Source organism: Aegilops tauschii, chromosome 4, assembly GCF_002575655.3.
Source record: "Aegilops tauschii subsp. strangulata cultivar AL8/78 chromosome 4, Aet v6.0, whole genome shotgun sequence".
Classification (NCBI taxonomy): Eukaryota; Viridiplantae; Streptophyta; class Magnoliopsida; order Poales; family Poaceae; genus Aegilops; species Aegilops tauschii.
In genome coordinates this window covers 246,190,121-246,262,209 of record NC_053038.3, presented here as the reverse complement: position 1 = coordinate 246,262,209, position 72,089 = coordinate 246,190,121, and positions in this window count along the sequence as shown.

Here is a 72,089-nt window from a genome sequence, read left to right as displayed (position 1 = left end):
CTTTTCCTATAGACTCAATGTGATCTTGGATCACTAAAATAGAAAATGTAGAGTCTTGTGCTTTGAGCTTCAGCCAATCTTTTGTCCTTCGCATTTTGAAGGGTCCACTTTCTAGTCAATGCCATGCCAATCATTGAGCTTGCCTGAAATATCTATCTTGAAATAGCATTAGCTCAATGAGCTATATGTTGTTAGGAATTACCAAAACCACCCAGGGATAGTTGCACTTTAACTTAGCACAAGTCAAGCAATCAACCTACACATGCAATTCTAAGAGTATAGCAGCGCAATGTAAAACAATTGCATATGAAGGTAAAGGGAGGAGTTTGAGGGAGCAAACGCAATGTTGACACGGAAATTTTTTTATCCGTGGTTCCGATAGATGGTGCTATCGTACATCCACGTTGATGGAGACTTCAACCCATGAAGGGTAACGGTTGCGCGAGTCCACAGAGGGCTCCACCCATGAAGGGTCCACGAAGAAGCAACCTTGTCTATCCCACCATGGTCGTCGCCCACGAAGGACTTGCCTCACTCGGGTAGATCTTCACGAAGTAGGCGATCTCCTTGCCCTTACAAACTCCTTGGTTCAACTCCACAATCTTGACGGAGGCTCCCAAGTGACACCTAACCAATCTAGGAGACACCACTCTCCAAGAGGTAATAGATGGTGTGTTGGTGATGAACTCCTTGCTCTTGTGCTTCAAATGATAGTCTCCCCAACACTCAACTCTCCCTCACAGGATTGGATTTGGTGGAAAGAAGATTTGAGTGGAAAGCAACTTGGGGAAGGCTAGAGATCAAGATTTATGTGGTTGGAATGGAATATATTAACCTCAACACAAGTGTAGGTGGTTCTCTCTCAGAAAATGTATGTTGGAAGTGGAGGCATGTTCTGATGGCTCTCTCCACGAATGAAGAGTGGGTGGAGGGGTATATATAGCCTCCACACAAAATCTAACTATTCCACACAATTTACCAAACTCGGTGGGACCAAATCATAAGACTCGGTCGGACCGGTAATAGACTAACCAGAGAGTTGGTCAGGCAAACTTGGTGGGACCGATTCGCTCATGTCGGTTGGACCGAAACGTTACGAAAGGGAAACAGAGAGTTTGCATTGCAATCTCGGTGGGACCGATCGCTCATCTCGGTTTGACCGAAACGTTACGAAGGGAAACAGAGAGATTACAATTCCATCTCGGTGAGACCGAGATCCCTATCGGTGAGACCGAAAAGAATAGGGTTTGTGGCAGTGGCTATGTCAAGTGAACTCGGTGGCGCCGGATAGGAAGTTTCGGTAGGGCCAAGTTTGACTTTTGGTTTGAGACATATGTGGATATGAGAAAGTAGTTGGGGGTTTTTGGAGCATATCACTAAGCATTTTGAGCAAGAAACTCATTAAGCAACACATCACCCCCTCTTGATAGTATTGGCTTTTCCTATGGACTCAATGTGATCTTGGATCAGTAAAATGAAAAATGTAGAGTCTTGTGGTTTGAGCTTGAGCCAATCCTTTTGTCCTTAGCATTTTGAGGGGTCCACTTTCTAATCCATGCCATGCCAATCTTTGAGCTTTCCTGAAATATTTATCTTGAAATAGCATTAGCTCAATGAGCTATATGTTGTTGGGAATTACAAAAACCACCCAGGGATAGTTGCACTTTCACCGCTGCTGAATCTCTTTCTCCCCTGCTGTTCGCTATTAAATTATGATCCAAATTCTACCTTATTGGACTAGACGTAGTACATATGGTGTGGGTTTTGGGTTGTTACCGACGCGTACGAGTACAACTCGTTTACTTGTCCTTTAAGGACTATCATGTATTGCCCTCATATATACCACATGTAGTCGCACCTAAACACGGCATGTCGTCTTGTGCTTGCAATACTCCTTCTCATAGTGATTGCGCCTTCGTGCGTCCATGATTTTTCTCCCGCAAGGGTTCCCACGTAAAAATCCATGTCTCTCGTGTCTCGTTTTATCTCGTTTATCAAACAAGTGGCATACAGAGCCAAGTTGTAGTATACGGGATCAGAGGCGAGACTTAGGGTTGGCGTTCTGTGCGCGCTGTCACATCCTGCAATCCGCCAAGTCCGAGGCAAGGTCGATTTCCTCAGTAGCTTTAATCCACCGAGACCGACAGACAACGGGTGCGTCATCTACAGTGTTGTCTGCAACTGTACTCCATGAGGGATCAAGTACCGTGGCGGAGCAATATACACAGGTCGCTGCGCACCAGTACTACTGCGTCAGGTACGATCGATTTGAAGCCTACCCGATCTGTTGTTTGTTCACACGTCATCTACTCAAGTACTAGTTGACTACCACTACACGTGAAGCTACAGTTTGGATTTTCAATTGCTACATCCACATCTGTGAGCCACGAGGTGCTATCTGTTTTATTCCGGTTCTTTGCTCCCATTTGAAATTCTGTCAAGAATTTTTCTATCGCGTGTACTACTTTGTGTACACAGATTTATCGACTCATGGCATCCATCAAGTATGATGTTCCGCTGCTGGATCGTGACACAAGGATTACCCTATGGCAAGTCAAGATGCGTGCGTTGTTGGCACAACCCAACTATGATGAAGCACTGGATATTTTTGGGAAGAATAGAATTCAAGACTGGACCGGTGAGGAGAAAAGAATTTATCGTAAGGCTTTGTCAAAAATTCAACTCCATTTGCATAATAATCTTTTGCAGGAAGTTTTCAGCGAGAAAACTGCCGCCGCTCTATGGTTAAAGCTGGAAGGGATTTGCATGAGTAAAGATCTCACCAGTAAGATGCATCTGAAGCAAAAGTTATTCCTGCAGAGGTTACCCGAGGAAGGTAATGTTTTGAATCATATTTGAGAATTTAAAGAGATCATCTCCGATCTAGCTGCAATGGAGGTTAAGTATGAAGACGAAGATATTGCTTTAATGTTACTTTGTTCACTGCCATGTTCTTACACCAATTTTAGAGACACCATATTATACAGTCGTGATACTCTCACACTTAATGAAGTTTATGAAGCTTTGAACTCTAAGGAGAAGATGAAATTAATGGTGCCTCATGATGGTTTGAGTTCATCCCAAGCCGAGGGATTGTCTGTTCGTCGCAGGACAAAGGAGAAGAACTCACGTAATGGAAACAAAGGCAAAAGTAAAAACGGCTAGAGGGGCCGGTCTCAATCCAGAGACAAGAAGTATTGCAGGTATTGCAAGAGAGACGGGCATGGCATCTCTGAGTGTTTCAAGTTGCATAATAAAGAAAAGAGGAAAGGTAAAAACAAGTTGAAAATTATGCTAACGTTGCTCGTGATGATAGTTCTGATGATGCTCTGGTCGTTATTGTTGGATGTGCTAAGACCAATGATGAGTGGGTACTTGACACTGCATGCACTTTTCATATGTGTCCACGTAGAGATTGGTTTAATACTTTTGATTCCACTACTTCTGCTGGTTCCGTTTTGGGTTTTGATAATTCACCATGCAAGATTGAAGGCATAGGTTCCGTTCGATCAAGATGTTTGACGGCACAATCAGAACTTTGACAGATGTTCGGTATATTCCGAACATGAAGAGAAATCTTATCTCTATGAGTGCTCTTGATGCAAAGGGGTACAAGTATTCAGGTGGAGATAGTGTTTTGAAGGTCACCAAAGGCTCCCTTGTTGTGATGAAAGGTGACTTAAGTTCGACCAATGGTCTTTATTACCTTCAAGGTTCTACCGTTTCAGGTGACGCTACTCCAGTTATTTCAAAGAATTCTGATTGTGATGCTGCTAACCTTTGGCATATGGGTCTTGGACATATGAGTGAACTTGGTTTAGCAGAGTTTAATAAGAGAGGTCTTCTTGGTGGATATGAACCTGATAAACTGAAATTTTGTGAGCATTGTATCTTTGGCAAACACAAGAGGGTGAAGTTCAACACTTCGACTCATACAACTGAAGGTATTCTTGATTATGTGCATTCAGATTTATGGGGACCATCTCGCAAGAAGTCACTAGGTGGTGCTAGTTACATGCTGACTATTATTGATGATTATTCGAGAAAAGTTTGGCCTTATTTCTTGAAGCATAAATATGAAGCATTATCAGCTTTTAAGGAGTGGAAGATTATGATTGAGAGACAAACTGAACATAAGGTAAAAATACTTCGCACTGATAATTGTATGGAATTTTGTTCTGAGCAATTTAAGAGTTATTGCAAGTCTGAAAGCATTGTCAGACATTACACCGTTCCTTATAATCCTCAACAAAACGGTGTTGCTGAGCATATGAATAGGACCATTATTTCCAGAGCCCGTTGCATGTTGTCCAATGCAAGTTTGCATAGGCGTTTTTGGGCTGAGGCTGCTTCCATTGCTTGTTATCTCATTAATTGTTCACCATCTATTGCTCTTAATAAGAAAACTCCAATTGAGGTATGGTCTAGTTCACCTGCTGATTATTCACAGTTGAGAGTTTCTGGTTGCACTGCTTATGCTCATGTTGCTAATGAAAAGTTGGAGCCCGGCTGTTAAGTGCATCTTTCTTGGTTACAAGTCTGGTGTTAAAGGTTTTAAATTGTGGAATCCCGAAACCCAGAAGGTTGTTATTAGCAGAAACATTATCTTTAATGAATCTGCTATGTTACATGATGTTCCATCTACTAATGTTCCTGTTGAGAGTGAACAGCAGACTACTATTCAGCAGCCTACTGTTCAGGTGGAGCATGTTATCGATTCAGGTGATACATCTGGTAATGAAATTGTTGATGCACATGATGAATCCATCGTTAATGATGATCATGTCACTCCCACTCCAAATCAGCCTATTGTTCCGCCCAGTTGGAATCTTGCACGTGACAGAGTTAGGCGAGGGATTAATAAACCTGACAGGTTAATTGAAGAGTGCAATATTGTTTCTTTTGCTTTATCTGTTGTAGAAGAAATTGAAGGTAATGTTGAGCCTTCTTCATATTCCGAGGCTATTATTTCTGGTGATAGTTATAAGTGGATGACTGCTAAGCATGATGAGATGGAATCACTTGAAAAGAATGGCACTTGGGATTTAGTAAAATTACCTAGAGAGAAGAAACCTATTCGTTGCAAGTGGCTTTTCAAGAGGAAAGAAGGTGTTTATCGTAATGATGAGACAAGATATAAAGCAAGGTTGGTTGCTAAAGGTTATAGCCAGATTCGAGGTATTGACTATAACGAAGTTTTTTCTCCTGTTGTGAAGCATAGCTCTATTCGCACTTTACTTAGTATTGTTGCCATGCATGACTTTGAGCTTGAACAATTGCATGTTAAAACTGCATTTTTACATGGAGAATTAGAAGAGGATATTTATATGGAACAACCTGAAGGTTTTGTTATTCCTGGAAAAGAAAAGCTTGTTTGTAAGTTAAAGAAATCTCTTTATGGATTGAAGCAATCCCCTAGACAGTGGTACAAGAGATTTGACACCTTTATGCTCTCTCAAGGTTTCAAAAGGTCTAATATGATAGTTGTGTTTATTTGAAAACTGTCAATGGTTCAACTATTTATTTGCTCCGTTCTGTTGATGATATGCTAATTGCTGCAAAGAGTATTGATACGTCCATTTTGCATCATGTTTACTTGCTGTTATATTTAATGTTCTTATCCATAATAATGCTTTTTGGAGTAATTCTAATGCCTTTTCTCTCATAATTTACAAGGAACACACCAAGATGGAGAATTCCGGCAGCTGGAAATCTGGACCTGGAAAAGCTACGTCAGGCCACCTATTCTGCACAACTCCAAATGAGCTGAAACTACACGGAGAATTTTTATGAATTATTTGAGGAACATTGGAGCCAATAAACACCAGAGGGGGGCAACCTGGTGGGCACAACCCTCCTGGGCGCGCGAGGCCCCCTGGCGCGCCCTGGTAGGTTCTGGCCTACTCGGTCCACCTTCGGTGCCCATATTTTGGTATATATGTCATTTTGACCTAGAAAAAATGAGGAGAAGGCTTTCGGGAAGGAGCACCGCCGTCTCGAAGCGGAACTTGGGCAGGAGCACTTTTGCCCTGCGGCGGAGCGATTCTGCCGGGGGAACTTCCCTCCCGGAGGGGGAAATCATCGTCATCATCATCACCAACAACTCTCCCATCTTGGGGAGGGAAATCTCCATCAGCATCTTCACCAGCACCATCTCCTCTCAAACCCTAGTTCAACTCTTGTATTAAATCTTGTTACCGGAACTATAGATTGGTGCTAGGGGGTGACTAGTAGTGTTGATTACATCTTGTAGTTGATTACTATATGGTTTATTTGGTGGAAGATTATATGTTCAGATCCATTATGCATATGAATACCCCTCTGATCATGAGCATGTTCAATTTTTGTGAGTAGTTACTTTTGTTCTTGAGGTCACGGGATAAATCATGTTGCAAGTAATCATGTGAATTTGATATGTGTTCGATATTTGATGGTATGTATGTTGTGATTCCCTTAGTGGTGTCATGTGAACGTCGACTACATGACACTTCACCATATTTGGGCCTAAGGGAATGCATTGTGGAGTAGTAAATAGATGGTGGGTTGCGAGAGTGACAGAAACTTAAACCCCAGTTTATGCACTACTCCGTAAGGGACCGATTGGATCCTAGAGTTTAATACTATGGTTAGAATTTATTCTTAATACTTTTATTGTAGTTGCGGATGCTTGCGGGAGGGTTAATCATAAGTAGGAGGTTTGTTCAAGTAAGAACATCACCTAAGCACCGGTCCACCCACATATCAAATTATCAATGTAGCGAACGCAAATCAAACCAACATGATGAAAGTGACTAGATGAAATTCCTGTGTACCCTCAAGAACGCTTTGCTCATTATAAGAGACCGTTTTGGCCTTTCCTTTCCCTCAAAAGGATTGGGCTACCTTGCTGCATACTTTTTACAATTATCGTTACTTGCTCGTTACAAATTACCTTGCTATCAAACTACTCGCTACTTACAATTTCAGCACTTGCAGACATTACCTTACTGAAAACTACTTGTCATTTCCTTCTGCTCCTCATTGTGTTCGACACTCTTACTTATCGAAAAGAGCTACAATTGATCCCCTATACTTGTTGGTCATCAAGGCTATTTTCTGGCGCCGTTGTCGGGGAGTGAAGTGTCCTTGGTAAGTGCAATTCGGTAAGAAACATTTATATAGTGTGCTGAAATTTATTGTCACTTGCTACTATGAAAACAATCCTTTGAGGGGTTTGTTCGGGGTATCTTCACCTCGTCTGGAACAACAATTAATTGCCCCTCAACCTACTGCACCCACTGAAAATATTGAATATGAAATTCCTTCGGGTATGATAGAACAACTGCTAGCTAATCCTTATGCAGGAGATGGAACCGAACATCCTGATATGTATTTGATATATGTGGAACAAATTTGTGGATTGTTTAAGCTTGCGGGTTTACCCGGAGATGAGAAAGGTTTTCCCTTTATCTTTGAAGGGAAAAGCATTGGCATGGTATAGGCTATGCGATGATATTGGATCATGGAATTGGAATCGTTTGAAATTGGAGTTCCACCAAAAAATTGATCCTATGCATCTAGTTCATCGTGATCGGAATTATATATATAATTTTTGGCCTCGTGAAGGAGAAAGTATCGCTCTAGCTTGGGGGAGGCTTAAGTCAATGTTATATTCGTGCCCCAATCATGCGCTCTCGAGAGAAATTATTGTTCAGAACTTTTATGCTCGTCTTTCTCGTAATGATCAAACCATGCTGGATACTTCTTGTGCTGGTTCCTTTATAAAGAAAACTATTGAATTCTGGTGGGATCTTTTGGAAAGAATTAAACGCAACTCTGAAGATTGGGAACTCGATGAAGGTAAAGATTCAGGTATAAATCTACAGTATGATTGTGTTAAATCTTTTATGGATACCGATGCTTTTAAAGAGTTTAGCACTAAGTATGGACTTGACTCTGAGATAGTAGCCTCCTTTTGTGAATCATTTGCTACTCATGTTGAACTCCCTAAAGAGAAGTGGCTTAAATACCACCCAACTATTAAAGAAGAAACTAGAGAGCTGGTACCAGTCGAAGAAGAAACTATACTTTATAATGTTGATCCAATTGTTCCTACTGCTTATATTGAGAAACCACCTTTCCCTGTTAGGATAAAGGAACATGCTAAAGTTTCAACTGTGGTTAACAAGAGCTCTGTTAGAACACCTAAACCAGATGAACAAATTAGAGTTGAACCTAATATTGCTATGGTTAAAGACCTCTTAGAAGAAGATGTGGATGGGCATGTTATCTACATCTGTGCAAAAGCTGCTAGAATTGCCAAACCCGAAAAAAGGAAAAAAATAGACCAGTTGTTGGCCTGCCTATCATTTCAATTAAAATAGGAGATCACTGTTATCATGGTTTATGTGACTTGGGTGCTAGTCTGAGTGCTATTCATTACAAGTTATATCAAGAAATTAGGGAAGACATAGCACCTACAGAGTTAGAAGACATAGATGTTACTATTAAACTTGCTAATAGAGACACCATATCACCTTGTGGGATTATTAGAGATGTTGAAGTCTTGTGTGGGAAAGTAAAATACCCTACTGATTTTCTTGTTCTTGGTACCCCGCAAGATGACTTCTGTCCCATCATCTTTGGTAGACCTTTCTTGAACACAGTTAATGCTAGGATAGATTGCCAGAAACAAACTGTGGGTGTTAGCTTTGGTGATGAGTCTCATGAGTTTAATTTTTCCAAGTTTAGTAGAAACCATCATGAAAAAGAATTGCCTAGTAAGGATGAATTAATTGGTCTTGCTTCTATTGTTGTGCCGCCTGCTGATCCTTTAGAACAATACTTGCTTAACCATGAAAATGATTTACATATGCATGAAAGAAATGAAATAGATAATATTTTCTTTGAACAACGTCCTATACTTAAACACAATTTGCCTATTGAAACTCTAGGAGGTCCTCCTCCACCTAAAGGTGATCCTGTGTTTGAATTAAAACAATTACCAGACACATTGAAATATGCTTATCTTGATGAAAAGAAAATATATCCTGTTATTATCAGTGCTAACCTTTCAGAACATGAAGAAGAAAGATTATTGAAAGTTCTAAGGAAGCACCGAGCTGCTATTGGATATACTGTTGATGATTTAAAGGGCATTAGTCCCACTCTCTATCAGCACAAAAGTAATATGGAACCTGATGCTAAACTAGTTGTTGACTATCAACGCCGACTAAATCCGAAGATGAAAGAGGTGGTAAGAACGGAAATATTAAAACTTCTGGAAGTAGGTATAATCTATCCCATAGCTGATAGTAGATGGGTAAGTCCTATTCATTGTGTCCCTAAGAAGGGAAGTATAACTGTTGTTCCTAATGATAAGAATGAACTTATTCCACAAAGAATTGTTACAGGCTATAGAATGGTAATTGATTTTAGAAAATTAAATAAAGCAACTAGAAAAGATCATCACCCTTTGCCTTTTATTGATCAAATGCCTAAAATATTATCTAAGCACACACACTTCTGCTTCCTTGATGGATATTTTGGTTTTTCACAAATACCTGTATCTCAACCTGATCAAGAAAAGACTACTTTTACTTGTCCTTTTGGAACCTATGCTTATAGACGTATGCCTTTTGGTTTATGTAATGCACCTGCTACCTTTCAAAGATGCATGATGGCTATATTCTCTGACTTTTGTGAAAAGATTGTTGTGGTTTTCATGGATGATTTCTCTGTTTATGGGAAGTCTTTTGATGATTTTTTAAGCAATCTTGATCGAGTTTTGCAGAGATGTGAACAAACAAATCTTATTTTCAATTGGGAGAAGTGCCACTTTATGGTTAATGAAGGCATCGTCTTGGGTCATAAAATTTCTGAAAGAGGTATTGAAGTGGACCAAGCTAAAGTTGATGCAATTGAGAAAATTCCATGTCCCAAGGACATCAAAGGTATCCGTAGTTTCCTAGGTCATGCTGGTTTCTATAGGAGGTTTATTAAAGACTTTTCTAAAATTTCTAGGCCTCTTACTAATCTTTTGCAAAAGGATATTCCTTTTGTTTTTTATGATGATTGTCTGGAAGCCTTTGAAACACTCAAGAAAGGCCTAATATCTGCACCTATTGTTCAACCACCTGATTGGAACTTGCCTTTTGAAATTATGTGTGATGCTAGTGATTATGCTATTGGTGTTGCTCTAGGACAAAGAGTTGATAAGAAATTGAATGTTATCCATTATGCTAGCAAAACTCTAGACAGTGCTCAAAGAAATTATATATGCTACTACTGAAAAAGAATTCTTAGCAGTGGTGTTTGCTTGTGATAAGTTTAGACCTTATATTGTTGATTCCAAACTAACTGTTCACACAGACCATGCTGCTATTAAATATCTTATGGAAAAGAAAGATGCTAAACCTAGACTTATTCGTTGGGTTCTCTTGTTACAAGAATTTTATACACATATCATTGATAGAAAAGGAGCTGAGAACCCCGTAGCTGATAACTTGTATAGGCTTGAAAATGTGCTTGATGACCCACTACCTATTGATGATAGTTTTCCGGATGAGCAATTAGCTGTAATAAATGTTTCTAATAGTACTCCTTGGTATGCTGACTATGCTAATTACATTGTTGCTAAATATTTACCACCTAGCTTTACTTACCAGCAAAGGAAAAAATCTTCTATGATTTAAGACATTACTTTTGGGATGACCCACATCTTTATAAAGATTGAGTAGATGGTATTATTACACGTTGTGTACCTGAGCATGAACAGTTACAAATCCTACGGAAATGTCACTCCGAACCTTATGGAGGGCATCATGCTGGAGATAGAACTGCTCACAAGGTATTGCAATCTGGGTTTTATTGGCCTACTCTCTTCAAGGATGCCCGTAAGTTTGTCTCATCTTGTGATGAATGTCAACGAATAGGTAATATTAGTAAGCGTCAATAAATGGCTATGAATTATTCACTTGCTATTGAACCATTTGATATTTGGGGATTTGATTACATGGGACCTTTTCCTTCCTCTAATGGGTATACACATATTTTGGTTGCTATTGATTATGTTACTAAATGGGTAGAAGCTATTCCAACCAGTAGTGCTGATCGCAACACCTCTATTAAAATGCTTAAGGAAGTTATTTTCCCAAGGTTTGGAGTCCCTAGATATTTAATGACTGATGGTGGTTCACACTTTATTCATGGCGCTTTCCGTAAAATGCTTGCTAAATATGATGTTAACCATAGAATTGCATCACCCTATCATCCTCAGTCTAGCGGTCAAGTTAAGCTTAGCAATAGAGAGATAATATTAATTTTGCAAAAGACTGTTAATAGGTCCAGGAAGAATTGGTCTAAGAAATTAGATGATGCACTTTGGGCTTATAGAGAAGCATACAAAAATCCCATGGGTACGTCTCCTTATAAAATGGTTTATGGAAAAGCTTGTCATTTACCTCTTGAGTTAGAAGATAAAGTATATTGGGCAGTTAAAGAACTCAACTATGATTTCAAACTTGCTGGTGAAAGAGGTTATTTGATATGAGCTCATTAGATGAATGGAGAACCCAAGCATATGAAAATGCAAAGTTACAAAGAAAAAGTTAAAAGATGGCATGACAAAAGAATTAAAAACGTGAGTTTAAAGTCAGAGAATATGTTCTTTTGTACAACTCTCGTTTTAGATTCTTTGCAAGCAAACTCCTCTCCAAATGGGAAGGCCCCTATGTCATCGAGGAGGTTTACCAGTCTAGAGCCATCAAAATAAATAATTTCAAAGGCACTAACCCGAAGGTTGTCAACGGGCAACGAATAAAGCATTATATCTCAGGTACGCCTATTAATGTTGAAAGTAATACTATCCAAACTTCGACACCGGAAGAACACATAAAAGAGTTCTTCCGGAACACTCCAGAATGTTCAGAATAAGGAGGTACGTGATATGGTAAGTAAAAACGGACTCCGAAAAATCTACAAAAATATTTTTTATCAATTTTGGAATATTTTAAAATTTTGTAAATAAAGAAACTTTTAGGAAGCATCCCCTGGTAGGCACAAGGCACCAGGGTGTGCCAGGCAAGCCTGGCGTGGTGCTGGTCCGCCCAGGTGGGTTGTGCCCACCTGGGATACCTCCCGTACTCCATTTTTCTTCCATATGCTTGTCGTCCAAGATAAAAAATCTATATATACTTCCTGAACCTGTTAACCACCGTATCGCGGAGAAAATCCTCTATTCTCATTTCTTATTGTTTCCGATCAGGTTTATCAAGCTAGGTATTATGTCTTCCTGCTCCTCCAACCACATGGAAGAAGATGCTTGGCTAATGAAGATCGAGACGAAGAGGAAAGAGCCTACGGTCACCATCAAGGGAGACAAGGTCAAGGAAGCTACCGTAGATCCATCCCCGGTGACAACACAAGCACTGCTGGCCGAGGAGGAGGAGGAAGATATCCTTAAACCCTACCTTACTCACCTTACTCCTGCTGAGATTGAAGTTTTTCGTGTCTTTGAAATAGTTCACATACAAAATATTTTGCATCAAGAGCATATTATCCATCTCTGGAACGTCGTTTGTCGGCTGCAGGATCTCTTGACCCTTAAGGACAGGATCGCTTCATCACCTTCTTCGCCACCAAAGGAGAACTGAGTATCGGGTATGGGCACTCCCCTTTGCTTCCGCCAAGCTTGGGGGAGGTGCCCCGGTACCGTATCATCCCACTATCTTTTTGCTTTTACTTATATTAGTTCAATCTTTTGCTTAGATGAATAAAGTTTAGTTCGATCTTTTCTTCTTTGAGAGTCTGCTTAGTGATCTATCATTGTTATCGTGTGGAAGTTATATAATAAAGTTAATTCAAGTTTTACTTTCTTTACTCTCATGTTTCAAATAAAGAAAAGAAATAAGAAAGAAAGAAAAAGAGAAAGGAAATAAATCAATAAGATTATATACTAATCCTATGGTAGGTGATAGCACCACATAAGGGAAACTATAAGTAAGAGAATTTTATTAGAGATTGAGAAACATAGCATTAGTCAATGATGCAACTCATGAAAGAATTAATAAGGGAAGGGAAGATTCACATATAAATATACTATCCTAGAAATCTTTTGTTATTGTGAACCCTCATCAAAATATTATATGCCAAAATTGTTGACGTTGGACAAGGAAGACAACTTAATGGTTTATGTTTGTTTATATTCACATAGAAGTCATATTGTCATAGATCCTTCAACATGTGGTGCTTGCCCCTATCTTTGCTAGCCAAAAATTCTGCACTAAGTAGAGATACTACTTGTGTATCCAAAAACCCTTTAACCCAAATATTTTTCAAGTGTCCACCATACCTACCTAGGGAATGAACAAGATCCTTCAAGTAAGTTGTCATCAGTGCAAAAAGGCAATAAAAATTGCTTCTAAATATGTAAGATCATTTAGTGTAAGAGAAAATTGAGCGTTGTTTGAACTTGGATGACAAAGAATAAAAGCGACAGACTGCATAATAAAGGTTGTCATCTTAAGGGGCAATACAACGTGACGTTCTCTTGCACTAAGGGATAGAGCAAGCAAACAAATAAGCGCATGGCAACCTCTGCTTCCCTCTGCGATGGGCCTATCTTTTATTTTGATGTATTTACTTCTATGCAAAGAGTCAAAGTTTTCCTTCTATTCCTTTTATTTTTCTATTTTGGCAAGCATCATGTGGTGAGGAAAGATCTAGGCACATATGTCTAGTTGAATACAGATAGCATGAGTTATTATTGATAACATCACCCTTGAGGTGAGTATGTTGGGAGGCGAAATTATAAGCCCCTATCTTTCTATGTGTCCGGTTGAAACGTTTTGCTCATGGGTACAAGGTGAGTGTTAGCAATCATAGAAGACCATATGATGGTTGAGTATGTGGACTTGCTTAAAAGGCTCCGACACATGACTCTTCCTGAAAAGAGGATGAATTGTAGTTGCAAAGTGATAACCCACAAGTATAGGGGATCGCAACAGTTTTCGAGGGTAGAGTATCCAACCCAAATTTATTGATTCGACAGAAGGGGAGCCAACGAATATTCTCAAGTATTAGCAGTTGAGTTGTCAATTCAACCACACTTGAAAGACTTAATATCTGCAGCAAAGTATTTAGTAGCAAAGTAGTATGGAAGTTACGGTAGCAGTGGCAAAAGTAACAGTAGCAACTTTGTAGTAATTGTAACAGTGGTAACGGAAAACTAACTAAGCAAAGATCAGTATGTGAAAACCTCGTAGGCAATGGATCAATGATGGATAATTATGTCGGATGCGATTCCTCATGCAACAGTTATAACAAAGGGTGACATAGAACTAGCTCAAGTTCATCAATGTAATGTAGGCATGTATTCCGAATATAGTCATACGTGCTTATGGAAAAGAACTTGCATGACATCTTTTGTCCTACCCTCCCGGGGCAGTGGGCTCCTATTGGAAACTAAGGGATATTAAGGCCTCCTTTTAATAGAGTACCGGACCAAAGCATTAACACTTAGTGAATACATGAACTCCTCAAACTACGATCATCACTGGGAGTGGTCCCGATTATTGTCACATCAGGGTTACCGGATCATAACACATAGTAGGTGACTATTGACTTGCAGGATAGGATCAATAACTCACATATATTCGTGAAAAACATAATAGGTTCAGATCTGAAATCATGGCACTTGGGCCCTAGTGACAAGCATTAAGCATAGCAAAGTCATATCAACATCAATCTCAGAACATAGTGGATACTAGGTATCAAACCCTAACAAAACTAACTCGATTACATGATAAATCTCATCCAACCCATCACCGTCCAGCAAGCCTACGATGGGATTACTCACGCACGACGGTGAGCATCGTGAAATATGTGATGGAGGAAGGTTGATGATGACGACGGTGATGGATTCCCCTCTCTGGAGCCCTGAACGGACTCCAGATCAGCCCTCGTGAGAGAGATTAGGGCTTGGCGGCGGCTTCGTATCGTAAAACGTGATGAATCATTCTCTCTGATTGTTTTCTCCCCGAACATGAATATATAGAGTTGGAGTTGACGTCGGTGGAGCCTCAGGGGGCCCACGAGGCAGGGGGCGCCCCCCAGGGGGGTGGGCGCGCCCTCCGCCCTCGTGGACAGGGTGTGGGTCCGCTAGTGTTGATTCTTTCACCGGTATGTTTTATTAATTCCAAAAATATTCTCCGTGAAGTTTCAGGTCATTCCGAGAACTTTGTTTTCTGCACAAAAGTAATACCATGGCAATTCTGCTGAAAACAACGTCAGTCGGGGTTAGTTCCATTCAAATCATGCAAGTTAGAGTCCAAAACAAGGGCAAAAGTGTTTGTAAAAGTAGATACGTTGGAGACGTATCACAAAGTTGACTGAGAACAATGGAGTTTTTGCTTGATACTTCGATTGTGTGATGAACTGTAGTATATGATGCAAGTTCTATGATAAAAGTCATATGTTTACATTTATTGTTGTTATAATAATCAACATGATGCTTCTATGTCTGTATTTTGTTTTTATCGACACCTCTCTCTCAAAGCATGTGGTCATGTTTTCAATTTCGGTTTTCGCTTGAGGCAAGCGAGGTCTAAGCTTGGGGGAGTTGATACTTCCATTTTGCATAATGTTTCCTTGCTGTTATTTATAATGTTTTTATCCATAATAATGCTTTTTGGAGTAATTCTAATGCCTTTTCTCTCATAATTTTGGAAATCTGGACCTAGAAAAGCTACGTCAGGCCACCTATTCTACACAACTCCAAATGAGCTGAAACTTCACGGAGAAGTTTTATGAATTATTTGAGGAATATTGGAGCCAATAAACACCATAGGAGGCCCACCAGGTGGGCGCGCCAGGACCCCCTGGTGCGCCCTGGTGGGTTATGGCCTCCTCGGCCCACCTCCGGTGCCCATCTTTTGGTATATAAGTCATTCTGACCTAGAAAAAAGGAGGAGAAGGCTTTCGGGAGGGAGCGCCGCCGTCTCGAGGCGGAACTTGGGCAGGAGCACTTTTGCCCTCCGGCGGAGCGATTCTGCCAGGGGAACTTCCCTCCCGGAAGGGTAAATCATCATCATCATCACCAACAACTCTCCGCAATATCAATCAACATATCCACCAGCACCATCTCCTCTCAAACCCTAGTTCATCTCTTGTATTCAATCTTGTTACCGGAACAATAGATTGGTGCTAGGGGGTGACTAGTAGTGTTGATTACATCTTGTAGTTGATTACTATATGGTTTATTTGGTGGAAAATTATATGTTCAGATCCATTATGCATATTAATACCCCTGTGATCATGAGCATGTTCATTGTTTGTGAGTAGTTACTTTTGTTCTTGATGTCACGGGATAAATCATGTTTCAAGTAATCATGTGAATTTGATATGTGTTTGATATTTTGATGGTATGTATGTTGTGATTCCCTTAGTGGTGTCATGTGAACATCGACTACATGACACTTCACCATATTTGGGCCTAAGGTAATGCATTGTGGAGTAGTAAATAGATGGTGGGTTGCGAGAGTGACAGAAACTTAAACCCCAGTTTATGCACTACTCCGTAAGGGACCGATTGGATCCTAGAGTTTAATGCTATGGTTAGAATTTACTCTTAATACTTTTCTCGTAGTTGCGGATGCTTGCGGGAGGGTTAATCATACACATATCAAATTATCAAAGTAGCGAGCGCAAATCCAACCAACATGATGAAAGTGACTAGATGAAATTCCCGTGTACCCTCAAGAATGCTTTGCTCATTATAAGAGACTGTTTTGGCCTGTTCTTTGCCTCAAAAGGATTGGGCTACCTTGCTACATACTTGTTACAATTATCGCTACTTGCTCGTTACAAATTAACTTGCTATCAAACACCTCGCTACTTACAATTTCAGCTCTTGCAGACATTACCTTACTGAAAAGTACTTGCCATTTCCTTCTGCTCCTCGTTGGGTTCGACACTCTTACTTATCGAAAAGAGCTAAAATTGATCCCCTATACTTGTGGGTCATCAAGTATATCAGAGATTAATGAACTAGAGAAGCAATTGAGTAAAGAATTTGAGATGAAGGATTTGGGTGCAGCAAAGAAAATACTTGGCATGGAAATATCCAGAGATAGACCGTGTGGAAAAGTATATCTAAGTCAGAAGGGATATATTGATAAAGTTCTTCATCGTTTTAATATGCATAATGCCAAGCCGGTGAGTACAGCGTTAGCTGCACACTTCAAATTATCATCAGCTTTATGTCCTAAGTCAGATGCAGATATTGAGTACATGTCTAGAGTTCCCTATTCGAGTGAAGTTGGTTCACTTATGTATGCCATGGTTTGTTCTCGTCCGGATTTATAATATGCACTGAGTGTTGTCAGTAGATACATGGCTAATCCTAGAAAAGAGCATTGGAAAGCAGTTCAGTGGATTTTCAGATACCTGCGAGGTACTTCTAATGCTTATTTACAGTTTGGGAAAACTGGAGATGGACTTGTTGGTTTTGTTGATTCTGATTTTGCTGGTGATTTGGATAAGAGAAGATCACTCACAGGTTATGTTTTCACCATTGGTGGTTGTGCTGTGAGTTGGAGAGCAACTTTGCAGTCTATTGTGGCTTGTTCCACTATTGATGCCGAGTATATGGCTATTTCTGAGGCATGCAAAGAAGCTATTTGGTTGAAAGGTTTATACATTGAACTTTGTGGAGATTCATCTTGCCCTACCATATTTTCTGACAGTCAAAGTCCCATATATCTTACAAATAATCCAATGTATCATGAGAGGACAAAGCACATTGTGTCAAATTTCATTATTTTCGAGATGTTGTTGCTGTAGGCAATTTGAAGGTATGCAAGATCAGTACTCATGATAATCCTGCTAACATGATGACAAAGCCAGTTTTGCTCAGGCTTAGTTGGTATTTCTCACTAGTCCTATGGACTTTGACGCACAAGGTGTTTATGCTGATTTGGATGGAGTTATCTACTTTCTTCGACTACTGGAGGGAATTCGGCTCAAAGTGGAGATTGTTAAATTATGATCCAAATTCTACCTTATTGGACTAGACGTAGTACACACAGTGTGGGTTTTTGGGTTGGTACCGATGCGTACGAGTACAACTCTTTTACTTGTCCTTCAAGGACTCTCATGTATTGCCCTCATATATACCCCATGTAGTCGCACCTAAAGACGGCCTGTCATCTCGTGCTTGTAATACTCCTCCTCATAGTGATTGTGCCTTCGTGCGTCCGTGGTTTTTCTCCCGCAAGGGTTTCCACGTAAAAATCTGTGTCTCTCGTGTCTCGTTTTATCTCATTTTATCTAACATTTGCTGCTACTCTTCTTCTTTCCCAACCCCTACTATTGTTCCTCTCTCTTCCCTTCTTTTGCTCATGCTGCTACTCCTTCCTCTCACGTCCCCCTGGTGTTGCTCTTCAACCTGCCGCTGCTACTGCTCTCTACCTCTCTCCTTGCGCCCCCTTATTCTCCCACGAACTGCTGCACCTTCTCCTCTCAATGCCTCCTACTGCTGCACTTTCTCCCCAACGCCCCTGATGCCCAGCTGCTCCTCTTCGCCAACTTGCTGCTGTCATCTCTCTCTATCTCTCTTTCTCCCTCTATCTCTATTCTCCAAATTTCTATAATCTTTGAGTAGTGTAATGTTCAGTACTTTATAATGTTCAGAATTGAGATGTGTAGTACTTATAATATTCAGATTTCATAAGAGCTTGTAACCTTTCTGTCAAAAAATGTAAAATATGAATAGGAAATGGTGTGTTTGTGTGCCAAAATATGAATAGGAATGGATCGTCGGATCACAAGAAATGGTGTATTTGTGTGCCAAAATGTGAATAGGAAATGCACTTATCACCAAGTCAAATGATCGACGACAACCAAGCATCCACCCATCATGGAGAGAATAGTGAGAGAGTGAGACACCAAAAAGAGAGCGAGCGCCACAAGCCCAAATTGAGTGCCTCTACGATGAGTGACAAGAAAAACTTAGCGCTTTTAGCTAAGAAAAGAGACATCAGAGAAGTGTGTGAGAACCCATCTAGTGTTATGCGCTATGTCCTTGCATCTGCTAGTAAAATTGACTCCATTCCAAGTAGTGGTAAGATCTTTCAATAGATCTTAGAGACATCTCTCTCTTCTTAAATTTGCCAGGATTTTATGCTGTTGCTTTTCTTCTAATAAAGTGCATCATGCTTGTTGTTGAATTGTGCAGAAAGGCTACATCGTATTAATTTATTTTTCGCATAGTCTGTATTTTTTCAGCACATTTTGTATCAATTGATAACTTTGAATCTTTGTTTCTTTCATCAGATCGTGCTTTGAATTTGCACATGAATAACTAAAAGCGCAATGACATTATGCATTTCCTTCATTTTAGGCATTAAACTTACTTATGTATCCGGTGTTAATTTAGTATCATTTCTTGTATATTCATCTTAGTTAGGAAGGGTGGCTCTGGTCATCCTAAATTTTGTGTGGGTTCTTTTTCAAGTCTTGGTTAGCTTTACGAAACAATAATTATTATACTCCTTGATCTGCACATGCCCAATTTCCTTATACTGTATAGTTTCCCAGTCTAGAATAGTAGCCTTTCTGCTCTGCTAAGATGTTGAAGCACCATGACATTTTTAACTCATGTTTAATATTGTCAGAACTAAGCATATGGTAGAGAAAGGGTTGCTTTCATGCCATCCATGTCATAGAGAAAATGTTAAATTCCTTCTTTCCAATTCCTTACCATGAACAACGCTTTGTTGATCTGTTTTTAACTTCTAGATGTTCTACATATATATACACAATATATACTGTTTGTTTAAACTATAGTTCCACCCCATGAGAAGCTGAGATAAACTAAGAATGGGGCAAAAAATCTGACTCTTTCTGCTCACAGGCGGTGCCCACTATGGCATGGGCGGCTTTACCGCAGCCGCCGAGCCTTCAAATTTTGAAGATAACAAGCAGCTCTAATCCAAGAAGAAAACTAGTTTAGTTCAGCCAAGACTCCTATTTTTTGTGTATCTTTGTCCCAACTTTGCATTGACGCCATGTCCACTTGGAAAATGTACAGATGTTACTTTGATTTTAGCCCGAGGAAATAAACATTCTGAAATCTTTGTAGGAATAGAATAAATAGGCTACGCCCTTACATTCTTTGTGGAGAAGTTGTTCAGCCAGTCTATTGCCATTGATTTGTGTCATCCGAAAGTTTGAATTCAAGATTTTATATCCGCAAAATTTGACATTGTTTGATTGAGACGTGCATTGCACGTGCAAACTTACTGGTCTATTGCAGGAGTTCGTGGGTGTATTTCCCGATGAGCTACCTCTGGGTCGACCTCCACTACGAGGCATCAAACATCGCATTGACCTCATCCCCGGCGCAGCTTTAACGAACAAGGCAGCCTACCGCGTCAACCCCAAAGAAACCAAGGAAATACAAAGGAAAGTACAACACCTCATTGACAATGGGCATGTACGTGAAAGCTTAAGTTCTTGTGTCGTTCCGGTTATTCTTCTGCCTAAGAGGGATGGTGGTTTTCGCATGTGATTTGATTGTCGTCCCATAAATTCTATCACCGTGCACTATAGGCATGCCATTCCACGCCTTGACTATATGCTAGATGAGCTTAGCGGAGCCACCATTTCCTCAAAAATTGATCTTAAAAGTGGCCTTACCGAATCCGCATTCAAGAAGGTGATGAATGGAAAACCGCTTTCAAAACCAAGTTTGGCTTGTATGAGTGGTTGGTCATGCCTATGTGCTTATCCGAAGCACCCGACACTTTTATGCGTGTGATGCATTATGTTCTTTGCAAATACATTGGCATATTTTTTCTCCTTACTTTGATGATATACTCGTGTTTACAGAATCTCTAGAAGATCATGTCACTCGTGTTAGAGCCATTTTGCAAACTCTTAGAAACGAGCGCCTTTCTGCTAATATGGAGAAATGCACATTTGGTGTTGACAAGCTTGTTTTCTTGGGTTTTGTTCTGTCATCTGAGGGTGTTCATGTAGATGAAGATAAAATTGATGCTATTAAAACTTGGCCACAACCAACCAACTTGCGACAAGTGTGTACCTTCCTTGGCTTAGCCCGAATCTATCGTCGTTTCGTTAAGGACTTTAGCACTATTGCATCACCATTGCATGCATTGAGTAAGAAGAATGCACCATTTGTTTGGGGACAATCACAAGATACCTCATTTCATGAGCTTAAGAATTTTCTTACACATGATCCATTACTTGCATTACCCAACTTTGATAAAATAATTGAAGTACATTGCGACGCTAGTGGTGATGGCATAGGAGGTGCGTTAATGCAAGAGAAGCGGCCAATTGCTTACTTTAGCGAGAAACTTTCCGAAGCGCAACTTAATTATCACATTTATGACATGGAGCTCTATGCTTTAGTGCGAGTATTGCGTGTGTGGGAACATTATCTTCACCCTCACGAATTTCTCATCCATACAGACCATGAGACGCTTAAACACCTTAAAGGTCAAACCAAATTGAATAAGCGACATGCCAAATGGAGTGAGTTCATTGAGACATTTCCTTATGTTATCAAGCATATCAAGGGTAAGGAAAATGTTGTGGCGGACGCTCTTTCCCGCAAATGCATTCTTGTAACTCAAATTGAATTGAATGTCATAGGATTTGAGCACATAAAAACTTGTATGCACATGATGTCTCCTTTGCTACACCTTATGCTAAGTGCCAAGGAAAAACATTTTGGGATCGATATTATCTCAAAGATGGCTACCTCATGCGGACTAACAAGCTTTGCATACACGAGTCACCTCTTCGTATGTTGCATTTGCAGGAAGCTAATGGTGGACTTATGGGACATTCTGGCTAAAACAAGACATGTGTCACACTCTCCAACATTTGCTTTTGGCCAAAGATATTTCGTGACGTCTCCCGCTACACCAATTGATTCTCTACATGTCGCAAAGCCAAGTCTAAAGCTCAATCCCATGGTCTCTATATGCCACTTCATATTTCGTGTCACCCATGTGAAGTTATTAGTATGGAATTTGTGTTTGGTTTGCCAAGAACACAAAATCACAAAGATTTTGTATTTGTTGTTGTGGACCGTTTCTCCAAGATGGCACATTTTATTCCATTGAATAAGATAGGTGATACTTCACATGTTGTGAATCTCTTTTGTAGGGAAATATTGCGTCTACATGGAGTGCCAAGACTATCTGTCGGACTGCGACGTCAAGTTCCTAGCTACTTTTAGAAGACGTTATGTGATAATCCCCAAGTGCAGGGAATCATTGTAGCAATTTCCAAAGGTGAAAGTGATAAGTATGGAGTGTCGAACCCACAAGGAGCTAAAGGTAAGATCAATATTCTCTCAAGTCCTATCTGCCACTCATACGACTCTACGTACACCGAACGTTTGCTTCGAACTAGATACGAGAAATGAAACTACGTTGTGGGTGTGAAGAGGATAACTTTGCATGATATCGGAGAACTAAAATATAAAAGTAGGTGCTGTTATCATAAAGTTAGAATATATTACTAAATATTATAAATAGCGAGTGTGGAATAATGATGGGTCGGTGTGCGGAATTGTCCTAGGCAATTGTCAACAAGATCGGTAATCACTATTGCAATTTCATATGAGGGAGAGGCATAAGATAACATACTTTCTCGTCTTGGATCATATGTACTTATGATTGGAACTCTAGCAAGCATCCGCAACTACTAAAGATCATTAAGGTAAAACCCAACCATAGCATTAAAGCATCAAGTCCCCTTTATCCCATACGCCGTGACCCACTTATCCGTGTTTATGCTTCTGTCACTCAAGCAACGCAGACAATAAGTAAACCATGGACATATTGCAACACCCTACAGCGGGAATCCCTCACGCTTGCGCGACACGGAGGCCACCATAGGACAGCACCAAAATAAAACATACAACTCGTACCAATCTAGATCATCAATCAACCCAAAGACAAAGGATATCTACTCAAAACATCATAGGATGGCAACACATCATTGGATCATAATATGTGGCATAAAGCACCATGTTCAAGTAGGGATTACAGCGGGGTGCGGGAGAGTAGACCGCGTAAAAGATATGATGATGGTGATGTTGATGAAGACGATCACCGAGGCGATGATTCCCCTCCCGATGGCACTCCGGCGCCAACGAGAGAGAGAAGGAGAGGTCCTCTCCCTTGTGTTTCCTCCTCCATGGCCTCCCCCTGGATAGGGAGAGGTTCTTCCTCTGGTCCTTGGCCTTCATGGCGATGATGCCCCTCCGGGATCCTCCTCCATGGCCTCCGGTGATGATGGCCCCCTCCGGTAGGGTGCCGGAGAGGGCCTAGATTGATTTCTCATGGCTACAGAAGCTTGCGGCGGCGGAACTTCCTATCTAGGTTAATTTCTGGAGGTTTCTGTATTTATAGGAGAGGTTGGCGTCGAGAACAAGTCAGGGGGCCCCACGGGTAGTCCACGAGGCACAGGGGCGCGCCCCCCACCCTCGTGGAGCCCCCGGGACTCCCCTCCGGTAGATTTTTGTTCCAGTATTTTTTATATTTTCTGTAAAAATTCTCCGTTGATTTTCAGTGCATTCCGAGAACTTTTATTTCTGCACAAAAACAACACCACGGTAGTTGTGCTGAAAAGAGCGTCAGTTTGGGTTAGTTCTAATCAAATCATACCAAGATCATATAAAACAATAGTAAACATGGGATGAATACTTCATAAATTATCGATACATTGGAGACGTATCACTATGCGCCAAGCTCGGAATCAAGATCTTATTCTCTTCAGCATATCGTCCACAACCCGACGACCAAACGGATGTCACGAACCGGACACTATCTACTCTCCTACGTGTGTTGATTAAGAAGAACATCAAGGACTGGGAGGAATGCTTACCCATCGCCGAGTACGCCTACAATAGAGAAAGGCATTCGACTACCAGCAAGTCCTCCTTCAAGGTCATCTACAGTTTGAACCTGTTATCCCCATTCGATATTCTATCGCTACCTGTACAAGAGCGCATCAACATGGACACGAGTGCTCAAGCGAGCTATCTCAAGAAGATGCATGAATATATAAGGCACACTATCGAGCGCCAAGTACAACGACTCGCGACCAACAATACAAGTCCAAGCTACTACCTTGAGCTGACGGACCATACAAGGTGCTAGCATGCTACAACAACAACGCCGACAAGATCGACATTCCAAGCGATGTTGGAAATATGCCCTAGAGACAATAATAAAATGGTTATTATCATATTTCCTGTTCATGATAGATGTTTACTATTCATGCTAGAATTGTATTGATCAAAAATTTAAATGCATGTGTGAATACATAAACTACATCGTGTCCCTACTAAGCCTCTACTAGACTAGCTTGTTGATCAAAGATGGTTATGGTTTCCTAACCATTGACATGAGTTGTCATCTGATAGTGGGATCACATCATTAGGAGAATGATGTAATGGACAGACCCAACCATAAGCTTAGCATCAGATCATTTAGTTATTTGCTATAGCTTTTTTCATGTCAAGTATTTGTTCCTTTGACCATGAGATCATGCCACTCCCGGATACCGGAGGAATGCCTTGTGTGCTATCAAATGTCACTTCGTAACTGGGCGATCATAAAGGTACTCTACAGGTATCTCCGAAGGTGTCTGTTGGGTTGCATGGATCGAGATTGGGATTTGTTGCTCCGTGTGACGGACAGATATCTCTAGGCCCTCTCAGTAGTACAACATGAAAAGAAGCTTCATGTGACTAATGAGTTTAGTCACAGCATCTTGTATTACACAATGAGTAAAGAGACTTGCCGGTAATCAGATTGAACTAGTGTAGCGATCCGACCTCAGACGGTCAAATCTCTATGCGTAAATGTCATCCCTGGATTGGTAATGCTGACACACACAGTACTCGAAGGATTTATAACAGAGTAGCAATCACACACTTATTACATCGATAGTCTCAAGAGAGAACTTATTACAATAAATATGGCTTAAGGCCATCTAAATAAGATAACAGTGGAAGGCTTGCAAGATAAAGTGAGTCCATCAACTCCAACGGCATAGCTGAGTGCACGACAACGACCTAGCACACCTTACTCTTCGTCTGAAAAGTCTATAACATGATATGTTGCAGCCCGAAATGGGTCAGCACATGGAATATGCTGGCAATGTAACATAGTAGAGCAATTAACAAGTAAAAGCTTTCACTAGATGCATATATGGCTGGTAGAGACTCTATGGTTACAATGTTTTGCAAAAAGCCAATTTTTCCCTACAACAAAGGAATATAATTTGTTTAACTATCATGGTAGTTGTTAAACATTGAGAAGGTTCCTCCAACTCAATCCCAATTAAGCAGTATTAACAATCCAACAAATTAATTTAGAGTGATGAGATCAACATGACAATCCAAGAACCAGATACTCAAGATGTCCATAACCGGGGACAAGGCTAACCATGATTAGTTTGTGCACTCTATAGAGGTTTGCGCACTTTTCCCCACAAGACTCGATCTCCTCCGTTGGATTTCTCTCACTACATGGTGTTTGAGAAACGGATGAACGAGACAGAGTCTTTCAGAAGAATTAACTCTAACCCTGGGTAGACAGTACCAACCTACATCCCCTACATCTGCTAGTCTACCACTGGAAGAGGTCATGCAACATACTCAACTATGCTAGAGCCCATAATAGCTTGTGGCTGCACACGGAAGTTTCTAGCATGAATAATCTTATGATCCCTTTGAGCCTGGGTGGCGAACCATAGGATGATCACACGGGTACTCCAGGATATCCTAGGACAACACTGGATTCTCCAGGTGCCCGCAACCAATCCACCCAGATGTGTATTTAAGTAGCCACCTTAAGTTAATCATTAATTAACAACCTCACATCTGTCATGGATACACTCAAACCCAATCCACGTCTACGAGCATAGCATGGCAATATAAGCATAGCGTAGAAGTAACTCCCAAGGGTTTGATAAAAAAAGGCAATAGGTTCTACCTCAACATCTACTTCCCGATACCCACATGTTAATCACATCCTACTCATGGAGTGTTTGAGGGGTTGAAACTAATGCATAAAAACTGGGTATGAAAAGAGTATGATCAATGTGTTACTTGCCTTGCCGGCGATCCGCAAACCCTAGAGACTCGTAGTAGCACGCTTCGCACTCCGGCAATTCTATCGCAAACAAACAATAGCATACATAGGCACTCAAGCAAGGATGCACGGGTAAAACTCAAATAAGAAGATCAAATCTGAAAGTTCAACTGAAGAGCTTCGATTTGCAAAAAGAATCAATCGAAACGGAGCTACGACACTGAACTACGGTCAAAAGAACTGTCACGTCCCTAGCCTTGCTATGCACTTGTACTAGCTTGGTTGCTGCATCATGTCTAAATTTCATTTAAAGTTGAATTGGGGATTGTTAAACCCTAGCACCAAATGAATTCAACTAGGTTCAAAATTAAAAATATTTTCAATGAACCCAAAATGCCCTTCAAAAATGTTCATTATTTATGGAAAAAGGTTAAAACCTTTACCAGAGGTCATGCACATTTTTCCAAGGCATTTATGGTCTTTGAATTAATTCAAACATGTTTGAATTGGAGCTATTTGAATGCTATACATATTTCAGATGCTCCAAAAATGTTGGAAATTGTTAAGGGTCACTGGAATAATTCAGAAGTCACCCATAATTATTTCCAGGATTTTATGAAATGGTTTAGTATTATTGCTAAATCAAAACAGAGCAAAAGAAATAGAAAATAGAAAGGAAAATAAAGGCAACAGGAAACCTACCTGCACTTACCTGGCGCTTACCTGGCCTGGCCCAGCACGGCCCAGCCCACTGGCCTGGTGCCAGTCATCGCCTACCTCTGCCAGTAGGCAGAGGAGGGACACCGCGACGCTGCCGCACGCGCCACGGCGTCGCCTGCTTGCCGCCGACCGCCTGGAGCTGGCTGGAGACGCCACGCCCCCCCAGGCCACTCACTCCTCCCCCCCCCCCCCCCCCCCGTGCTCATCCCCTCCCCTGTCCCTCTCGCGCGCACTCACCCGAGCGCAGCCGCAGCCACCGCTCGCCGTAGCCATGGCCACCGGCCACCCCACGCCTCGCCGACGCGCCCAGAAGCTCCGCCACTTCGTCCTCCGCCCCCTAACCGAGCCACGCCCCGCCGAAAGCCCCCGAACGTCCTCACCGAGCTCGTCCCCAACCTCCCGACGACGAGATCGCCTCCGCCACCCCGACCGCTCCGGTTCTCCCCCGAGCTCGCCGTTCGCTTTTCTGCACTCGCCGTGAGCCACTGATCCTCTCCCCCCTCACCGTTCTCGCTCTTGTGCACCGTAGCCACCTCACCTTGCTCGCCCGCACAGGCCGCCGCTTGTGCTCGCCGCCGACGTATCTCCGGCCACCTATCGGTCCGGCCGTCGTGCTCAGCTCCCTCCCCGCGCCGCGTAGAGCACGTAGGTGCCCCGCACAGGCCACCCTGGCCATCGTAGCATCGACCCTGAGCTCACCCGAGCTCCGGCGACCGCCAAGATCGACGCCGGTGATGACTCCGGCCATCCCAGGCCCAACCGCTGCCACCACTCGACGCGGACGAGTGCACGCGTCCCGCAGATGCCCTCCGCCGGCCATTTGGTCGCCGGAGGAGGAATCCCACAGCCCGCCGCCGCGTCTGGCCTCGCCGGCGTCACGTCGCCGGTGGGTTTGACCCCGCTGACCAGGGGGTTTGACCTCCCCTCTGTCACTGACGCGTGGGCCAACCCCCACTGACACTTTAGTTACTATTAGTTTAACACTAATTAACTTAGGTTAGTGAGTTAGTCACTGACGTGTGGACCCCACACGTCAGGTTTGACCTGGACGGCGCCTGTTGACCTGCTGAGGTCAGCATGACGCAACGCTGACGCAGTAATAGATTTTCTGGACTTATTCTTTTCAGGAAATTCTAGAAAATAGTGCCAACTTCTAAAAATCATATAAATTCAACCGTAACTCAGAATGAAATAATTTATATATGAAAAATGATCAAAAAAATCCAATCTATCCATCTGTACCATTTCCATGCATGTTAGAACAACTTATGACTACTGTTTAGGACAATTCAATTAAATGGCATTTAAGAAATCACATATGGAGTTTGAATTTGAATCTTTGATTCAAGCCAACTCCATTTAACTTGCTGCTAGTTGCATTAGCTCAAATCAAAGCATATTGACATGTCATGATCATGCATCATATTGTGCATTGCATTGATTGTGTTTTCCTTCTCTGTTGCCGGTATTTGTTCCCCTCGGTAGACGCTGTTCCGACGCTGTGATCGTTGACACTGATGAAGACTCAATGCTATCTTCAGAAGTGCCAGGCAAGCAAAAACCCCTTGTTCATTCCGATACAATCCCACTCTCTCCCTCCTACTCTCTTTTAATGCATTAGGACAACAACATTTCATCTGTTACTTGCTGCGGTAGTTGAACCCCTTTCCTCTGCATGACCTGTCATTGCCAAAGTAAATAGATGAAACCCACTAGCATGAGTAGGAGTTGTTTGAGCCCAGATGTGCCTACTCATTCATGCTTGTTTGTCATGCCTGCTATTGCTTAGAGTTGAGTCAGGTCTGATTCATCGAGGATGAATTGGAATGTGGTGAACATGTCCTACTGTTGAGAGCTAAGTGTGTGAACACGATTTGGTAAAGGTAGCGGTGAGAGGCCATGTAGGAGTACATGGTGGGTTGTCTCATTGAAACTGTCCTCAGGAACTGAGTTCTGTGTTTGTGATCCATGAACAGTTACTACCACACATTGGGCTCCGGGCGCTCCAAGCTCTCTCGACTTATTAATCAACCTGATCTCTGTCCAGGAGTTGCAACTAGTTTCTGGTGTTTGTAGGTAGTGTTAGTAGTCTACCAAGTGGCACCCGGTACAGGTGGGCTTGGGACAGACTAGGCACCGTGGCACGGTGTACCAAGCGTAGATCCATCCGTCGGGGTGGGCTTGGGAACCCTGTTCACATCGTTTGGGGCCGTGAGCGACACCCCGGCCGGATCTCCGTGCGGATGGAACCCGAATAGGCGATAAACCTGGACTAGAGACTTGTGTGGTTAGTCAGGTCGTGGCCGACTCCCTCGCCAGGCTTCCGCTTGAAGGTTGCCGAGGTACACGACGTGTTAAGCTTCCGCATGTTAAGCTTCCGCATGTGTTCTTGTAGATAGTCAGGCTTCTCAGCCTTTTTCATTTGTAGATGTCTATACTCAGACATGTTAAGCTTCCGCATGTGTTTGACTTGTATGCTCTGAATGTTGGGTCATGAGACCCATGTTTGTAATATCTCGCTCTTCGGAGCCTAATGAATAAATACTCTAAGTCGTAGAGTCTTGTTGTGATGCCATGTTGTATTTGCACATATCGAGCATATTGTGTGTATGATTGAAATGCTTGGTATGTGTGGGATCCGACAACCTAGTTGTTTATCCTTGGTAGCCTCTCTTATGGTGAAATGTAGTCTTGTGCTTCCATGAGCCATAGTAGTCCGCTACAGCCCGGTTCACCGGAGTCCTGCTAGCCCAGCACTACTGCGCCGGAACAATTGACTGGCCGGCATGTGATTCACTTCGTTCCTGTGTCTGTCCCTTCGGGAAATGTCACGCGGTGACATCCGGAGTCCTGCCTAGCCTGCTACAGCCAGGTTCACCGGAGTCCTGTTAGCCCAGTGCTACAGCCCGGATTCGCACGCTGCTGACCGACATGCTCGAAGCTGATTCATGTATGCCTGTCCCCGTAAGTTAGTGCCACTTTGGGTTCACGACTAGTCATGTCGGCCCGGGTTCTCTGTCATATGGATGCTAGCGACACTATCATATACGTGAGCCAAAAGGCGCAAACGGTCCCGGGCCATGGTAAGGCGACACCCGTGGGTATACCGTGCGTGAGGCCGCAAAGTGATATGAGGTGTTACCGGCTAGATCGATGTGACTTGGAATCGGGGTCCTGACAGCTTTGGTATCAGAGCCTGACTGCCTGTAGGATTACCAAGCCAAACTGGTCGAAGTTGAGTCTAGAAATGCTTTAGTTATATAAGGGAATTGATTGTGGATGGGAACATAAGGCTCTTTTTACTCCTTTACCTTATGCCCTTCTGATCTGAGTCAACCTCTTCTTTCCTACGGGGATTAAGAACTAGGCTTCTCATTTTTCTATCAGGATCGTGTGTTACTAATCCATAGACTCATAGGATTGATGGATTTAAGCCTCAGTTCAGTTTCTTCTACTTCCGTATGTTAGCCGTTGATCTCATAACCTTGATATTGTGCTTCTAAGTGGTTATGCCACCATTTTGTAGGATGTCTCAAATCTTTTTGAGCATTTACAGCCGTTATGCTGTCCGAGTCATCCCAGGCTTCTAAATAATCTAATGCATTTGCAAATCCCTTCTTTCCATTCTCGATGTTCCTTTGGGCCAGATTAACCACACTAGTCGTTGAGTTGAGGTACTCTATTGCCTCGGCATATATGTTGGAGTTATTATTATGACCCTAGGTGTCCTAGAGGACCACTTAGTAATCTAGCCTTGTTTTGTGTTCCTAGTGTGATGATTTTGGCCATCATTCCCGAAAGCATCCCGTGATGCCATTTAGTTAGTAGGCATTCTATTTCTGGGTTCTTGAGCCCAAGACTTACTCCACTTACCTCCTGTTGATAGTGTTTGCTCGTTCCTTTAGGTTATTAGTAACCTTTGCATTAGTCCTCGAGGTCCGTGGTATCTCATTCTTCCAATACCATGAACCATCATGGCAGAAGTTCTTTTAACCAAAAGATCACAACCAGGGCGCTCTTGAGGAGTACTCCATTCATATTGTGACTCTGCCAGTCCTTCCTCCTCTGCATGGGTTATCCGGAAGAAATATGTTGAATTTGTTCGACATACTAATCCATGCATCCATAACTCAGAAAGTTATATGTTCCTTTGAGTTGTCCCTCTTTAGTTATTTTCTAGCCCTCGTCTATCAATTGATAGTCAGGAGTAATTGTGCATCCGTGTTATCGATGCTTATTATTCTTGTGGTCCGTCAAGCCATTCTATTTCAGAATGACTAGGAGAAACAAACTCCAGTACCTCTTCCATCTCTGGGATTGGGTCAAAGTAGTTGTATTCCGCAGATCAAAACGCCAAACCAGCTTTTGATTTTGTTCTACCTTGGAGTATTACCATCTTTATGTCAAGTGTGTCATGAGAATTGCACCACTTCTTATGAATTCTTGACGTAGTAATACTTCTTACCATCATTGTTAATTCCTCGGTCCCGTGCTGTCACAACCGGAATACCGACAAATGAACCGTGATGTGTGAAATCAATACTCTGAGCAACTCGTTGCTTGGTAGTTAATGGCAATACTCTCATTCTTAGCGTACTGGTTATCGAATCATCATCCTAAGATTGATCGTGCTACCTAGTCCTTATTTTTGGTGCACTCTTCAATCAATGAGTTAGGATTTTGTCAAACCCTTGCTCAGTTGATCATATCGTCTTGCCCTGAAAAGCAAGATTATTCTCGAGCTTAGTAACATATCGGTGGTTCGTGATTTTCCGAATATCTTCTCAGAAGTATCACCAGGTTGTCACCTGACCGCTATGTTGAGCTCGTGATCAAATGGTTTTCCTATAAACTACTCTTTCTCCAAGAATCTGTGTTGGATACCTTGAGCTAGTTGGTTAAGCTAAACAACAACTTGGAGAGTTGGAAGATAAAAGCTTGCCTGACTTAGTTCTTTCCAAAGGATATCTCTTGTGTGTGTGTTTGTTGTAGAAAGATGATTTCTTCATCGATTGGTCCTCGTGATCAATTAATGGACCTATCATCTTAACCAAACTTTGATTTGAGTATGGGTTAATATCAAATCAAATCAGAACCAACAATGTTCGTAATGTTATCTTACTCGTGGTTGATTCCTCGAGCATACACCATTACATCTTTGGGTCTGACCAACACTATCACTTGTTCACATAATTATGGAATTCCATCTCCATGGAAACCTGGATGAATTGTTGTTGAGCCCATCAGCAACACTGCTACCTTCTCCATGACTCGTCTTGAACATCCAGCTAGTGTTGGAAACTTTTTGAAAGCATTTTCTTCGTGCTAGCTCATGAAGTATATGTTTGGATGAAAGTAGTGACTTCCTCTAATTCACGTGCTTTTGATGTAAGTTGCCGCCGTGGATTGGAGAAAGCTTGTTTTGCTTCCTTTGGAATCATCCCAAGTCAGTCATGCATATGTGCGAAGTGTTCTGTGGTCTGGAGACTTGCAACCTTCATTCTATATGTGTTCCTAGCACACCAAGCCACTGAATGATTTGTTCAAGGATAATAAGTTTTAAGTGCTAGTCCTGAAGGTACCAGACGGATTTGTACAAGATTCCGTTATCCTCGATGATGGTTCCCAACCAGAACTCGGTAGTGTTTTATTATAGGACTACCATGTGGTCGTGCTTGTCTAGGACAGTGTGTTCACAGGTGTGTAGTAGAACCAGCTCATGTTTTGGAGCTTGCTATCGTAGTTCATCTCCCGAGAATCTCGCAACGTCATCTCGTCGATTTGTGTTGCAAACTTCCATTTTTCTCTCTAGACTGGATGAGTCTGGAATATCCTGCCACCAACCAGATCTGAATCTCGGGCAGATATGATGGTTGGAACTTTTCCAAGATTATGATGTAGGTCCCGACAGGGTTGATGTTCTGGCCGACACACCTAGCCGGAAGATCTATCATTGTAGTATCTTGATTGAGCTATTTAACCATCTTCTCCATGAGGATTTCGTGTGACTTATTCTAGAAGTGTTCCTTATGTATCCTTTGTGCTCCCGAAGTCAGACCTTTACTTGATGGCCATGCTGATGCTTCTAAGCATGATCGTGGTACCTAGAACGTCAAGGAGAACATTAGAAGCGGAGTGCTAAATGTCTCTCGGTCGATCATCCAGACTTGCTTCTTTGGCATTGCTAAGGAAAAATCTGAGAAAGTGTTATCTTCCTTTGCATCTGCATCCTCCATCACTGTTCATCATGGTAGTATGATGTGATGCCAGGATCCTCGGCACGGATGTTGGTAAAACCTTGATGAATATGGAAATGCTCAAGTTCTTGAAAGCATGCTCAGTCACTAAGTTATATCCTTGGTATCAACTGGAATGTGAATTCCATTTGCCGAGTTGTTCTATAATCATAGTTTCCTTTCCAAATTGAGTGTGCCATTCTTTTGAATTCTTTCAAACGATCATTTGTAAATTGCCTTAGGCTGGCATGAAGAGTTTCAATGATCTCTGAATCAAAAGTAATTCTTTTTGCCACTTAAGGAATATTTCTATGAGCCACCTTCCCTAACGTGCCCCGTTATGGGATCGTGGCAACTATCTCCTCGCTAATTTGAAACCATGCACCATCCTACCTAAGCGTGGGATTGTTGCCCACCAAATCAAATCTCGTCGTTTGTTCTTCCATCCCTCTTGATTTGTTTTGTGTCTCAACTCGAGATGTTTCAACATCTCATTCCGCGAGTTGATCTTGTATAGCTCGATCTTCGAGAAGATCAATCCTGTAGAGTTTCCCTCTCTTCCGTCATCATAGTTGGATGAAGCTCTCGAAAGAAAAGATGTCAAGATCAAGATGATGCAATGAATCAACATCTTCGAGAAGAACAATTGGATCGTGAAGATTATGTTACTTTGCGTTCCCCTTTCATCTTACCCTACGCTTGAATCTTGGGACGAGATTTTTGTTTAGTGGGGGTGAGTTGTCACGTCCCTAGCCTTGCTATGCACTTGGACTAGCTTGGTTGCTGCATCATGTCTAAATTTCATTTAAAGTTGAATTGGGGATTGTTAAACCCTAGCACCAAATGAATTCAACTAGGTTCAAAATTAAAAATATTTTCAATGAACCCAAAATGCCCTTCAAAAATGTTCATTATTTATGGAAAAAGGTTAAAACCTTTACCAGAGGTCATGCACATTTTTCCAAGGCATTTATGGTCTTTGAATTAATTCAAACATATTTGAATTAGACCTATTTGAATCCTATACATATTTCATATGCTCCAAAAATGTTGGAAATTGTTAAGGGTCACTGGAATAATTCAGAAGTCACCCATATTTATTTCCAGGATTTTATGAAATGGTTTAGTATTATTGCTAAATCAAAACAGAGAAAAAGAAATAGAAAATAAAGGCAACAGGAAACCTACCCGCACTTACCTGGCCTGGCCCAGCACGGCCCAGCCCACTGGCCTGGTGCCAGTCATCGCCTACCTCTGCCAGTAGGCAGAGGAGGGACACCGCGACGCTGCCGCACGCGCCACGGCGTCGCCTGCTTGCCGCCGACCGCCTGGAGCTGGCTGGAGACGCCACGCCCCCCCAGGCCACTCACTCCTCCCCCCCCCCGTGCTCATCCCCTCCCCTGTCCCTCTCGCGCGCACTCACCCGAGCGCAGCCGCAGCCACCGCTCGCCGTAGCCATGGCCACCGGCCACCCCACGCCTCGCCGACGCGCCCAGAAGCTCCGCCACTTCGTCCTCCGCCCCCTAACCGAGCCACGCCCCGCCGAAAGCCCCCGAACGTCCTCACCGAGCTCGTCCCCAACCTCCCGACGACGAGATCGCCTCCGCCACCCCGACCGCTCCGGTTCTCCCCCGAGCTCGCCGTTCGCTTTTCTGCACTCGCCGTGAGCCACTGATCCTCTCCCCCCTCACCGTTCTCGCTCTTGTGCACCGTAGCCACCTCACCTTGCTCGCCCGCACAGGCCGCCGCTTGTGCTCGCCGCCGACGTATCTCCGGCCACCTATCGGTCCGGCCGTCGTGCTCAGCTCCCTCCCCGCGCCGCGTAGAGCACGTAGGTGCCCCGCACAGGCCACCCTGGCCATCGTAGCGTCGACCCTGAGCTCACCCGAGCTCCGGCGACCGCCAAGATCGACGCCGGTGATGACTCCGGCCATCCCAGGCCCAACCGCTGCCACCACTCGACGCGGACGAGTGCACGCGTCCCGCAGATGCCCTCCGCCGGCCATTTGGTCGCCGGAGGAGGAATCCCACAGCCCGCCGCCGCGTCTGGCCTCGCCGGCGTCACGTCGCCGGTGGGTTTGACCCCGCTGACCAGGGGGTTTGACCTCCCCTCTGTCACTGACGCGTGGGCCAACCCCCACTGACACTTTAGTTACTATTAGTTTAACACTAATTAACTTAGGTTAGTGAGTTAGTCACTGACGTGTGGACCCCACACGTCAGGTTTGACCTGGACGGCGCCTGTTGACCTGCTGAGGTCAGCATGACGCAACGCTGACGCAGTAATAGATTTTCTGGACTTATTCTTTTCAGGAAATTCTAGAAAATAGTGCCAACTTCTAAAAATCATATAAATTCAACCGTAACTCAGAATGAAATAATTTATATATGAAAAATGATCAAAAAAATCCAATCAATCCATCAGTACCATTTCCATGCATGTTAGAACAACTTATGACTACTGTTTAGGATAATTCAATTAAATGGCATTTAAGAAATTACATATGGAGTTTGAATTTGAATCTTTGATTCAAGCCAACTCCATTTAACTTGCTGCTAGTTGCATTAGCTCAAATCACAGCATATTGACATGTCATGATCATGCATCATATTGTGCATTGCATTGATTGTGTTTTCCTTCTCTGTTGCCGGTATTTGTTCCCCTCGGTAGACGTTGTTCCGACGTTGTGATCGTTGACACTGATGAAGACTCAATGCTATCTTCAGAAGTGCCAGGCAAGCAAAACCCCCTTGTTCATTCTGATACAATCCCACTCTCTCGCTCCTGCTCTCTTTTACTGCATTAGGACAACAACATTTCATCTATTACTTGCTGCGGTAGTTGAACCCCTTTGCTCTGCATGACCTGTCATTGCCACAGTAAATAGATGAAACCCACTAGCATGAGTAGGAGTTGTCTGAGGCCTGATGTGCCTACTCATTCATGCTTGTTTGTCATGCCTGCTATTGCTTAGAGTTGAGTCAGGTCTGATTCATCGGGGATGAATTGGAATGTGGTGAACATGTCCTACTGTTGAGAGCTAAGTGTGTGAACACGATTTGGTAAAGGTAGCGGTGAGAGGCCATGTAGGAGTACATGGTGGGTTGTCTCATTGAAACCGTCCTCAGGAACTGAGTTCTGTGTTTGTGATCCATGAACAGTTACTACCACACATTGGGCTCCGGGCGCTCCAAGCTCTCTCGACTTATTAATCAACCTGATCTCTGTCTAGGAGTTGCAACTAGTTTCTGGTGTTTGTAGGTAGTTTTAGTAGTCTACCAAGTGGCACCCGGTACAGGTGGGCTTGGGACAGACTAGGCACCATGGCACGGTGTACCAAGCGTAGATCCATCCGTCGAGGTGGGCTTGGGAACCCTCTTCACATCGTTTGGGGCCGTGAGCGACACCCCGGCCGGATCTCCTTGCGGATGGAACCCGAATAGGCGATAAACCTGGACTAGAGACTTGTGTGGTTAGTCAGGTCGTGGCCGACTCCCTCGCCAGGCTTCCGCTTGAAGGTTGCTGAGGTACATGACGTGTACATGGTGGTAAGTGGCGAGAGTGTGTGTGACGAAGTACACCCCTGCAGGGTTAAGATCATCTATTCGAATAGCCGTGTCCGCGGTAAAGGACTTCTGGGTTGCCTATACAGTTCATAGACAAGTGAAAGTGGATACTCTAAAATCCGCAGGATAAGCGTGAGTGCTATGGATGGTGTTCTCGTAGGGAGATGGGAGCAGATCCATAGTGGTGTATTGATATGGTGAATATGTGGACTCATGTGCGCCACCTCAAAAGAGTTACTTGCAGTCGTAGTTCAGGATAGCCACCGAGTTAAAGCTGGCTTGCTGCAGTTAAACTCCACCACCCCCTTTGTTGATACCGATGCATATGTAGTTAGTTCTGATGTAAGTCTTGCTGGGTACATTTGTACTCACGTTTTCTTATTTTATGTTTTGCAGAGAGACGTCAGTCTCGCTAGTAGTTCCGTGTGGACTTCGACGTTTAGCTTGATACCTCAGCTACGATCTTGTACCCTTGGGAGGGTCTTGTAGATAGTCAGGCTTCTCAGCTTTTTTCATCTGTAGTTGTCTGTACTCAGACATGATTATGCTTCCGCTCGATGCATGTATGCTCTGTATGTTGGGTCATGAGACCATGATTGTAATACTTGGCTTCTCGGAGCCTAATGAATAAATACTTGGGTCGTAGAGTTATGTTGTGATGCCATGTTGTATTTACACATATCGAGCATATTGTGTGTATGATTGAAATGCTTGGTATGTGTGGGATCTGACAACCTAGTTGTTTATCCTAGGTAGCCTCTCTTATGGGGAAATGTAGTCTTTGCTTCCATGAGCCATTGTAGTCCGCTACAGCGCGGTTCATCGGAGTCCTGCTAGCCCAGCACTACTGCTCCGGAACACTTGACTGGCCGGCATGTGATTCACTTCGTTCCTGTGTCTGTCCCTTCGGGAAATGTCACGCGGTGACATCCGGAGTCCTGCCTAGCCTGCTACAGCCCGGTTCACCGGAGTCCTGTTAGCCCAGTGCTACAGCCCGGATTCGCACGCTGCTGACCGACATGCTCGAAGCTGATTCATGTATGCTTGTCCCCGTAAGTTAGTGCCACTTTGGGTTCACGACTAGTCATGTCGGCCCGGGTTCTCTGTCATATGGATGCTAGCGACACTATCATATACGTGAGCCAAAAGCCGCAAACGGTCCCGGGCCATGGTAAGGCGACACCCGTGGAAATACCGTGCGTGAGTCCGCAAAGTGATATGAGGTGTTACCGGCTAGATCGATGTGACTTGGAATCGGGGTCCAGACAAAACTCTACAACTCAAAGTATTTATTCATTAGGCCCCGAAGAGCCAGATATTACAAACATGGGTCTGATGACCCAGCATTCAAGTCATACAAGCAACAAGCACAAGCGGAAGCTTAACTTGTCTGAGAACAGACAACTGCAAATGAAAAAGGCTGAGAAGCCTGACTATCTACAAGACCCTGCCGAGGGCATAAGATCGTAGCTGAAGTAACAGGCTAAACGTTGAAGTCCATGCGGCACTACTAGAGAGACTAAAGTCTCTCTGCAAAAACATAAATTAAGCAAACGTGAGTACAAATGTACCCAGCAAGACTTACATCAGATCTAACTACATATGCATCGGTATCAACAAAGGTGGTGGTGGAGTTTAACTGCAGCAAGCCAGCATTGACTCGTTGGCTATCCTAAACTACGACTGCAAATAACTCTTTTGAGGTGGCGCACACGAGTCCACATATTCACCATACCAATACACCACTATGGATCTGCTCCCGTCTCCCTACGAGAACGCCATCCATAGCACTCACGCTTATCTTGCGCATTTTAGAGTATCCACTTCAATTTATCTATGAACTGTTATAGGCAACCCAGATGTCCTTTACCGCGGACACGGCTATTCGAATAGATCATTATAACCCTTCAGGGGTGTACTTCTTCACACATGTTTCCACCACTTAGCGTCTGCACATGACACGTGCTCGGCAGACTTCAAGCGAAAGCCGACGTGGGTGTAGACCACGACCTGACTAACCACACAAGTCTCTAGTCCAGGTTTATCGCCTATTCGGGTTCCATCCGCGAGGAGATCCGGACGGAGTTTCGCTCACAGCCCCAACCGATGTGTGCAGGGTTCCCGAGACACCAAACGGGTGCCCGGTACACCGTGCCACTGTGTATCTACCGCATCATAGCCCACCCCTAGGGTCAGCGCTACGCACGACCTCCAACACATATCCTACAAACACCAGAAACTAGTTGCAACTCCTGGACAGAGGGCGCAGGCGCGGCTAATAAGTCGAGCGGGGTCATATTTCAGGGTCCAACGTGTGGTAGTAGCTGTTCATGGATGACAAACATAGAACTCAGTTCCTCAGGACGGTTTCAATAAGAGAACCCACCATGTACTCCTACATGGCCTCTCACTGCTACCTTTACCAAATCGTGTTCACACACTTAGCTCACACAGTAGGACATGTTCAACACCATTCCAATTCATCCCCGATGAATCAGACCTAACTCAACTCTAAGCAGTAGCGGGCATGACAAACAAGCATGAATGAGTAGGCACATCAGGGCTGAAACAAGTCCTACTCATGCTAGTGGGTTTCATCTATTTACTGTGGCAATGACAGGTCATGCAGAGGAAAGGGGTTCAAATACCGCAGCATGTAATAGTTGAATCGTTGTTGTCCTAATGCAGTAAAAGAGAGCAGGAGTGAGAGAGTGGGATTGTATCGGAATGAACAAGGGGGTCTTGCTTGCCTGGCACTTCGGAAGATAGTATAGTTCTTCATCGGTGTCATCGAACTCCTCGTCGGAACATACGTCTACTGAGAGGGGACAAATACCGGCAACAGAGAAGAAACACAATCAATGCAATGCAACAATATGATGCATGATCATGACATGTCAATATCCTGTGATTTGAGCTAATGCAACTAGCAACAGGTTAAATGAAGTTGGTTTGAACCCAAGGTTCAAATTCAAACTCCATATGTGAAATTCAAATGCCATTTATATGATTTGTCCTAAACAGCAGCCATAAGTTGTTCTAACATGCATGAAAATGGTATGGATGGATAGATTGGATTTCTGATAATTTTTCATATATAAATTATTTCAATCTGAGCTACGGTTGAATTTATATGAATTTTTGAATTTTATATCATATCTGGAATTTCCTGGACTATTATTAATCCAGAAAATGATTTACTGCGTCGGCCTGACGTCAGTGTGACGTCATCAGGTCAACAGTGTCAGCCCAGGTCAAACCTGACGCTGGGACCCACGAGTCATAGGCTCAGTCATAATTAGTGATTTTAGTTCAACCTAACCAAAATCATTAGAGGAGCTAGGCCCACCGGTCAGTGGCTGTGGGGGTTAAGTAGAGCACCATTAGTGGCTAATGGCGGCGCCACATCGGCCCACCGGAGTTGTTCGGCGGCGACGAAAACCGCGGCGGAAGCTCGCCGGAGACGCTGCTCCGGTAGCGGTTCGACGCGCTAAGGGCAGCAGGCTGTAGCCCTTCGTCCCGCGCATCCAACGGAGGTAGCAGGGGGGCGCAGGGTCGCCGGAGTTGGCGACGGCGTTGAGCCGGGTGGCTGCCGAAGCCACGGGCATGAGGCAGGCGTCACTGCGGTGCACGGGGAGGCCAACCGAGGGCTTCTATGGCTTCCTAGGGACCTTGAGAGCACGCGGGTGCTACGGAGACGAGCGGAAAAGCTCGGGAGCGCGAGGCTCGCCGGCCATGGTGATGGCTGGAGCTCGATGCTCGCGGGGCGATGGCTAGAGGGCGCGGGGAACGGCGGGAAAAGAGGGAAACGTAGCAGCAACTCACAGCGGTTCGGTGGAGAAGCACGGCGGGGCCGGGAGGAGCTGGAGCAAGCGAATCGACGGCGGCAGTCATCGGTGCCGAAGCTTGACGACGACGAAGATGCCGGTGATGAGGGGCTCCTGAGGTCGTGGTCATTGGCTTGTCGACGTGTGGAGATGAGGCGGAGCCGATGGGCATGCTAGCTTTGTGAGGGAGGCTCTGTGGGTGAGGCGGCAGTGGACGGCAGCGACGAGCGCCGCTCGGGCGCATGCGGGGAGAGAGCAGAGGAGGGGGAGGAGCGCGGGGAGAGAGCAGAGGGCCGGGGGAGGTGCGTGTCGACGTCCCGAGAGGCCAGAGCATCGAGGGGGGCAGGGGCAGGCAGGCAAGTGGCGTGGCGCCCTCGCGTGCGCGCCGTGCCCTCCCTCGCCTCTGCCTTCTGGCAGAGGTTGGGGATGACTGCCACAGGCCAGCAGTGTTGGGCCGCCAGTTGGGCCGCCAGGTAAGCTCCAGGTAAAAACTCTCTCTGTTCTAAATTTGTTTCTGTTTTTCTATTTTCTGCTATTGTTTTTGATTTAGTAAAAATACTAAACCACTTTGTAAAATCCTGAAAATATTTTTGGATGCTAGCTGAATAATTCCAGAGCCCCAGCAAAAGTTTCAGAATTATTGGAGCTGTTGAAAATATATATAGCATTTACAAGCCCCAATTCAAATACAATATGGGTTAATTCAGAAATCCATAAATGGCCAAGAAATATGCTCATCATTTTTGGCAGAGGTATTCACCTTAACCAAAAATCACGAACTTTTCTTAGGGACATTTTGGGTTCATTGAAGATTATTTTAGGTTGAAACTATTGGATTTGATCTGGTGCTAGGGTTTGAACAATCTCCACTTCAAGTTTCAGATAAAATTAGATATGATGCATGGATCCAATGCCACTATTTACAAACATGAATCTAGGGTTGTGACAACTCACCCCCACTAAACAAGAATCTCGTCCCGAGATTCAAGACGTGAGGTAAGAAGACAGAGGGGACACAAAACTACACAATCTTAATGATCCAACTGTCCTCCTCGGAGATGTTGATTCATCGCACCATATTGATTTTGACGTCTTTGCCTTTGAGAACTTCATCCAACACGATGATGACAGAAAGAAACTCTACTGGAAACGATCTTCTCGAGATCGGGCAACTCAAGATCGACTCATGGAGTGAGACGTAAGAACACCTCTTGAGTTGAGACTCAAAACACACATCAGAGGGATGGAAAAAATAACAGATAACGAAGGTTCAAGTTGGTAGGCAACAATTCCAGGCTTGAGTAAGATGGTGCATGGTTTCAAAGTAGCAAGGAGATAATTGCCATGATTCCATAACATGACACCTTAGGGAAGGTGACTCGTAGAATTATTCCCTTAAGTGGCAAAAGAATTACTTTTGATACAGAGATCATTGGAAATCTCTATACCAACCTAAGGAAATTCACAAACGATCGTTGAAGGAGTTCGGAAGAACGGCACACTCGGGCTAGAATGGATGATGTGGACTACCTTGTTGAAGACAACGCAATGGATGATTTTGCTTATCATCATAAATGGATGGGATCCATTGTAGGTCCACTTTGGAAGATGATCTTGGACAGCAACTGCTGAGAGGGGCAGCCCATGGGAAACTGGCACAATGGCGGTGCAAGCTGGGAACAAAATGCAACTGTTGGGAATGTTCCAACCATCAGATCTGCCTGAGATTCAGATCCGATTGGTGATAGGATACTTCAGACTCAGCATGTCCAAAAAGAAAGTTTGCAACATGAATCGACAAGATGACATTGCGAGATTCTCGGGATATGAACTACGATAGCAAGCTCCAAAACATGAGCTGGTTTTGCTACATACATGTGAGCATGTTGTCCAAGACAAGAATGACCACATAGTAGTCTTATAATAAAACACTATCGAGTTCTGGTCGGGAACCATCATCAAGGATTTCGAAGTCTTTACGCAAGTCCATGGATTAGATCCCAAGCATAGACTTCTTTTCCTTGAAGAAGTCAATCAGTGGCTTGGTGTGCTAGGGAATACATATGGAGTGGAGGCAATTAATCTACCAAACCATAGAATACATTCGCACATGCATAACTGACTTGGGATGGTTCTGGAGGAAACAAAAACAATCTTTCTCGAACTCACGGCGGCAACTTGCACAAAATGCACATGAATTCGAGGAAGTCACTTCTTCCATCCAAGCATAAGCTTCATGAACGGAACACGAAGGCATTGCTTACAAAGTTTCCAACACTAGGTTGATGTTCAACATGAATGATGGAGGAGACAAAATGCTGCTGATGGGCTCAACAACAACTCATCAGAATTTCCATATCACTGGACTTCCACCATCATGTGAACACGGTGATAGCATTGGCTAGACCAAAAGATGTAATGGTGTATGCTCGAGGGATCAACCACGAGTAAGACAACATTACGAACATCGTTGGTTCTGATTTGACTTGACGATAGCCCATACTCAAGTCAAAGTTTTGACAAGGCAATAGATCCAACAACTGATCATCAGGACCAATTGATGGAGATATCATCTTTCTTCAACACACACACACACACAAAGATATCCCTTAACATGAACTAAGTCAGACAAGCTTTTATCTTCCAACTCTCCAAGTTGTTGTTTGGCTTAACCAACTAGCTCAGGGGTATCCAACAGAGATTCTTGGAGAATGGGTGGTTTGGAGGAAAACTAACATGATCATGAACTCAACATAATGGTTAGGTGAAAACCTAATAATACTTCCGAGAAGATTTCGGAACATCACGAACCACCATATGTTACTAAGCTCGAAACAATCTTTCTTTTCAGGGCAAGACAATGTGACCAAGAGAGTGATGGATTGACACAATCCTATCTCATTGATCGGAGAGTCCACCAGGAAATATGGATTAGGTAGCACGATCAATCTTAGGAGGATGATTCAATAACCAGCACGCTAAGAGTGAGAGTATTGTCCATTAACTACCAAGCAAGGAGGTTGCTAGGTGTATTGATTTCACACATCAAAGTGCACTTGTAGGCATTCCGGTTACAACAACACGGGACCGAGGAATGAATAATGATGGAGAGAAGTATCACTGCTTCAAGAATTCATAAGAGGTGGTGCAATTCTCATGACATTCTTGACATAAAGATGGTAACACTCCAAGGTAGAACAGAGAAAAAGCTGGATTGGCATTTTGATCTGCGGAATACAACTACTTTGACCCAATCCTAGAAATGGACGAGGTACTGGAGTTTGTTTCTCCTAGGCATTCCGGAATAGAATGGCTTGACGGACCACAAAAATAATAGGCATCGATGAACACGGATGCACAACTATTCCTGACTATCAATTGATAGACTAGGGTCGGAATACAGCTGAGGAGGGTCAACTCAAGGAACATATAACTTTCTGAGTTGTGGATGCATAGATTAGTATGTCGAACCAAGTTCAACATGTTTCTTCCGGATAATCCATGCAGAAAGGTAGGACTGGCAGATTCACAATGCAGAATGGAGAACTCATCAAGAGCACTCTTATTGTGATGTTTTGGTTCAACAAGGAACTTCTGCCATAAGTAGTTCATGGTATTGGAAGAAAGATCTACCACGGACCTTGAGGACTATCGCAATGGTTACTAATATCCTAAAGGAGCTAACAAACACTATCAACATGAAGTAAGTAGGGTGAATTTTGGGCTCAAAAACCCAGGAGTAGAATACCTACTACTAAGTAGCATCACGGGATGCTTTCGATAGTAATGGCCAGAATCATCACACTGGGGATACAAAGCATTGCTAGAGTACTGGGTGGTTCTCTAAGACGACTGGGGTCATAATAATGGCTTCAACATATACGCCGAGGCAATGGAGTACCTCAACAGACCATTTAGTGTGCTTAATCTGGCCCAAAAGGGCATCAGGAACGGGATGAAGGGATTTGCAAATGCATCAGACTATTTAGAAACCTGGGATGACTCGGACAGCATAACGGCCGTAAATGCTTAGAAAAAGATTTGAGACATTTACAAGGATTTGCATAGTCACTTAACAACATCATATCAAGGTTGTGGTTCAGCCGACAACATACTAAAAGTAGTAGAAACTGAATTGAGGCCTGGAACCAACAATCCTATAAGTCTCTATCATAGTAACTCGTCATCCTAATAGATAGATGAGAAGGCCTAGTTCTTAATACCCGTAGAAAAGAAGAGGATGACTCAGATCAGAGGAGCATAAGGTATAAGGAGTAAAAAGAGCCTTACGTTCCCTTCCACAATCAATTCCCTTATATAACTAAAGCATTTCTAGACACGACTTCAACCAGTTTGGCTTGGTAATCCTACAGGCAGTCAGGCTCTGATACCAAAGCTGCCAGGACCCCGATTCCAAGTCACATCGATCTAGCCGGTAACACCTCATAATACTTTGCGGCCTCACGCACGGTATTCCCACGGGTGTCGCCTTACCATGGCCCGAGACCGTTTGCGCCTTTTGGCTCACGTATATGATAGTGTCGCTAGCATCCATATGACAGAGAACTCGGGCCGACATGACTAGTCGTGAAACCAAAGTGGCACTAACTTACGGGGACAGGCATACATGAATCAACAGCGATCATGTCGGTCAGCAGCGTGTGAATCCGGGCTGTAGCACTGGGCTAACAGGACTCCGGTGAACCGGGCTGTAGCAGGCTAGGCAGGACTCCGGATGTCACCGCATGACATTTCCCGAAGGGACAGACACAGGAACGAAGTGAATCACATGCCGGCCAGTCAAGTGTTCCGGAGCAGTAGTGCTGGGCTAGCAGGACTCCGGTGAACCGGGCTGTAGCGGACTACTATGGCTCATGGAAGCACAAGACTACATTTCCCCATAAGAGAGGCTACCAAGGATAAACAACTAGGTTGTCGGATCCCACACATACCAAGCATTTCAATCATACACACAATATGCTCGATATGTGCAAATACAACATAGCATCACAACAAGACTCTACGACTCAAAGTATTTATTCATTAGGCTCCGAAGAGCGAGATATTACAAACATGGGTCTCATGACCCAACATTCAGAGCATACAAGTCAAACACATGCGGAAGCTTAACATGTCTGAGTACAGACATCTACAAATGAAAAAGGCTGAGAAACCTGACTATCTACCAGATCCTGCCGACGGCACAAGATCGTAGCTGAGGTATCAAGCTAAACGTCGAAGTCCACACGGAACTACTAGCGATACTGACGTCTCTCTGCAAAACATAAAATAGGCAAACGTGAGTACAAATGTACCCAGCAAGACTTACATCAGAACTAACTACGTATGCATCGGTATCAATAAAGGGGTGGTGGAGTTTGACTGCAGCAAGCCAGCTTTGACTCGGTGGCTATCCTGAACTACGACTACAAATAACTCTTTTGAGGTGGCACACACGAGTCCACATATTCACCATACCAATACACCACTATGGATCCGCTCCTGTCTCCCTACGAGAACGCCATCCATAGCACTCACGCTTATCTTGCGCATTTTAGAGTATCCACTTCAATTTATCTATGAACTATTATAGGCAACCCAGAAGTCCTTTACCACAGACACGACTATCGAATAGATCATTATAACCCTACAGGGGTGTACTTCTTCACACATGTTTCCACCACTTAGCGTATGCACACGACATGTGCTTGGCAGACTTCAAGCGAAAGCCGACGTGGGTGTAGACCACGACCTGACTAACCACACAAGTCTCTAGTTCAGGTTTATCGCCTATTCAGGTTCCATCCGTGAGGAGATCCGGCAGGAGTTTCGCTCACAGCCCCAAACGATGTGTGCAGGGTTCCTGAGACACCAAACGGGCGCCCGGTACACCGTGCCACGGTGTATCTACCGCATCATAGCCCACCCCTAGGGTCAGCGCTACGCACGACCTCCAACACATATCCTACAAACACCAGAAACTAGTTGCAACTCCTGGACAGAGGGCAGGGGCGGTTAATAAGTCGAGCGGGGTCATATTTCAGGGCCCAACGTGTGGTAGTAGCTGTTCATGGATCACAAACACAGAACTCAGTTCCTCAGGATGGTTTCAATGAGACAACCCACCATGTACTCCTACATGGCCTCTCACCGCTACCTTTACCAAATCGCGTTCACACACTTAGCTCACACATAGTAGGACATGTTCATCACCATTCCAATTCATCCCCGATGAATCAGACCTGACTCAACTCTAAGCAGTAGCAGGCATGACAAACAAGCATGAATGAGTAGGCACATCAGGGCTGAAACAAGTCCTACTCATGCTAGTGGGTTTCATCTATTTACTGTGGCAATGACAGGTCATGCAGAGGAAAGCGGTTCAACTACCGCAGCATGTAACAGTTGTATCGTTGTTGTCCTAATGCAGTAAAAGAGAGCAGGAGCGAGAGAGTGGGATTGTATCGGAATGAACAAGGGGGTTTTGCTTGCATGGCACTTCTGAAGATAGTATAGTTCTTTATCGGTGTCATCGAACAAATCGTCGAAACATACGTCTACTGAGAGGGGACAAATACCGGCAACTGAGAAGAAACACGATCAATGCAATGCAACAATATGATCCATGATCATGACATGTCAATATGCTGTGATTTGAGCTAATGCAACTAGCAACAGGTTAAATGAAGTTGGTTTGAACCCAAGGTTCAAATTCAAACTCCATATGTGAAATTCAAATGCCATTTATATGATTTGTCCTAAACAGTAGCCATAAGTTGTTCTAACATGCATGAAAATTTTACAGATGGATAGATTGGATTTTTCTAATAATTTTTCATATATAAATTATTTCAGTCTGAGCTACGGTTGAATTTATATGAATTTTTGAAGTTTATATCATATCTGGAATTCCCTGGATTATTATTAATCCAGAAAATGATTTACTGCGTCGGCCTGACGTCAGTGTGACGTCATCAGGTCAACAGCGTCAGCCCAGGTCAAACCTGACGCTGGGACCCATGAGTCATAGGCTCAGTCATAATTAGTGATTTTAGTTAAACCTAACCAAAATCGTTAGAGGAGCTAGGCCCACCGGTCAGTGGCTGTGGGGGTTAGGTAGAGTACTACTAGTGGCTAATGGCGGCGCCACGTCGGCCCGCCGGAGTTGGCCGGCGGCGACCAAAACCGCGGCGGAAGCTCGCCGGAGACGCTGCATCGACAGCGGTTCGACGCGCTAGGGGCACCAGGCTATAGCCCTTCCTCCCGCGCATCCAACGGAGGCAGCAGGGGGGCGCAGGGTCGCCGGAGTTAGCGACGGTGTTGAGCCGGGCGGCTGCCGAAGCCACGGGCATGAGGCAGGTGTCGCTGCGGTGCACGGGGAGGCCAACCGAGGGCTTCTACGGCTTCCTAGGGACCTGGAGAGCACGCGGGTGCTACGGAGACGAGCGAAAAGCTCGGGAGCGCGAGGCTCGCCGGCCATGGCGATGGCCGGAGCTCGATGCTCATGGGGCGATGGCTAGAGGGCGCGGGGAACAGCGGGAAAAGAGGGAAACGCAGCAGCAGCTCACAGCGGTTTGGTGGAGAAGCACGACGTGGTCGGGGAGGAGCTGGAGCAAGCGAATCGACGGCAGCGGTCATCGGTGCCGAAGCTTGAAGACGGCGAAGATGCCGGTGATGAGGGGCTCCCGAGGTCGGGTCGTTGGCTTGTCGACGTGTGGTGATGAGGCAGAGACGATGGGCACGCTAGCTTTGTGAGGGAGGCTCTATGGATGAGGCGGCAGTGGCGGCGGCGACGAGCTCCGCTCGGGCGTGTGCGGGGAGAGAGCTGAGGAGTGGGAGGAGCACGGGGAGAGAGCAGAGGGCCGGGGGAGGTGCGTGTCGACGTCCCGAGAGGCCAGAGCATCGTGGGGGCAGGGGCAGGCAGGCAGGTGGCGTGGCGCCATCGCGCGCGCGCGCCGTGCCCTCCCTCGCCTCTGCCTTCTGGCAGAGGTTGGGGATGACTGGCACGGGCTAGCAGTGCTGGGCCGCCAGTTGGGCCGCCAGGTAAGCTCCAGGTAAAAACTCTCTCTCTGTTCTAAATTTGTTTCTTTTTTTCTATTTTCTGCTGTTGTTTTTGATTTAGTAAAAATACTAAACCACTTTGTAAAATCCTGAAAATATTTTTGGATGCTAGCTGAATAATTCTAGAGCCCCAGCAAAAGTTTCAGAATTATTGGAGCTGTTGAAAATATATATAGCATTTACAAGCCCCAATTAAAATACAATATGGGTTAATTCAAAAATCCATAAATGGCCAAGAAATATGCTCATCATTTTGGGCAGAGGTATTCACCTTAACCAGAAATCACGAACTTTTCTTAGGGACATTTTGGGTTCATTGAAGATTATTTTTAGGTTGAACCTATTGGATTTGATCTGGTGTTAGGGTTTGAACAATCCCCACTTCAAGTTTTAGATAAAATTAGACATGATGCATGGATCCAATGCCACTATTTACAAACATGAATCTAGGGCTCTGACAACTAAATAAAAATAAACCGACGAAAACTGATCTAAGAAAATAAACATGAAAACTAAAAAACCGGTGTTAACCGAAGAAAAACCGACCGGTCAATGGGCGGGGTCAATGGCAAGATCCGGCACGGCGGCGGTGTCGGCAACGGCGGCGACGGCGCGGGTGGCGCGGGGCTGCGGGGTGGGGTGGCGGCGACGGCGGCGCGGGCGGCGGCACGGCAGCGGAGCAGTGGCGCGGGCGGGAGGTAAAGCGGGTGACGGCGGCTTCGGCTTGGGGACCCAGGGGGCCCGGGCTCGGCTTTTAAAGGGGGGAAGGTGGCGGCTTGCGGGAGGGGGCACGCCCTCGGGAGGCGTGTCCAAGGCGGACACGGCCGGCGGCGGTGGCGGGGCGGACTCCCGCTGAGGGGGAAGGCGTTGGCGCGCGCGGTTGGGCCAATAAAATATTTAGAACTTAGTGAACATTTTCTTGGCCTAAAATGCAATTTTAAAAAATGCATATTTTCTAATTCAAATAAAATAGCAATAAAATCCAAATAAAAATATTTATTTAATTTTAACATTTTCCTCCATTATTTCATTTATTTTTGAGAAGTCATATTATCTCCTCTCATATATTTTTAATATGAAATATTTTTGAAGAGAAAAATAATTAAAACCAAAATGATCCTTGTTTTGATATTTGAGAAAATTCAAATATGAAAACGGTGAAATCCCCAACTCTCTCCGTGGGTCCTTGAGTTACTTAGGATTTTGAGGATCGCAAAGCAAAATGCAATAAAATATGATATGCATATGATGACCTATGTATAACATTCCAAATTGAAAATTTGGGATGTTAAAACTAGGTATGGAGATACCGACGATTGAACCTCGGGCAAGTACATATCGCCGGACAAAGGGAATTGCATACGGGATTAACTGAATCCTTGACATCATGGTTCAACCGATAAAGATCTTCATTGAATATGTAGGAATCAATATGGCCGTCCAGGTCCCGCTATTGATTATTGATCGGAGAGGAGTATCGAACATGTCTACATGTTCCCGACCCATAGAGTCGCACGCTTAACGTTCGGTAGCACTAGGGTAGTGTTGAGATATTAATAGTGGAATGTCCTAGAAGTCCTAAAAGCTCTAGAATGGTCCGAAAGTAAATATTTATATATGGAAAGTTGTTTTCAGGGTTCCAAAAAAAGTTTCGGTTTTTCAGTATTGTACCAGGAAAGTCCTAGAAGGTTCCGGAGTGGGGCCCACCTGCATGGGGGACCCACATGAACATGGGTAGTGGGGAAAGTACCCACAACCCCTGGTCTAGGCGCACCAAGATCCTCCCTTAAAAGGAATAGTATCATATCTCGAAGACTTGTCCTACAAGGGGAAAATTCATTATATATACTTCTCGTTGTTTTGACCTCTGTATCGCAAGATTCTCCTCTATTCTTATTTCGGGCTGTTTTTCTTGCAGATCTGACACCATGTCGTTGCAAGATTCAGATGGAGAGAGTTATATCTCCCATTATGTTGCCAATCTAAGGGTCTATGCATTGGTACAGCGAGGAGCTATACAAATAGTTTTTAACCCCTTTCCGCGACGGCCTTTGGAACCGTCGCCAAGTAAGTGACCATGATAGGGGGGTCCTTCCCAAACGAACCGGAAACCGTCGGGGATACGGAGCCTTCATGCATGTACAGTACTTGCTACTCGTTTGTGCCCACATTGCCATCGCAACCGGTATTCTGTGGTGCTACGTTTATGATGCGCGGCCCATCACAAATGGTTCACCATTATAGAACGTGTATGATAAGCAAACAATCACACACATTCACTTTCCCAAATTGTATGCGATAACTAACTAAGAAGATTAGCTAATCGTCATACGAGTGTCGAACAGGATTACAAAACGTCGGACCATCGTAACATCATCGTACACTTCAATTATCGCACACACTATTCTGTGGTGCAACGTTTATGATGCATACCACATCAGAAAACAGTTCGTGTTTGCGAATTTTTTACGATAAGGCAACTATCACAAATGTTTAGTTTGCCCGCACCGTTTGTGATATTGTCTGACATCGCACACGCTTTGCAAAAGGCAACTATGTGCATGCTTGCACACGTTTCCTCTCTGTGAACCGTGTCGGATTATGGTGTATATCGCAAATGTTTCTGTTTTACCAACGGTGTCTGCCGTAATGACCTGGAGAGCGTAATTTCACCGTAATTTAATTGCTGCTATTTCAAATTGTACCAAATTTGAATTTGAATGTATGTTATAGCTTTATTCATATCCATCAGGTTCAAACAACCAATGCATTATTCGATTCATAGGTACATATGTTCAAGAATTACATAAAACCAAATAAATAATGATGAACCACAGTTGTATACTTGTACTTTTAAAGACGGTAAAGAAAGAGGCAAAATACATTCTGGTTGCTGAACAAGGTGAAGCGGAATTCCCATATTGTGCCATCCTCCATGCAGAAGGCACGCACGACTCTAGTCCAACCCCTTATGATGGCCGATCGCCCATCCTTCACGGTCTTCATAAAAACATCTCGATAATCATCATTTTCTGGTAGAAATTCTTTAACCTTTGCATGCCCACCAATCATGTAGTTTGAGAGGTAATCTTGAGTAAACTGCTTTGGGAACCACTGCAAAGCAAAAAGATTCAGACATTGTCATGTAACACAACTCATTATGGGCAGTAAAAAGAAGGCTGTAGAGTTCTTACTTACCATCCTGCAGTTCGTTGTTGTCTTGGATAAAGTGTAAACAAATAGTTTAATATCCATCTTTTGACCCATTTTACTAAAAATCATTATCAGCATCCTCACTTGATGCTGGTTCATCGATATCTCATTGCCCCATACGCAGAAAGGGTCGAAACGCGGATCTTTACCAATGACATATGTACCAAGCATCAAGTTAATATTAGAAGCTAAATAGCAATTGCACAATGATGTAGTACAACACTCTTTTATGATATCTTATAACATCCAATATATTCACATATTACATGAATTAACATCTTATATTATGGGCCGGAAGGAGTTTATTGCATTCCTAAAAATTATCGATTGATTAACTGCTGCGGTATCCATGGGTTAGAGTTAGTTTGAGCTAGTTCGGGCTCAAATAGCCCTAAAGTATATCCAAACATGAGGGCAAGTTTGAGCTAGTTGCATCTAACCCACCCAAAAAAACTATCCAACCCAAGAGATGCTAATTGGAGCTAGTTCTCCTAGTGCATTTATTGTCAATCTAACCCTGTCATCCAAACACCTCTTTGGATGGAGTTAGTTCAAGGTTAGTCGTGAGCTAGAAACTAACTCTAACCTCTAGCTAGGTTGAGTATCCAAATAGGGTTGTGTTGTTGTTGTTGCTGCTGTTGCTCTTCTACGTATATCTAGACATTATCAGAACATTAAGGTAACACTCTTCCTTGTTGCTATGTAGCCTCGGATTACATATTTAGACATTAAGTACAGTGCATGTTGCTATGTAGCCTCAGATATATTACACATGGCCCTAGTTAACCTAACAATAAATGGGTTATAGATATATTCAGTTAAAAGTCTGATTCACCGATTAGTCCCTTATCAGCCCCCGTCCTATATGGTACCAGCTACCGATATCCTGAACAATGAGTATATATAAGCCATGGGATGAAACTAACCTCGATGGAAAACAGCAGTCGTTCCCAAAATTGTCCTGTGTAGGTACATCGAGAGGCATGTTAAGCACAGCAGGCTAAACATCAACCAAATGTATCCATGGCAAACAAAATAATCTCCAAAAGATAGCTTCAGTGTGCAGGTTTAAGAATGCTAGTAAAGCAAAACAAGTGGAAAGGTGTGTTAACTGCAACAGGCCTAACATTTAACAACAAGCAAACATAGTCATTCGAACTAGTATTGTGCCGGTCTAAGTACACTGGTTATTGTTAAATAAAAATGGAACGACGTGTTAACTACAAGATGTAGCAACCAAATGTAGTCATTCATAGTAGTATTGTTGAAACTGGTATTGATGAAATTGAACTGCACAGTTCATACTTGCACATATAGAACATCACGTTGTGAATAACTGGAATAAACAAGGCATTCTACGAACAACCAAAGATACCATTTTAACTGGACATATGTTAACTAAAAACAACCGAACAATCAAAAAACTTTAAAAGAGGCACATGCTAGCTATAACAGGCTTAACAACAAGCAAATATATGCATTCCTATCGGTATGTTTAAAACTGGATTGATGAAATGTACTACACAGTAAATAATTGCACATATAGAGCATCACATTGTGAACAACTGAAATAAACAAGGCATACTGCAAACAACCAAATATAGTAATTAAAACTGGACATATTCTCACTACACTACAAAAGGTACTTGACAAAACAAATCATGGGTTCCCCCCTGTGAAGAGGCACGACAAAACAAATCATGGGTTTCCTCACTTGTCACAGATGGGCTAGTTCCCGTGGGAAGAGCACGGACCCTCGATGCGCTCCATGTTGTCGCAAATGGGCTCCTTCCCCTTGGAAGAGCATGGTTGTAGGGTGCCCTCCCTGATGTCGCAGACGGGCTCTTCCCCCTTGGAAGAGCTAGAAAGGGTGCCCTCCGCATGGTCGCCGTTGATGAGGTCTGACTTGGAAGTTGTGGATCTCAAGCCAACGTTGCAGAACATGTCCTTCAGAAATGACAAAAGTGGCTCGATGGCGATGTAGGATGGCAAATTCTTGACAGTGAGCTAGAGGAGATCAGCAGCGGGGCCATGGATGAGATCGACGGTGGTTGAACCCGAGGGGTTGGGGATGGGCCACTTAACCTGTGACATAGCCCGCCTCAGGCCGTCGCTGTCGACGACCTCGATGTCGTAGCCGGCGTCTGCGACATACCCGCATACTATAGCCCGTTGATTGAGTGCCTACGGCCAGTAATGGTCGTCAGCTTCCTCGGCGACGTTGGGCGAAGAGACCGCGATACACCTCTTTTGGGTCAGTCGCTCCTCGAGCTCCACAGGAAGCGTAGCCGGGCTAAGGCTGCGATGCTCTAGAGTGGGGGTGGGGATGGGGATCTGTGGGAAAGCGGGCATTTGGAAAGCGTCATCTAAGAAACTCAGGGCGGCCTGGGTATGGAGATCGGCGAGTAAGCTGCACGGGGAAACCGGCAGAAGTTGACAATGGAGGCCTTGCGGCGGCGGCGGCGACCTTGCTAGGGTTTCGAGCGAGGGAGGGGTGTGTGAGTGTGTGTGCGCGCGCGCCCGAGGAGGTTTTGGTGTGTGTGTGTATGGAGGGCGGCAGGGGGTGTTTGAGGAAATGACATGGCTACTGGAAAAAATTTACTATGCGGGAGTCAAACGCGGAAGTGAAATGCCGGGGCTATTGAAAATTTGGATGATGGTGCATCGCACACGGTCCGGAGGTAACAATTGTGTGTTATGAAAAAGAAAAACCCTCGTGGCGGGCAGATATTTTCGAGGGATGCAGGCGGGAGCGGGAACAAGAAACTTCACACACGGTCGAAACATAATAACCGTGTGTTATCAAATAGAAAAAACTTGTAGGTGGGTAGATATTTTTGAGAGGGGAAGCCTCGTGGAGCCCAATGTACTGTGCGGATGTGCGTGACAGGGGCACCGGCGTGGCACACGGTTAGTGTGAGTGAACCGTGTCTGTTGCGTCATCCGACTTGTCTAATGTTCATAAATTTGGCGAAAAATGACGCGGGAGAGTGTCAGAACATGAACACACTTGCATGTGGACCAAATATATGTATGAAAAGGGTGGTTTGATGTTCAAATACCAAATGCAACATTGATGTGGCGCCTGCATCGAAAATCGTACAGTCCCCACACAGAGCGAGATCGGTTCATGACGTGTCGTGGTACTAGCCACCTCGACTCGATGGGAGGGATTCATGCGTACACATGCTTGTGTGTGCTCAAACAATATCATGTCATCACAGATCATGACCTATATATACTGTATTACAAACAAAAAAATAATCCCCTCCTAAGTCAAATTAACCTCTCTCGTTGTCAGGCAAAGTAGTGATGGACCAAGCGGGCCCACAAATGGAAAGCATCGATATTGCTGATAACCCCTTAAGTGGGTGCGAGAGGACAACGACCATCGCTTTGCATGTGGGCCAAACATATGGTGATCGATACCCAAAATGCACAACTTTGATGTGGCACATGCCTCGAAAACCATAAAGTCCCCACACAGAGCGAGGTTCATGAAGCATAATACATATGATGGTCCCATTCCCCCTCTTCTACGCATACTATATGCTCCTACTGTAATTAAACCCAAAAAGAATCCTCCTTGATGGTGAAATTAATTAACCTCTCCCGAAGTAGGTCAAAGTGATGCATGCATCGATGATAGCCTTGTGGGCCCTGATTGCTCTCTGAGCTACGTCGGTATTTCCCCAAAGAGGAAGGGATGATGCAGCACAGCGACAGTAGGTATTTCCCTCAGTGAAGAAACCAAGGTTATCGAACCAGTAGGAGAACCAAGCAACACAACGTAAACAGCACCTGCACACAAATAACAACACCTCGCGACCCTACGTGTTAAAGGGGTTGTTAATCCCTTTCGGGTAACGATGCCACAAAATTGTAGTAGATTGAAATAATAGATCGCAAATAAATAAATTGCAGCAAAGTATTTTTTGAATTTTTTTCTTAATAGATCTTAATAAAATGAAAAGGAAAAGTAGATCGCAAGCAAATATATGAGGAAGAAGACCCAGGGGCCGTAGGTTTCACTAGTGGCTTCTCTCGAGAAAGGTAGCAAATGGTGGGTAAACAAATTACAGTTGGACAATTGATAGAACCTCAAATGATTATGACAATATCTAGCCAATGATCATTTCATAGGCATCACGTCCAAGATTTGTAGTCCGACTCCTGCCTGCATCTATGACTATTACTCCACACATCGACCGCTATCCAGCATGCATCTAGTGTATTAAGTTCATGGAAAAACGGAGTAATGTAATAAGAACAATGACATGATGTAGACAAGATCCTTTTATCTATGGCGTTAGATATAGATCTCGTCTTTTTATCCTTAGTAGCAACAATACATACGTGTCGTTTCCCTTTCTGTCACTGGGATCAAGCACCGTAAGATCGAACCCACTACCGGGAACCTCTTCCCATTGCAAGATAAATAGATCAAGTTGGCCAAACAAAACCCAAATATCGGAGAAGAAATACGAGGCTATGGTCATGCATATAAGAAATCAAAGAAACTCAAATAACTTGCATGGATATAAAAAGATATGACTGGTCATAAACTCAAAGTTCATCAGATCCCAACAAACACACCGCAAAAGAGTTACATCATATGGATCTCCAAGAGACCATTGTATTGAGAATTCAGCGAGAGAGAGAAAGCCATCTAGCTACCAACTACGGACCCAAAGGTCTACAAAGAACTACTCACGCATCATCGGAGAGGCAACATTGGAGGTGGTGAACTCCATTCGAGATGGTGTCTAGATTGGATCTGGTGGTTCTGGACTCTGTGGCGGCTAGATGAATATTTCGTCGACGCTTCTAGGGTTCTGATATTTATTTACAGAGCAAAGAGGCGGTCCAGGGGGCACCCGAGGTGGGCACAACCCACTAGGGTGCGCCTGGGCCTCCTGGCGCGCCCTGGTGGATTGTCCCCGCCTCGGGACTCCACCCAGGTGCAACCAGGGCCCAACATCTTCCATCTGGCCCATAAAAAATCATCGTGGAGTTTCGTGGCATTTGGACTCCGTCTGGTATTGATTTCCTGCGATGTAAAAAACGTGGAAAAAACAGCAACTGGCAGTTGGTACTATGTCAATAGGTTAGTACCAAAAAATGATATAAAATGATTATAAAACATCCAAGATTGATAAAAAATAGCATGGAACAATCAAAAATTATAGATACGTTGGAGACATATCAGCATCCCCAAGCTTAACTCCTACTCGTCCTCGACTAGGTAAGTGATAAAAATAGAATTTTTGATGTGGAGTGCTGTTCATCATGTCATATTATATTCTTTTCTTCATAGCATGGACATTTGGACTTTTTATGTGATTCAAGCAATAGTCTAGTTTTGACATAATAATTTAGATACTCAAGCATATCAACAAGCAACAATGTCTTTCAAAATATCAATGCTAAATAAGTTATCCCTAGTCCATCATGCTCAAACATTGATCCATTCATGAAACACACTCGAATATTATCTACACCCAATACTTAAGTACGATCATATTGCCTCCTAGTTAGTGCTTTTTATAAGAGAGGAGATGGAGACTCAAGCTTCAAAAATAAAAATTGCATAAAGTAAAAGAAAGGCCCTTCGCAGAGGGAAGTAGGGATTTGTAGAGGTGCCAGAGCTCAAAGCGAAAAAAATAGAGATAAAAACATTTTGGGAGGTGTATCCGTCCCACCAACGAAAATGACGCAGAGTTCCCAACACTTTCCATGCTAGATATGCCATAGGCGGTTCCCAAACAGAAAATAAAGTTTATTCCTTTTTCCACCATTCTTCCACTTTCCATGGCTAACCATATCCACGGGTGCCCTCCATACCAACACTTTCAAAGGAATTTATTATTTGACAACATAAAGTAAATTCATTTTTGCATTTCGGGACTGGGCATCCCTAATACCTTTGCCTTACTCTCGTGCAATGACAAGTGAATAAACACTCATCTTGACAATAACACATCCAGCATGGAAAATATTAGCCACCCGTTACCGTTCCGCGAGCGAAACAAACACACAAAAGAGAGGTTTATTTTGAAAATTGAGATGACACATGAAAATTTGCTTAGAACGGCACCGCATATAGGTAGGTATAGTGTACTCATGTGGCAAAACAGGTTTAAAGGATTTTGGATGCACAAGTAGAGATCATACTTGGTGCAAAGTGAAGGCTAGGAAAAGATTGGGAAGCGACCAACCAAGAAATGAATAATCTCATAAGCAAGCATTAAGCATAATTAACACCGAATAATGCACCACAAGTAGGATATAATTTTCATTGCATGATTATTGACTTCCGTGCGTGCATAGGAAATCACAAACCTTAACACCAATATTCTTACTAGAGCACAATTACTCATCAACATAACTCACATATCACATCATCATATCTCAAAACTATTACTAAGAATCAAGTTTATTTTATCCAATGATCTTCATGACATTCTTTTATTTCTTTATCCTTCTTGGATATCTATCACTTTGGGACTAATTTTCATGTGTTGCTTTTCATAAGCTCAAACAAATACAAGTGAAGATCATGAGCATAACAAATTTTCTTTCTCTGAAAATAATTTAAGTGCAGCAAGAGAGAATTTCTTCAAAAAATTTACTAAATCTCTAATAAATCTAAGTGAAGCAAGAGAGCATTTCTTCAAAAATACTAAGCACACCGTGCTCAAAAAGATATAAGTGAAGCACTAGAGCAAGTCCTAGCTCATAAAAGATTTAAGTGAAGCACAGAGAGCAATTCTAACAAGTCATGATACAATTTTGGCTCTCCCAAATAGGTGTGTCCAGCAAGGATTGATGACTTAAAACACAAAATAAAACAAGCAAATACACATATCATACAAGACTCTCCAAGCAAAACACATATCATGTGATGAATAAAAATATAGCCTCGAGTAAAATACGGATAGTTGTTGCAAGAAAGCGGGGATGCCACTCGGGGGCATCCCCAAGCTTAGTTGGTTGCTCATTTTTGGATAATAGCTTGGGATTCCGGGGCATCCCCAAGCTTAGGCTCTTACATCCTTCCTTCATCCACCGTAAGATAACCCAAAACTTGAAAACTTCAATCACACAAAACTCAACAAAACCTTCGTGAGATCCGTTAGTGTAAGAAAAATAGACCACTACTATAAGTGATGTATCAAACTAATTCTTATTTTGTTTTTGTATTATGTCTACTGTATCCAACTTTTCTATGGCAAAAACTCATCAAGGAAAACCATAGAGCCATCAAAATAAGCACACAACACAAAGAAAATATAATCTGTCAAAACAGAACAGTCTGTAGTAATCTGATTTGTTCGAATACTTCTGGAACTCCAAAAATTCTGAAAAACAAGGACAACCTGGATAATTTGTATATTGATCTTCTGCAAAGAGAATAGGCATTTTATCTCGTTCTGGTGATTTTTAACAATTATTTTAGTGAGCACAAAGTTTCTGTCTTTTTCAGCAAGATCAAACAACTATCACCCAAGAAGATCCTATCGGTTCTACTTGGCACAAACACTAATTAAAACACAAAAAACACAATCATAACAGTAGCATAATTGTGCTAACACACAAGAACAGAAAGGAAAAATCAAAAATAAATTTTATTCATTGGGTTGCCTCCCAACAAGCGCTAAAGTTTTACGGCCTTAGCTAGGCATAATATTTCAACGATGCTCACACGAAAGATAATAATTGAAATATAAAGAGAGCATCATGAAACATCTGAAAAACACACTTAAGTATAACATACTTCCTATGCATAGGAATTTTATGAGCAAACAATTATCAAGACAAGAAATATGTAGCATATGCAAAGGAGAATAAAGAAACAATCGCAATCTCAACATAACGAGATGTAATTTAGTAACATGAAAATTTCTACAACCATATTTTCCTCTCTCATAATAATTACATGTAGGATCATAATCAAATTCAATAATATAGCTATCACATAAAATTTTCTCTTCATGATCCACATGCATGCAAAGTTGACATTCTTCCAAAATAGTGGGATTATCATCAAATAAAGTCATGACCTATCCAAGCCCACTTTTATCAAAAACTTCATAAGATTGAACACTCTCCAAATATGTGGGACTATTTTTAGATAAAGTTGACAATCCTCCAAACCCACTTTCAATATTATCACAAACATATTCATCATGAGACTTAAATAAATTTTCAAGATCATAAGAATCATTATCACCCCAATCATGATCATTGCAAATGTAAGTGGAAATAGCAAAATTAGCATCCCCAAGCTTGGGGTTTTGCATATTATTAGCACAATTGACAATAATAGAATTTATAGTAAAATCATTGCAATCATGCTTTTCATTCAAGGAGCTATCATGAATCACTTCATAAATTTCTTCATCACAATTTTCAGATTCACGAATCTCAGACAAAACTTCATAAAGATAATCTAGTGCACTCAATTCACTAGCAATTGGTTCATCATAATTGGATCTTTTGAAAAGATTAGCAAGTGGATGAGGATCCATAATAATAGATTCTTAGCAAGCAAAGATGCAAGCAAATAGAAGGCACATAGTAACATAAGTAGAGATAGCAAACAAGAGATCTGACGAGAAAAAGGCGAACAAAAAAGAGAGGCGAATAAAACCGCAAATTTTTGTGAAGTGGGGGAGAGGAAAATGAGAGGCAAATGGAAAATAATGTAAATTGCGAGGAGATGAGATTTGTGGTTAGGAACCTGGTTATGATGAAGTTCCTCCCCGGCAACGGCGCCAGAAATTCCTTTTGATTTCTCTCTGAGCTACGTCTGTATTTCCCCAAAGAGCAAGGGATGATGCAGCACAGCGATGGTAGGTATTTCCCTCGGTGAAGAAACCAAGGTTATCTAAACAGAAGGAGAACCAAGCAACACAACGTAAGCAACACCTGCACATAAATAACAACACGTCGCAACCCGACGTGTTAAAGGGGTTGTCAATCCCTTTTGGGCAACGATGCCAGAAAATTGTAGTAGATGGAAATAATAGATCGCAAATAAATAAAGTGCAGCAAAGTATTTTTGTATTTTTGGTTTAATAGATCTAAATAAAAATGCAAAGGAAAAGTAGATCTCAAGCAAATATATGAGGAAGAAGACCCGGGGGCCGTAGGTTTCACTAGTGGCTTCTCTCGAGAAAGATAGCAAACGGTGGGTAAACAAATTACTGTTGGGCAATTGATAGAACCTCAAATAATTATGACGATATCCAGGCAATGATCATTACATAGGCATCACGTCCAAGATTAGTAGACCGACTCCTGCCTGCATCTACTACTGTTACTCCACAGATCGACCGCTATCCAGCATGCATCTAGTGTATTAAGTTGATGGAAACACGGAGTAATGCAATAAGAACGATGACATGATGTAGACAAGATCCGTTTATCTATGGCGTTAGATATAGATCTCGTCTTTTTATCCTTAGTAGCAACGATACATACGTGTTGTTTCCCTTTCTATCACTGGGATCGAGCACCGTAAGATCAAACCCACTACCGGGCACCTCTTCCCATTGCAAGATAAATAGATCAAGTTGGCCAAACAAAACCCAAATATCGGAGAAGAAATACGAGGCTATAAGAGATCATGCATATAAGAGGTCAAAGAAGCTCAAATAACCTTCATGGATATAAAAAGATATGACTGATCATAAACTCAAAGTTCATCAGATCCCAACCAACACACCGCAAAATATTTACATCATATGGATCTCCAAGAGACCATTGTATTGAGAATTCAGCGCCATCTAGCTACTAGCTACGGACCCGAAGGTCTACGAATAACTACTCACGCATCATCGGAGAGGCACCAATGGAGGTGGTGAACCCCATCCGAGATGGTGTCTAGATTGGATCTGGTGGTTCTGGACTCTACGGTAGCTGGATGAATATTTCATCGACGCTTCTAGGTTCTGGTATTCTTGGGGTATTTATAGAGAAAAGAGGCGGTCCAGGGGGCACCCCAGGTGGGCACAACCCACCAGGGCGCGCCTGGGCCTCCTGGGGCTCCCTTTTGGGTTGTCCCCTCCTTGGGACTCTCCCCAGGTGCAACCAGGGCCCAACATCTTCCATCTGGCCCATAAAAAATCATCGTGGAGTTTCATGGCATTTGGACTCCGTCTGGTATTGATTTCCTGCGGAGTAAAAAAACATGGAAAAAATAGCAACTGGCACTTGGCACTATGTCAATAGGTTAGTACCAAAAAATGATATAAAATGAGTATAAAACATCCAAGATTGATAATAAAACAGCATGGAACAATCAAAAATATAGATCCGTTGGAGGCGTATCAGGCCCACAGATGGAAGCGTCACACGTGAGTGTCCTAGGATAACCACCGCCTGCATGCATGTGGCCCAAAGAGGTGTTGTGTGATGTTTGAATAGCCAATTTCACAACTTTGATGTGTCACGTGCCTCGAAAACTCAAAAGTCCCGACACTAAGTGAGGTGTACTTGTTCATGAACGAGTACGTATAGTATATATGCTAGTCCCCTCCCACCTCTTCGACGCGTACTATATATTTAGTCCCACCATAACATAAACAAAAAGATTCTACCTTGCTGGTCAAATTAACCTCATTGACGGCTGTTCGTCAAAGTGATGGACGACGACCTCGCGGGCCCATAGAAAGCGTCCACGCGAGTATCGAGTGTCGTGTAGGACAACCATCGACTACATGTGGCCAAATCATGTATGTATGAAAGGGCTGTGTAATGTTTTAAATAACGAATTCACGACTCTGATGTGGCACCTGCCTCACAAAACGGCCAACCCACACGGTGGCTCATGACTCGTAGTGTACTGTGAGCCACCCACCACCCCCAGACGCACACACACACACACTGCGAATCCACCGCAACTACGATGCATGTTAAATTATCCCGCGGTGAACATATGTTACCAAAGGAGGGACATTTTCATTTAGAAAAACAGAGGTCATTAAGACGTTTTAGTACATTGATTGATTTTCTAGGGGTATAATGTGCAAAAATCAAATTTGAGCTACATGCACACGTGACAGTGCACCTAAATGGATTGCAAAAACACATGTGTCTCACTTGGTGCATGTTTACTCCACGTGCAAGAAATTTCAAACATTGAGAATCTTGATTTTTAAATTCTAGTACATCCAAAACTTGTTTGAAATTCATGAAACTTGTCGTGTTGTCATATGGACACCAATACAAAGTGGCATTGTACTTTTTTGTCAAATTTGAGACCAGTTTTGATGTAATCTTTATCTTCTTACAAATGGAATATTATTAATAATTGGGAACCAATGTCCCAAATGGATTATTTATTCAAACCGTGAGCGTTAGACCAACAATGGATACATGCCATGCTTCGGTTAAGCAATAAAGAGGCAGCATTAATCATCCAAATAGAAAAAACAATATATGTGCCGCCATGCGACCCGTGTGCCGTGCGAGCAGGTGTGAGTTGACGGGACGCATGTGAGTAGTCCGCCACGCAGGCAGACTGGGAAGTATGCGTGCAGGTGTGTGAATTGACGGGAGGCGTGCTCGCTATGCAGTGTCATCAGGAGGCGTGCGAGTAGCTGTGTGAAACGACGGTAGGCATGCAAGCAGTCCGGCGCGCAAGCTCACCGGGAGGTGAGCCAGTGGTTTGACCACCGCCCGCCTCTCTCACACTACTCCATATTATTGGAGCGCCCGAGCGGCCGCACCCCCCATCCTCGCCACACACACAATCCTCTCTCTCCGCTTGCATCCTCCACACTGCTCTCAGTCCTCAAAGCCGTTAGTGTATGAGGATGCCGCTGAAGCGCCCCATCGGAGGGAGTGGCGACACCGGGGCTGCTGAAGCACCGGAGCACGGCATGGAGATGGAGACAGAGGTTGCTGTCACCGCCGGCGAGGTATCACTGCACCCTGACGTCCTCGACGGCGTCGAGCTTCCACAGCCGGAGGCGGAGTTCCACACCGACTCCGGTGACGACTCGGGCGATGACCTCGGCGACGACTCCGACGACGACGGACAACTAGTTAGTCATTTATACCCACTTATGTGTCAAATAGATCCTAGGATTTCTCTGGTTACTCCTGCCTCCCCTTCTTAGAAATCATATGGTTATGCTCTCCCAATCCATGAAATCTAAGTAAGTTTCGTTAGATCAGTGTAGTGTATTGATTGTTTGAATGGTACAAGTGATAAGTGATTAGTTATTTCATCTATGCAAATGATTTCTGCTAGTAATCCGACTAGGGTTAGTATTCGTGCTAATAATTCCTAGCCAGGACTTGACAATTGACTTTGAATGACCTACATATATGTTTGTGCCATTATTTTCTTCAAGATTAGTCTGTACATAGACGATTGTGCTTAAAAATCGAACCATAATCTCTGGGTATGTATAAAAAATAGCCATAAATTTCTAATCCTACTTCACGGCAGTATCCAGGCCATATGTACTCAGCTCCACCATAGCAGTACATGGGGACATCAGGGGGCTTCTCTGCCCCTCCGCCACCGCCGCCTCATGAAATGCATCCTTCACACCCGATGCCACCTGCTCATCATGGAAATCAGCAGAGACTGGCAAGTGGTGCCCCTGGAACTGGCCAACCACCTCCGTATTACCACCATTAAGTGTGTGTGTACTTTTGCCACCATTTCTGATTAGTTTATGGAGTTTTGCAACTCTACAATACCTCTACCCCTTTTTTATCATCTATGTCCTACAATGAAATAACAGTAAATAAATTCTCATCCATCATTTTTTGTCAATGCGAGGCACTGATGGAAAGTTGCTCAAATGCAAAAATGGTCTTGCTTTACCGGGCTTGCCAGTGAAAATGTAAAGGGCGCATGATAAATGAATTTAAATATTCTACAGTTTTGGAAAATCAAACTTGGTCGACCATTCTACATGTGAAGTTTCTTCGTGTAGACCCTAGTTCACACCAAACAAAACTCTTATCCAGCGTTATATATATATAATTGCTTTAATTCAATTACAAGATTGAATACAGAAAAAAGAAAACAAGGTTGCAGATGCTTTGAGCAGAAGAGATTCTCTTATGATGGTAGTCACTGCAGTTACTCCTGCTTGGGCTTCAACTGTAGGAACCAGTTACACTAATGATGATCACTGCAAATCTGTGCTTGAGAAGTTTCTTTGTGTATACGCTAGTTCACACTAAACAAAACTCTTATGCAACGTTATATATATAGTAATGCTAAACTAAGCATGAGTATAGAATATCTTTGTGGATAGACTGAAGCTTACATCATATTTAAACAGCCATGGAAAATTGCCAGCAGACTCAGACACAAGATCTTCTGGCTCCAACTACATGACAGAGTTAGCACAAGGAATTTACTACAACGCAGGAATATATTTTTACTTGATTATAATTGTGCCCTATGTGCTGATTCAACAGAGGAGACTGTTATTCACCTCTTCTAGAATTGCCCTTTCTCACTCAGCTATTGGACAAACCTAATCCCTACCAAGCAAAGAGGGATTTCTGCTTTTGATGAAATTATTCTGACCATGATCAAGCTGCCTAAAGAAATTGCAATGGAGATCATAATTATGGGTTGCTGGAGTACTTGGATGGTTAGAAATGATAAAATCTTTAGATTGGCACCACCTCATGTAATCTCATGGAAATACTATCTCAAGGATGGGCTGCAGAATGTCAAGCTCAGACTAAAGCAACACAAATCAGTACAGATTGATAATTGGATTGAACTGAACCTATAATTTGATCTAATGATACCTAGGGCTAGTATTGGGTAGTTTACCTTATGTACTGTTCTTTTGTAAATATACTTTTATATAAATTAAAGTACCATAGAACAATTGTTCTACGGTCTTGGGCTAAAAAAGAGAGAGTATAGAATAGCTTATTTTACACCTCAATAGTTCTCTATACATAATATAGTTATGTATTGAAAATATAGTAATTTATCTAAGAAGTAGTAAATTACGAACTTGTATAGTAAAAAATAATTTTATAATTACTATATTTTGTACACCGTTTTATAATTACTATATATATAGGACAAACATTTCCTATGACCGGGTGTAGTTACTCCTACTTTTGTTTGGTATGCTCTAGGTAGTATCTATCGCATCGGAGAGTATGTACGCGTAATATGTACTCCCTCCGTAAAGGAATATAAGAATGTCTAGTTTATAATGTAGCGACCCGACCTCAAACGGTCAAGCCTTTGTGTATCTGTGCCATCCTTGGATCAGTATGTTGGCACACACACTACATCATTGTATATATCAAAGTGCAATCACATGTATAAATAACGTAAAACTGATATATACCTCATAAGTCTCAGCGGATACAAACAAACGGGTGTGGAGTCAAGAGCCACTTTATCCTTGAATACTAAAACTGTGTAGTTGACCTGATAATTCAATTGTATTATTGATTTTTGACAGTTTTCAGGAATTTTAAGCCATCTTTGGATTTTAGCTTCCTCAATAATTCTGAATTATTTAATGTTAGTATGAGGTACATATGCTCCCAAGATTAAACCTGAGAAATGTGTAGTTGACCACTTGGGTATGTTTGATTTCTGATGCAGCAACAACCACCATCGTTCATGATCTATTCTAAAGATAAATTATTAGCAGTGCAACATCTCTGTTGGTTCAATCAAATAGCTCAGCCTGGTCGGTTCTTACTAATATTTAAGCCGCCTTCAATTTTTAGCCTACTCGGTCATTTTGGATTAGTTTCAATTTTGGGTGCGTGTCTTTAATAGAACAACACACTGATTTTAGGTGCTAAAATAAACACTAAACGCCAATTTCTCATGGCGACTATTTGTAGAAAGACCATCCCGATGGAGGAGATCCTGACTATCGATGTCAAGCCGGGGTGGAAGAAGGGCACGAAGATCTCCTTCCTAGCTGGAAGGATTTTTGTCCAGTGTAGTTATGTGTTTCAAGAAGTTATTGCGATGTAACTTTTATAATAACACTACAGTCCATGAAGTTATATTTACAGATATTTCATTTTCTCAAAAGAATAAACTAAATGATGTTTCATAAGATATGAATGGTTGTGACTTGTGGGGTCGCCCGGGGTGGCGAGTGCGGCTGGGAGCAGTGGCACATCGGCGGACAACAACACACATGTGTAGCATGCAGCGGCAGCGGCTGCACAGCCATGTCCGACGAGCAACAACGCGAATGAGGTGCAGGTGGGGGTAAGATTAAGTATCACTTGTCATGTTGAACTCATGGCAACATAGAGTAAGGATCACTTCACACTCACTACAGGAAGAATACTCCTGTGACGATTATATACATTTATGTTCCACTTGGTTGCTTAGTTAGTATTAATTTCCTATCGCTTCCTTTTTCTTGTAGACAAGTTTTGAAACTAGACTTTCGTGAGAAGTTCATTCGTATATGGGAATTCTACCTTGTATGCCTCTGGTTTCACATCATGAGCAGTTAGAAATTAACATGCATGGATGTATATATGCGTGCTCTTTGTATGGGTTTACCAGCATTATTCCTAGACAAATGGAAGTCATATACTCCCTCTATCCTTCAAAAAACATCTTGCTAGAAATTGTTTGATGGTTTCCAATGCAAACTAAAATTTGAGTTGATGTTGCTTTCTGCAATTATGTTAATCTCAGCCATAAAGTTGAGAGAGATCAGTGGACTCAGATCTTTGAGTAAAAGGTAGTAACTTAGAACCTTTGGTGAACTGTAGAAAGAAAGCTTTCATCGTTTGAGATTGTAAATAACATGGGATGGAGACTTGACCACCCCATAATTATTTTACACTGACCTATTGAACCATGAAACAACATTACCGAGCTTCATCATTTTGGAAAAACCTCACATGGAAATTGGCTACAACCAACCAGATTGTTAAATCCTGATGTGTTTTATGCTGAACTCAAGAAGTGTGAATAAGCAAGAAAGCTTCTGAAGAGATCAGTGCATCATCTCTTATGCAACTGCTACTACAATTGACTCCTTTCCAAGTAGTGGTAAGATCTTTCAACAGATCTTAGCGACATCTCTCTCTTCTTAAATTTGCCAGGATTTTATGTAGTTCCTTTTCTTCTAATAAGGTGCATCATGCTTGTTGATGAATTGTGCAGAAAGGCTACATTGTACAAATTTCTTTTTCGCATAGTCAATATTTTTTCAGCACATTTTTATCAATTGATTACTTTGAATCTTTTTGTCTTTCATCAGATCATGCTTTGAGTTTGCACATGAATAACTAAAAGCGCCATGACATTACACATTTCCTTCGTTTTAGCCATCAAACTTACTTATGAATACGGTGTTAATTTAGTATCATTTCTTGTATATTCATTTTAGTTAGGAAGGGTGGCTTTGGTCATCCTAAATTTTGTGTGGGTTCTTTTTTCAGTCCTTGTTAGCTTTACGAAACAATAATTATTATACTCCTCGATCTGCACATGCCCAATTTCTTTATACTGTATAGTTTCCCATTCTAGAATAGTAGCCTTTCTGCTGTGCTAAGATGTTGAAGCACCGTGACATTTTTAACTCATGTTTAATATTGTCAAAACTAAGCATATGGTAGAGAAAGAGTTGCTTCCATGCCATCCATTTCATAGCGAAAATGTTAAATTCCCTCTTTCCAATTCCTTACCATGAACCAACGCTTTATTGATCTATTTTTAACTTCTAGATGTTCTGCATCTATATACACAATATATACTGTTTGTTTAAACTATAGTTCCACTCCATGAGAAGCTGAGATAAACTAAGAATGGGGCAAAAAATCTGACTCTTCCTGCTCGTAGGTGGTGCCCACTATGGCATGGGTGCACTGGTGCGCGTCGGTCCTAAACAAACGGTTTTTAACCCCTTTCCGCGACGGCATTTGGAACCGTCGCCAAGTGAGTGTGGGCGATAGGGGGGTCCTTCCCACACGACCCAGAAACCGTCGAGGATAGGGAGCCTTGATGCATACAGTTGTCCCTATATAATCGTTTCCGATATCTCGAATATCCCAAACGCTTCATCCTTGCTACTCATTTGTGCACGCATTGCCATCGCAGTCAGAGTTTTGTGGTTTTACCTAAAACCAGGCAGATTCTAGGCACGGGAGCGTTCTAGGCAGATTCCAGGCACGGGAGATTTACGATGCCTGGCACATCACAAACAGTTCATGATTATAAACTGTGTACGATAGGTACACAATCACACACATTTAGTTTTCCCGCACCGTATGTGATAGTGTCTGACATCACACACGCTTTGCAAACGGCAACTGTGTGCATGCTTGCACACGTTTTCTCTCTGTGAACCGTCTCAGATTATGGTGTATATCACAAACGTTTGTATTTTACCAATCGTGTGTGCCATAATGACCTGCACAACGTAATTTCGCCCAAATTTAATTGATGCTATTTAAAAGTGTACCTAATTTAAACTTGAAAGTAGGCTATAGCTTTATTCATATCCATCAGGTTCAAATAACCAATGCATTATTCGATTCACAGGTACATATCTTTAACAATTACAGAAGCACCAAATAAAGAATGATGTACCAAGGTTCTACACTTGTACTATTACAGATGGTAAAGAAAGAGGCGACAGACATTCCAGTTGCTGAACAAGGTGAAGCGGAATGGCCCTATTGTGCTCTCCTGGATACAGAAGGCATGCAGGACTCTAGTCCAACCCCTTGTGATGGCCGGCCACCAATCATGTAGTTTGAGAGGTAATCTTGAGTAAACTGCTTCAGGATCCACTGCAAAAGAAAAAAGATTCAGATATTATCTAACACAACTCATTACGGGCAGTAAAAAGAAGGCTACAGGGTTCTTACTTACCATCCTGCAGTTCACTGTTGTCTTGCATAAAGTGTAAACAAATAGTTCGATTGACATCTTTTGACCCATTTTAGTAACAATCTTTATTAGTTTCCTCACTTGATGCTGGTTCATGAATATCTCATTGCCCCATACGCAGAAAGGGTCGAAGTGTGGATCTTTGGCAATGATATATGTACCTGAAAGCACCAAGTTAATATTAGAAGCTAAACAACAATTGAAAAATGATGTAGTACATCACTCCATCCATCCCATTATATAAGATTTTATTACATGTATATCTAGACATCATCAGAACATTAAGGTAACACTCTTCCTTGTTGCTACGTAGCCTGGGATTGCATATTTACTCATTCAGTACAATGCATGTTGCTAAACAACAATTGAAAAACGAAAAGGCATGTTAACTGCAATATCCTTAACAGCAGCCAAATGTCGTAATTCATAGTGGTATTGTTGAAACTGTTATTGATGAAATTGAACTGCACGGCAAATAGTTGCACATATAGAGCATCACATTGTGAAGAACTGAAATAAACAAGTCATAGGGACATCTCTAGGCGATCCTTAAAAAGTTAAAGGACTAAAACCCTTAGTGGATACATATATACTCCAGCAATTTTTGGCCTTTTCTAGTCGATCCCCTAAACTTAAGGTTGGAAACTTCAATTTGATCAAGTTCAAAGCAGGTTCAACCAAAAGTAGAATGCATTCAAACATAAACATAGATAGTTTTTCATAACCGAACATAAAACATAAATTTAAACTAAGCTAAACTACTTTCGGCCGAAGTAGAGGTCGAGCCAATCCTTCCTTGTCATATACGATGTGCGGCGTGCCGGGTCCGGGCCAGTACCGTCGTCGGGGTCGTTGCGGAAGGCACTCCTCCCCTCATCGATGTCGATCTCCTCATCCTCGGGGCCCACCTCGATGCCCCCCGCGCCGCCGTCGCCGTCGCCTTCGACCTCGTCATCAGAGGAGAGCGTGATAACCTCGCTGCCCTCCGCGCCGCCGTCCTCGCCGCCTTCGACCTCATCATCGGAGGAGAGCTTGATAACCTCACCGCCCTCCGCGCCTCCATCTTCGTCGCCTTCGACCTCGTCATCGGAGGAGAGCTCGATAACCTCGCCGCCCTCCGCACTGGCAAAGATCGCCCGCTCTGCCTCCATGAGCCCCGGGCGCTGATGGCGGAGCTGTTGAATGTAGGCCTCGTCGGCGGCCTCGGCCTCAAGACGCTCCCACGCCTCGCGGTCCTCCCGCACCATAGCCGAGCTCACCACCCCTGGCTCCGGTGGAACGAGGTGGACCAGACGTGTGCCGAAGGGGAAATTGAGCCTAGCCGCCGTGCCGTGGCAGCGGACCTGCTAGCGGTCGTACTCCATGGCCGTGAGCTCGGCCGTGTGGAAGCTACTGAGCCACCGGCGGGTGTGGGTCTCTCGATCTATAATCTCGGCGACCCACGTCCCCCACCGCCGCTGCCGGGCCCTGAGGTAGGACTTCGTCGGCTGCCGGATCCGGGGCAGGATGGGGAAGTCCTCGAACCGACGTAGGGGCACGGCGGCGGGTGGATCGGGGGATCGGCGATGACGGATCGGTCCCGCGGAGGATGACGGGGACACCTCGGCGGCCACCTCGCGGCGTGTGGCGAAAAGGCCGCGATAATCCTCTTTTTGGCCATTGGCTACTCGAGCTCCCCGGAGCACAGGCAGAGGTTGAGGATGGAGGCGCCGGCGATGGCGGCGACCTACCTATGGTTTCGAGGGTTGTGTGTGTCTGTGTGAGCGGAGGTTGTGTTTGAGGAAATAATGCGGCAACTGAAAATTTTACTAGGCGGGAGTAACAAGGCGGGGCTACTGAAAATTTGGATCAAGGGCGAGCAGATATTTTTGAGATTGCGAGGGATGCAGAGGCGGGAGTAAAATGTCGGGGCTACTGAAAATTTGAATCAAGGGACTGAAGCAGGGCGGGAGTAACAGACATCGCACATGGTCTGCACATACTAATCGTGTGCTATCAAGCATTAAAACCTTCCAGGCGATAGATATTTTTGAGATTGTGAGGGATGCAGAGGTGGGTGTTTTGGGGAGTGAGCTAGTGTGATTGACACGCCGGCTGTGGACTGTAGCCGACGCACCTTCTCGCGTAAGCCATAGGCCTACTATACACTGACGGTGCTCCAATATATTTTGTACTACATCTCACACGGTTGGTGAGAATAAACTATGTGGGATCTACTTGATTTGAATTACAAAATGGGGTCACAGCGGCACTGGACAGTGTTTGAATTGCTAGACCTTTTATCTGCAGTGAACATGCAACTATATGTGTGTCCTAAAAGAATTGGAATTATTCAGGGTTCGATTGGACATTTCATATATTAAACTGGTTTTCTAGCCATTTCAGGTGCACAATTGAAAATTAAACTGCATGCACATGCTTCGGTGCATACAAATTGGTTGAAAAATCAAATATG